Source organism: Numenius arquata, chromosome 1 (genome assembly GCF_964106895.1).
Source record: "Numenius arquata chromosome 1, bNumArq3.hap1.1, whole genome shotgun sequence".
Classification (NCBI taxonomy): Eukaryota; Metazoa; Chordata; class Aves; order Charadriiformes; family Scolopacidae; genus Numenius; species Numenius arquata.
Genome location: NC_133576.1, coordinates 831,690 through 901,911, shown reverse-complemented (window position 1 = coordinate 901,911; position 70,222 = coordinate 831,690). Strand labels below are relative to the sequence as shown.

The window sequence follows — 70,222 nt, the reverse complement described above, 5'->3', positions numbered from 1 at the left end:
CCCAGGCTCCTGTGCTGTGCTCTGTACCCACCACTGCCCATCTCCTGCATTCCCTGTTTTGCACATTTGCCTTTGCAGCAGTTATCTTCTGTATCATCTCTTCGCCACCGTCTTTTTCCTCACCACCCTCATTTTTTCCAACATCTACGTCCTCCTCACTTTCTCAGGCTTGATGTAGACTGAGTTTAGCCTGCCCAGGGAGGTGGTGGAGTCGCCATCCCTGGAGGTATTTAAGAAGCGTGTAGACGTGGCACTTCAGGGCATGCTCTAGTGCCCGAGATTGTTGGGGTTTTTTTTTCGTGTGTGTACGGTTGGACTCGGTGATCTCAAAGGTCCCTTCCAACCATGAAGATTATGTGATTCTATAATTTAATTTAACACAAAGGATAATCCGGTCATTTAACCAGTCTAATATGGACACAGCAGACTGGCTTTAAGTCATGTTAAATGGATCAAGTTAGAATCGAAAAGGGGTACTTTAAATCCTAATTGAGGCAAGAAATCAGTGTTTCTTTGCACATCTCTCAGTTTTTATCAGTTTCGGATATCTTTTCCAAGAGTCTCTCCTCGTTTTTGTTCCGGTCATCATGTTTTGGAACCCATGTCTTTTTTTCTCCCTTTCCAGCCCAAAGAGGCTCCTTTACACAACTTCTTCATCACCCTAAACACGACACAAGTTTTGCTTTTCCCCTTCAGACTCAACTACCCACAAAGTGGTTTTTTACCCACTATCGGGCAAATCATATGGCTTTTCTCATTTAGCTGCTTCCCCTTTGCATATGTTTATGTTAATATATGCTTGCTTCTTACTCCAAGATTATCGCCTCAAAGTAGGTACTTTTTTTTTTTTTTTTAGAAGAACAAAGAACTTCTTTTCCTTCTTAGATATGGATAAGGTGAGGCCAGGATCTGGGAGGACTGTCACTAATCATACAGGGAGACAGAGCGGGAAAAAAAGAGAGACTAGAAAACAAGGCTGGAGTGAAAGCACGAAGGCAAAAGGTTACAGATAGGGCTGAGTAACAGCTAACACCAAGACCAGCGAGGAGGCCTGATTCCACCTTCCCAGTGGTGCCTCTGGTACCGAGGAGAGGGCAGATGGTAGCAGGAACTGGATTGCAGAAGGGGAGACAACCCACTCCAACAATCCCCGCTGCTGGCCACGGCCCAGGGACACCGGACAGGGTGGGGGACTGGGGGACAGGGTGCTCCTGGTCGCTCGCATTTGCCTTGCGAGATAGCAGCTCCCCCGTGAGCACCAAACCCGTCTCTGCCGTACCACAGCATTCTTGTTTGAGGCTGAGGATTGCTGAATTACTGGGGGAACTCTAGAGAAATTCCAGATATTTCTTTTGTGTTACTCGTTCAACTTTAAGGTTAATTAGTAGGTCTTTTATGTCTTGAAATACACACTAATATATTGCAATGCTCTTGTCTCCTTATGGCACCTAACCATTTCCTCCAGCAGCCTGGATTTGCTTCCCTTGCTGCTGTTAGAAGAGGGCAGAAGCTACAAAAAAAGTGATAAACAGGAAGCCCTAAAAGGCCAGATCATTTACAAAACAACATGTAGGCACAGGTATCCATAATGTATTGTGGATTAAATAGCACAAAAAAGAGTTACTTTTTTTTTGCTTGTATCCTTTTGTACTTAAAGGCATACTGATGCAAGATCTTGATTTAACCAGGATGAAGAGCTTCTTGGCCTGCTCCAGGTGTGCTCAGATGTGTAAAATCTCCTCCGGCTTTTCTGTTGACAGTGCAATATAGAAGCACTATTATTTGCTGCAGCAGAGCTCTCGCTGGTTTGTTGCTGGGGATCTGCAACGTATGTCGTGTCTGTTGCATGTGTATTGAAGTGAGTTTCAGGATTTCCTTCCCCTGCCGTAGGACTGGAGACTTACAGCCAAGTCCTATTTTTTTTTCCTAAGGTTCCCAGCTCTAGATCTTTTTGCCACGTAAATTTTCCTTTATCTTGCTTTTAGCTCCAGGTTTCAGCTGGGTTTCCTGGGGCACTTAAATCTTGGTAAGAGTTCATTTCAACACGTGCTCTCGCCCTAAACCTCCTACTGCATCCCACTCTCCTCTCGGGCATCCATCATGCGGCTTCCCGGCTACCCTCCGGCCATTGCACCCTGCTGCCTCTCCTCACCCCAGCTCTCCCACCTACTCCCTTTTTCTTTCTCTGTTTCCCTCGCCAGTCTCCCTCCCTCCCTCTCTCCCTCTCTCCCTCCTTTCCTTCCTTCCTTCCTTCCTTCCTTCCTTCCTTCCTTCCTTCCTTCCTTCCTTCCTTCCTTCCTTCCTTCCTTCCTTCCTTCCTTTCCTTCCTTCCTTCCTTCCTTCCTTCCTTCCTTCCTTCCTTCCTTCCTTCCTTCCTTCCTTCCTTCCTTCCTTTCCTTCCTTTCCTTCCTTCCTTCCTTCCTTCCTTCCTTCCTTCCTTCCTTCCTTTCCTTCCTTTCCTTCCTTCCTTTCCTTCCTTCCTTCCTTCTTTCCTTCCTTCCTTCCTTCCTTCCTTCCTTCCTTCCTTCCTCTTCCTTTTTGCTTTCTCTGAATGACTGTAAAGCTGCCAGAACTTGGCAGATGAGCCACCCCCTGTCTCTGAATTAGCTAAATTAGCTAAATTAGCTACATTAGCTGCGTGCATTTACAGGGAAACCCTCTTTCGCAAGCTCACCTCTGCCAATCCTGGACAAGAGATGGCCATTTTTAGTGATTCGGTTTCCTGCGGCCATTTAACACTGTTTGCTTCTGAACCAAGCCCTGGTAAGCAGCCAGGGCAGACCGTAAGGTGTGCAGGGATGCACCCGAACAGTTATTCATGATGTAAAAACGAGCCCGTTGCCCCTGGAAACCATCTCTCCCGTTCCTCTCAGGCAGGGATTGCTAAGTGATGTGCTTGTGCTCGGGGGGGGGTAGAGGGGAGCAGGGCTAAGATCTGGCAGTGCTTCTCTTAAGAGTGCCCGGTTGCAAAACAGGAGGGGAGGACCACCTACCGCTTCGCAGCAGAGCCCACGGAGGGGATGGCTGATTTATTGTAACGTCGGACTGACAGCTAGTTGCCTGCCAGAGACAACGCGTGGATGGAGGGAAGAGCAACCCGGTTCCCATGGCAACCGTGCCCAAGTCATCTGAGGTCAAAATGATGACTGACGCCGCCAGAGAAAATGAATTTTGACACGAGGATAAACCCCACAGCAGTGACTGCGTGACTCCGTCTGCCAGCTCTGGGTGCCTCAGCATCCCCCTCGCTCCCCCCTAAACTAGACTGCACTGCTCCCCGATACGGTGCTCCTTGGGGCTCCCCCACTGGTCACCTATCCCAGTGCCTGTCCTGATTTCACCCTCAGCTATTTTTCTGTGTCCCCGAGAACACATCTGCGTGGCCAGCAGGGGTTGACTCTGGTGGGGGCTGGCACATCCACGCTCCTCTGAATCACGAGCAAGAGCTGCCCGTGGCCGGGGGGGGCTCAGGTCCCCAGCCACCACCCCTTCACTCTCCTCAAGTACTCGACTTCCTAAAAAGCCAACGTATACGTGCCTAGTGACGATAAATCACATTGGCTTGGCTTTTTTCGTTCCTTTTTCTTTTTTTTTTTTTTTTTTTTCCCCATGGCAGGCAGCCTCTGCAGGCCTCCTGCAAACCTTCCAGCCAGGAAGCAGCTGGAATGGAGCCGCCTCCGCAGAATCCTGCCGCCCTGAAATGGATTTCTGTTGCCATCTGGTGGCAACTGAACGGCACCTGGAAAAATCGAATAAATACCAAGATCCACCCCCTTACACCCCCACACCCCACCATGCTCTGTGGGGAGATTCTCCTCCTCCAGTTACTCCACAGGCCTTTACTCCGGCCACGTCACGATTTCCTCACTTCCGAAGGGAGCGGGGGAGAATGTTAATGCTATTAGATTATTTATTTATTTATTTATTTATTATTTAATCTAATCTAGATTCCAGGTTATACCTATCGTTGCAAGCCTCGCCGCAGTTTTCAGTTCAACGCTGGCGATTTTTCTCGACTGCTCCACGCGCTGTCGCCAAGACTCTCCTAACCTCTGAAGCCTGCAGTTTAGCTCACCCTAAATTAGAAATTAGAAATTAGAATTAGAAATCTTCGTTCTGTCCCTGAGAGTTGCTGAATGAGTCATCTGCAGTGGGTCAGTTAATGAATGTAAAACTGCCAACCCCATCTGCCTGTTGCGGGATCCTCCTTATAGGATTGCACCCCTGTTCACCGAGGAACATAATGACCCACCAGCCAGCCTCAGACTCCCTCCCTGTCTAGCCCAGGGCCCCATTGGTGGCTTAGGGGCAGAGGCCTCATGGAAGGCAGAGATCTCACGTCAGATGGTTTGCCCACACGTTCCTTTCATGGGCACTATTGCAGCTTCTGCTGGAGCCTGGCTTAAACTGCAGCACAAGAGTTTCTGCAGGTAGCCACAAATTCACCCTCTTGTCATCTCGTTCCCTGGTAGAGAGTAATTCCTTTCCCAATTCAGGAGGGCACCAAACCCAAAGACTGCATGGACAATTCAGAAGCAGGACATCTGGATGGCATTTGATTGTAGTCCTCCATTGGCTTTTGCTCCCACCTATGGTTAGCTCCTTGTCGGAGCTCTGCCTTTGTGCCTCCCCCGATGCCAGCCTTGCCTTGCCCCTGTTCTCTGCTCTACCCCAACCACATCTGCCTGCTGGAACCACCCAGCCTCATTCATGACCATCTTGCCTAAACTCCAATAAACTGACTTTACAGTCAGGCACAGTTCCCTGTGAATGTTCCACTCCGGTGTTCCCAGAGGCAGGGATGACTCATGACGTCTTGTCACTCCCAGTAACTCAGCTGATGAAATCCCAGCCACGCTCCAGCTCCGTGTCGATGTTGTTGCTTCAGCAGCAGCTTCTTCCCTACGTGAAACTATCTGTGAACGTGCAGCAGCTCCTTCACCAGCCCCATCTCAGAGCTGAACCTTCCCTTGCCACACAAAACTAGTGAAGACCACCAATGTTGTTGTGGCAGTGTTCACCTATGTCATAGGCTGGTTTTGACCCAATTTCCTGCCTGTGCTGTTGATGGTGTCCCAATGGCCGAGCAAGCCCTCCACTGCAGGTTCTCTTTTAACCGGTTGCATAGACCCCGGGAGAGGGCAGTCTGCAGAAGCTGCGCTCACGATGTTAAAGCAAAGGCAGAGGGACTGTGTGGGGATGTTTGGCAGTACTGTGACCCTCAGCGTGGTCCCAGGAAGGAACCCTGCAATGCAGCATCCCCACTTCCAACAGGGGCAGATCGGAAAAGTCCTGGTGCAGCTGTAAACATCCTTTGCTTTAAGTAATTTACGTTCTGTTCTCTACACCTGTACTGCCATCCGCTAGCAAGACCAGAGGACCGAGCGGTTGAGGGGCTTGTAACTGGCTTCCTGCTTAAAGCAGCTTGACGTTTAAAGTTCTGTTAGCAGCCAACTAGCAATCTTCCCAACAGTCCTGTTCATGGTTTAGGAGTCAGCACACGGCAAGGAATGGTCCAGAAGGAAGTCTGCAGGCAGCAGCCTGTAATGGAGGGTAAGAGTTCAGCAGTATGGCCACTCCGTGCCCGTTAGCCTCAAAGCTGGAGAAGAGTCTTGTTTAATTTACTACCACAGAGTCAGCTTTTCTCTCTGTATTGAGAAAATTTATAGTCACTTTGTTTACTTTTCATACTTCCCAATTACTTTAGGCTCGCTGCATAGTACTAAAATAATTTGGGGCAAGGGACTAATGCAGGTTAGGTCCAAAGTCATCTTTCACTAGCGTGTCTCCACATGTCATGCTTGATTCACTATGATGACAGAGCCAAGTTTACTGATTTTTTTTTTTTCTTCTTTAAGCTGCATTGCCTTTAGAAAATTAGAACTTGTTGCTGGTTTTCAGGATCTAGGTTACTGGAAACACTGGTTAATAGGCCAAGCGCATTGCTCTACCACAGAGTTATGCTTTACCACAAAACTCCCATTGATTTGATCCTAGAGACGAAGACTCCTGATGAGAGCCACAGCCGATGCTGCTCTGAAACAAAGCCAGGTTACCCTGAACAGTTGACACGGTGTTCATTTGTTCCCAGAGCTTCATCTACAGATCTCTACATTCTTTCTGAGCTGGAAAGGAGAGTTTCCTTAAACCTTGTGCCTTAAACCTTAAACCTTCAGTTCTATCAAGAACTGAAGAGGAGTACTGGGAAATACAAGTACTTCTTTCATTGCACCCCTGAGCTACTGGCTTGCACGTGGTGAAAATCACTACAAAGGTAGAGTTGGGGAAGCACAGAAGTCCTAAATCCAATAGGAAACAAATGGTAAACGAGTCGTTCAGGCCAGAATTGGTCACTTTGAGTATATGGTTGCTCATTTTGCTGACACTAGTTCTTCCAGATGCTGCAGGCTAACTTAGCTCTGAATATTTTGCATCATCACCAAGTGCATGTCATAACTGCAGCAATGCCATTTTGAGCCACCCAGAGGAGAACTGCTGGCTCACAGCAATTCTTAAGAAGTACTAAGGACAATTCACGTTAAGATTTCAAAGCTCACAGATTGATCCAAGCCTACTGGCGTTTAGGGACTCTGAAAATGTTTACTACCAATTCGTTACTGAGTTATCAAGTAATCTTCCTCCCTGAAACAGACTCCCTAAGCAGAGGGCAGTATTTCCGGGACAGCAGCCATTCAAAAATCCTTTGAAAATGTTTCACTGAATTTCACTGAATTTTTTAGAGGTGGAAGGGACCATAGAGATCATCTAGTCCAACTCCCCTGCTGAAGCAGGATTGCCCAGAGCATGTCAGAGCATGTTACTCAGGACTGCATCCAGGCGGGTCTTGAAAATCTCCAGAGAAGGGGACTCCACACCCTCCCTGGGCAGCCTGTTCCAGGGCTCTGCCACCCTCACTGTGGAGAAGTTTTTTCTCATATTTGAGTGGAACCTCCCATGTTCCAGCTTGTGCCCGTTGCCCCTCGTCCTCTCACTGGCAACCACTGAAAAGAGTCCGGCTCCATCATCCTTCAACCCACCCTTTAGATACTTATAAGCATTGATAAGGTCTCCCCTCAGCCTTCTCTTCTCCGGGCTAAAGAGTCCCAGCTCTCTCAGCCTTTCTTCATAAGGGAGATGCTCCAATCCTTGAATCATCTTTGTTGCCCTTCGCTGGACTCTTTCCAGTAGTTCCCTATCCCTCTCGAATTGGGGAGCCCAGAACTGGATGCAGTATTCCAGTTGTGGCCTCACCAGTGCAGAGTAGAGGGGGAGAATGACTTCCCTCCACCTACTGGCCACACTCTTCCCTACGCAGCCCAGGATCCCATTGGCCTTCCTGGCCACAAGAGCACACTGCTTGCTCATTGTCATTTTGCTGTCTACCACGACCCCCAGATCTTTCTCTTCAGAACTTGACTCCAGCAGGTCCACACCTAACCTGTAGTGGTGCCTGACATCCTCCTTCCCCAGGTGCAGGACCCTACACTTTTCCCTGTAAAACCTCTCATGAGGTTCTTCCTTGCCCAGCTCTCCAGCCTGTCCAGGTCTCGCTGGATGGCTGCACGGCCCTCTGGGGTGTCAGCCAGCCCTCCCAGTTTGGTATCATCAGCAAACTTGCTGAGGATACACTCGGTCCCCTCGTCCAGGCCACTGATGAATATGTCGAACAGCACTGGACCAAGTATTGACCCCTGGGGGACACCACTGGTTACAGGCCTCCAGCTTGAACCCGCTCCATTAATCATTACCCTTTGGGTCCTGTCACACAGCCAGTTCTCAATCCACCTCACTGTCCCCTCATCCAGCCCACACTTCCTTAGTTTCCCAACGAGGATGCTATGGGAGACTGTGTCAAAAGCCTTGCTGAAGTCAAGGTAGATGACATCTGCTGCCCTCCCGTCATCCAACCAACCAGTTACAGCATCATAGAAAGCTATCAGATTGGTCAAGCATGATTTACCCTTGGTAAACCCATGTTGCCCACTTCCAATAACCCCCCGCTCTTCAACTTGTTTGGAGATGACATCTAGAATGAGCCTCTCCATTACCTTCCCAGGGATGGAGGTGAGACTAACTCATCTGTAGTTCCAGGGTCCTCCATCTTGCCCTTTTTGAAGACTGGAGTGATGTTGGCCTTCCTCCAGTCTTCAGGCACCTCTCCTGTTCTCCATGACCTTTCAAAGATGATAGAGAGTGGCCCAGCGATAACACCTGCCAGCTCTCTCAGCACTCGTGGGTGCATCCCATCAGGGCCCATGGACTTAGGAATGTCCAGTTTGGCCAAGTGGTCCCGAACCTGGTCCTCCTCTACTGGAGGAAAAACTTCCTCTCTCCATACCCTCCCCCTTGCCTCCAAGGCCAGAGACTCATGAGGGGCAGCCTTAGCAGTGAAGACTGAAGTTACATAAGCCTTTGTAAATACTTTTTTTTTTTTTTTAACTTCTATTTATCCCATGTCTCCTCAACCATTTGAGACAAAAGTCTTCCGATTATGCACAGGAACACAGCTATCCCAGTTCCTCGTTCCTTGGACAGAAGGGCATCCGGTGCTGACTATTCCTATAAACGAACAACTTCAGAACATAAGTAGCAATATCGTCAAAAAACCCTGCAAGTAATTAGGACCATGTCTGGCCAATGATAACATCACTTGAAGGAGTATATTGTGCTTTCAAATGTGGACTGATCAGAAAGCTTTAATAGTTCAGAGAAGAAAGCAGACTAAGTTAAATGGCTGTCTTCTTTTCCTGTTTCCACTCTACCACCTCAAGCTGAGTGGAAGAGTAGGACAGCAGATGCCTGTCCATGAAAGGAAATGTTGGTCAGCCCCTTTCTCATGTTCTGTATCTTCATTTTAAATTCAGTGTTATTTCAGTATGACTCACATACCTTTGGGACATCCTTTGCTACAGTCTCTCCCAGGCATCAGTCACCTACCAGATAATTCAGCATCCTCAGCCAGGAAGTTCCCCCTCACAACTTCTCAACAGCTCATGGGGACATAACCCTATCAAACAACCCTGTCCCAAATGTGTTGTCATTGATGACAGTGCTAGACACTCATGACAGCCACATAAATGTCAAGTTCTTTCTGAAAGGTAGTGAAGTATTTGGCTCAACCACTTCCTTCAGCAATGAATTCACTAGTGTAATCTCATGACATGGGAAAGCGTTTCCCCATTTTCTCTTCCCAGTTTCATTGAATGGTCCCTTTGTTCTAATATTGTGATAAAGGAAGAACAGAAGCTCTCAAGTCTACTTTTCCTACCCTAGTAATTATTTTATAAACTAACTGTCCACTTTTATATGCTTTCTTTCCAAAATAGCAACCTCAGTTTTTCTAATATCTCTCTCAGAGTTTTTATATGCCTTAATCGCTTATGTCGCCATTTCCCGAAATCTCTTCTTTAAGCGCAGACATTTGTGTCCTCCCCAGAGCATTCAGACAGGATTGCCCACACTGGCACTGAAATCTCATGCCTGGGATTATTATAGGGTTAATTTAAACCCCAGAAAGGGTAGTATCAGCCTAAATGTTTCCCTTGCCATGGCACGGCTGACATTGAATTTCAATTACCGTTGCGCTGCCCCGTCACCTTCCCTGTTTAGGTCTGACTGAAGTCTTCCAGAGCCCTCTCTAATACAGCTACTCTGAATTACTTTTTCTGCGGAGGTTGTTGCTTCACTGTTCGCTTTTTCCCTCCTCTTTCCAGATGAACAATAAACACAACACAGGGCAAAAGATACGGCCTTAAGACATTTTGCTTTTAACCTTTTGCCATGGTGAAAATTTATTGTTCAATTCCACTCCCTGCTTGCCGCTTATAGGGTAGTTATTGTTCAAAGACAGTTCATTTTTGTCTTACACTACAATGCTTAATTTTTTTAAACATTTCTTGTTCGCACAATTTAGGGAAGGCCATTTTGGAGAGTCCCTACTTAATTCTGGATTTTTTTTTTCCTACTGTTCAGCCTAGCTCCGGCCACTCTGTACCTATTTGTTCTTAACCTAATAGTATCCTTCCAATTAAAAGCTCCTTTCCCTACCTGTTGCTTATTCTCAGGTGCATTTCTGGCCAGCCATCAGATCCCTTCCAAGACTCCATTTTACTAGGCAAGTTTTTTAGGCCAAAACTCCGGTGATAGGATCTTCATTCTCCAGAAAAACCTAGAAGTCATTCTTACACATGTTGAAGTTTGATTTAATCTTTATTGAGAATGACTGATTAGAATTAGTCACAATATTCTATAGGAGATTTTTTTAATAGAAAATTCTCTTGATACTTCCCTGGGCCCTGTTTACCTTTCAGCAGTTCATGGTGTGTGACAAGCTAATACTCAAAGATCCTTTTGCTCCTTCTCTCTCGTTTCCAATTGGTGAGTTCCCAGGAATAAAACCCAGTAATTACTAGTCCCTATATTCATGGCACTAAATTTTTCATACCTGAATCTCATCCAAGATTTCATTTCATCCAGATCTCAGGGGTCTTTCAGTATTCATTTATAACATCCTGATCATTCCGTCCTTGTGCCATCAGCAAATTTCATCCAAATGCTCTTTTTATTTATGCCATGAATTCAAATATGAAATGAGATAAGGCCCCGAAGTGACCTACATTAGTAATCCCTTTTCCCTCTCAAGATTCTGTCTTTGTGGAGCAGTCTCAAAGGCCTTTTAAAAAATCTAAAGATATCAGATGAAATGTTTCTCTTTTATTAAGTTCTTTATGTACAAAAAACTGAAAAGGGGATTTATGAGATACTCTTTGCTTAAGCAATTCATCTTGGTTATCATAGTCTTCCAGGTGTTTTGACATATTTTTTAATTACCATTCCAACCAGCTTTCAAGAAACAGATAAAAGTTTCACTATTCTATTTCCCTGCTTCATCCCTAGCACTTTTTTTTTAAAAATTGTGGGTTACGGTCTGTATTGCCTTCTCTGGTGCTCTGGTACCATGACAGCTTTCTATAAGAGACCAGATACCTTACCCAAGAAGACAAGGTGCCCAACTGCTTCTCACTTGAAGTGCTCTGGAGTTCTTGGAGGTATGCCACATTATGTTTTAAAATTATTAGTTTGGTCCCCCATTTATCCTTATGAGATCTCAATCTCCGAAAGCTGTTTCATTGTGAAAAACAGAGTGGATGCAGGACAAGAATGAAAAAGCCTCCTACATCCTCAAAACTGAAGGTGGATATGAAAAAGCAAATTTTTTCTTGATTGTTCTCTTTAGCCTCCCTTGATCCAACACATCCACTAATTCTTTCACAGGCTTCCTGGTTCTCACACCCTGGAAGACTCTCGTTTATACTTTTCATTCATTTCATTGTTTGCTCTGCAACTCCCCATTTTAGCTTCCCTCCTAATTATTACATGCTGCAAATTCAAGCTTCTCCCTGCTGTAAATGTTGAAGAACCTCTTGCATGACTCCCAGTTCCTCAGAAATTGTAACTTAAGTCACGCGGGTATCCTATTTTCCTTTTGATCCACAGAGATGCTTGTCATCTGAGACTATTATTATTGCTGATACCATAGGTATCCGCAGCACTTCTAAGGATTTTAATCTTTAACTATTAACTCTGATGTCTGCTTCTCAGTCAGAACGCAGCAGCATGAACTGCTCATTAGTTTGAGCTACTGCTATCAAACTTTATATCCTGTCTGCGTTTTCACACCATCTGCTTTTGAAGTGGTAGACAGACTGTTAATCAGACTTACTGTGTGTCAGTGTCTGTGAAGTGTAGTGGCTCTTTGAAAAGCGACTCGGAGGTGTTTCTACATCTACTGTTTCACAGCAACTTCTGCCCGCACTTACAGGCAGACGGCGCTTTCCTAGCTGCCAGTCCTGGGATGTGACCACAGCTTTCCTTCCCTGGCACCGTTGCCTAGTATGAAGAACCAAACTTTGAGGCACAAAATAGGGTTTTCTTCTAAGGACAGCTACTAATTGATCTTTCAGTTTGTTCACTGTAACGACCTGAAACTTCGAATACAATTTTGTCAATTCAATACAGGAAGGAGCAGAATCCAGCTTCCTCTCTTGGGGCTATTTTGATTCAGCAGGGCTAACAAGCAAGAGAAACAGTAAAAATTATTTGACTCCGTCAAGGCAGAGGATTAGTCAGAACACACCTAAGCATCTTAAGTGCTGAGTAAGAAGGTACCTTTTAATGTACAGCTTTTTAGCGGAGAATGACTTTATAACTGTGCTGCACTTCCCTTTGTATCCATTGAGCCTACAGCAATATAACACGTAAGTACCTGTGAGCTTCCGGGCACTAGAATCTGATACTCATTTTCAGTTTTCCTGTATGTCTAACTACTGAAATGTCTCACTTGTCAGTACTTCATAATTTTTAACATAGCAACACTATATAGACCTTCAGAGTCAGAAAAGTGCAATTATCACAGAAATATTTTCTCATGGAAAACTTTTTAGATGTTTTACACTAAAGGAAAAACAGCACGAATTGAAAATGTAGGTAGAACCAATTCACTTCATTCACTGACACCCCTTTCTCTTCCTGAGGAAGCTCCTTTGTCTCAACCAAGGCTGCTAGAACAAAGCACAGCAGACCCTAGGCCACTTAAAGCGCTTCACAAGACCCCAATGCCACAGTCTGCCAGACCGTGACGGCCGGGAATCTTGTCCCCAGGGGTCCCCTGCTCTCTAGCCTTATGAGCACCGGAATTGTACAGGCATCTGCATTTAAGTATTACTTATTCTCATGTAAGCACTTGCTGACTCTGTCAGCTCTGACTTTTCAGCTTGAGCAGAATCTCCAGAACAAGACTATGTACAATTTTCCCCCATCAATCTGTCTAGAAGACGTTGCTCCCAGAGGCCCATTCAGAGCACATCTCCAGCACAGGGAATCTGTAAGGAACGGCTCGGGCAGATCAAGCACGTCGCAGTTAAAACATTCTCCCCGGCTTGCAGGAGATACGAATCCTGACTCCTGCCTCCCCACATTGCTTTCTGTCGGAGAGATCACAGTCTGAACACACAATTAAGTATTTTGCAGTAAGTATTTGTCATTTTTTATCTCCCTGGTATCTTCTGTATACTAACCTAATGTCCTGAACACCAGGGTTTATAATCCATCTACTTTTCACTGAATTTCACTGAATTTTTAGAGTTGGAAGGGACCATAGAGATCATCTAGTCCAACTCCCCTGCTGAAGCAGGATTGCCCAGAGCATGTCAGAGCATGTTACTCAGGACTGCATCCAGGCCGGTCTTGAAAATCTCCAGAGAAGGGGACTCCACACCCTCCCTGGGCAGCCTGTTCCAGGGCTCTGCCACCCTCACCGGAAAGAAGTTTCTCCTCATATTTGAGTGGAACCTCCCATGTTCCAGCTTGTGCCCGTTGCCCCTCGTCCTCTCACTGGCAACCACTGAAAAGAGTCTGGCTCCATCATCCTTCAACCCACTCTTTAGATACTTATAAGCATTGATAAGGTCTCCCCTCAGCCTTCTCTTCTCCAGGCTAAAGAGTCCCAGCTCTCTCAGCCTTTCTTCATAAGGGAGATGCTCCAATCCTTGAATCATCTTTGTTGCCCTTCGCTGGACTCTTTCCAGTAGTTCCCTATCCCTCTCGAATTGGGGAGCCCAGAACTGGATGCAGTATTCCAGTTGTGGCCTCACCAGTGCAGAGTAGAGGGGGAGAATGACTTCCCTCCACCTACTGGCCACACTCTTCCCTATGCAGCCCAGGATCCCATTGGCCTTCCTGGCCACAAGAGCACACTGCTTGCTCATTGTCATTTTGCTGTCTACCACGACCCCCAGATCTTTCTCTTCAGAACTTGACTCCAGCAGGTCCACACCTAACCTGTAGTGGTGCCTGACATCCTCCTTCCCCAGGTGCAGGACCCTACACTTTTCCCTGTTGAACCTCTCATGAGGTTCTTCCTTGCCCAGCTCTCCAGCCTGTCCGGGTCTCGCTGGATGGCAGCACGGCCCTCCGGGGTGTCAGCCACCCCTCCCAGTTTGGTATCATCAGCAAACTTACTGAGGATACACTCGGTCCCCTCGTCCACGTCACTGATGAATATGTCGAACAGCACTGGACCAAGTATTGACCCCTGGGGGACACCACTGGTTACAGGCCTCCAGCTTGAACCCACTCCATTAATCATTACCCTTTGGGTCCTGTCACACAGCCAGTTCTCAATCCACCTCACTGTCCCCTCATCCAGCCCACACTTCCTTAGTTTCCCAATGAGGATGTTATGGGAGACTGTGTCAAAAGCCTTGCTGAAGTCAAGGTAGATGACATCTGCTGCCCTCCTGTCATCCAACCAACCAGTTATAGCATCATAGAAAGCTATCAGATTGGTCAAGCATGATTTACCCTTGGTAAACCCATGTTGCCCACTTCCAATAACCCCCCGCTCTTCAACTTGTTTGGAGATGACATCTAGAATGAGTCTCTCCATTACCTTCCCAGGGATGGAGGTGAGACTAACTGGTCTGTAGTTCCCAGGGTCCTCCATCTTGCCCTTTTTGAAGACTGGAGTGATGTTGGCCTTCCTCCAGTCTTCAGGCACCTCTCCTGTTCTCCATGACCTTTCAAAGATGATAGAGAGTGGTCCAGCAATAACATCTGCCAGTTCTCTCAGCACTCGTGGGTGCATCCCATCAGGGCCCATGAACTTAGGAATGTCCAGTTTGGCCAAGTGGTCTCGAACCCGGTCCTCCTCTACTGGAGGAAAAACTTCCTCTCTCCATACCCTCCTCCTTGCCTCCAAGGCCAGAGACTCATGAGGGGCAGCCTTAGCAGTGAAGACTGAAGAAAAGAAGGCATTCAGCAACTCTGCTTTCTCCGTGTCTTCCACCACTAGGGTGCCCATCTCATTCATCAGCGGGCCCACATTATCCCTAATCTTCCTTTTACTGTTTACATACCGAAAAAACCCCTTTTTGTTATTCTTAATTGTAGTGGCCAAGATGAGCTCAGCTTGAGCCTTGGCCCTTCTAATTTTCCCCCTGCATATCTTCACCGCTTCCTGGTATTTCTCCTTGCCTGCCAGGCCCCTTTTCCAAAGATCATAAACCTTCTTTTTGTTCCTGAGCTCCAGCCAAAGCTCTCTATTTAGCCAGGCTGGTCTTCTTCCCTTCGTGCTTGTTTTTTGGGATTTGGGTATGGCTCTTTCCTGGGCTTTTAAGAGTGCCTCCTTGAAGTACGACCAGCCTTCCTGGGCACCTTTGCCCTTCAGGACTGTCTCCCAAGGGACACTTTCAACCATGCTCCTGAAGAGGCCAAAGTCTGCCCCTTTGGAAGTCCAAGGTGGCAGTTTTGCTGGCCCCCCTCCTTGCTTCAGCAAGAATTGAAAATTGTATCATTTCATGATCACTCTGTCCAAGACGACCTCCGACGTTTACATCCCCCACAAGACCTTCTGAGTTAACTATCAGCAGGTCCAGTAGGGCACTTTCCCTAGTCGGTTCCCTCACCAGCTGCGTCTCTGTGAATATTCTCTGTGAATTGCCTCTGTGAATATTTAGTCATTCACACAAAGAGGAAGAGCTTCAAGAAAAAAGGCCTTAAAAAAGCAACTGACTCCAAGCTGGGTAATAAGAGCATTTACCTAAGATCTGCTGGTACACCTCCCTTTCAAATAGGGTGTTTGACTTTGGGTAGACACAGAAGGAGCAGCCTCCTACTGCTCATGATCCTTGGGAATGAACCTCGCTCTGCTCTGGTACCTACCTACAGCCACTATCCCTGTCTGAAAGATGGAGAGAAAATCAGGTGACTCAGGTTTAAACCTTTGCTATAAATGTATGAGAAGAATGAAAGCTCCTTGCAGAGATCTAAAAAAACCAAGAACTCCTGTAGGGTTCATGAAAATAAGAGACCAAATAGAGGAGAAAGACTTTCTATTTGTCCTTGAAAAGGAAAGGTCATGGTACAAACTAAAGATTTAAAAGGCATAAGAGAAGCAGAATGAAAAGAGACATTACAAACGCACCAATTAGAGGAAAAGCTTCAGTAAGAATTTATGCCTTATCAGATGTCAAAGAATCCAATTACGAGACCGAAACTGATAAAGAACCAGGCAATTCACAGAACTACCTGCTTCAAAGCACAATAAAGTGCAGCTGTAGCCTGAAAAATTACTATCACAAGCACATGTGATGGCATGGAGCCTGCACAGTCGGACTTGGAGGAAACAAAGAGCAAACCATCAGTCACTGGGAAATGAAGGCTGGGACTTTCCAGCTTTTGAAAAAGGCTTTCTGTATTGAAAGCACGGCCAATGTCCCTGTCTTAGACTTCTGAGGGATTCAGGGAAGGGTTCATACAGTTGCAGGTCCTATTGGAATTCATGTAGAAACCCAATGGTGAGTAGGTAGGTGGTGAGAGGCAGAAAGGCTTCTGTCCACCCAAAACACTGTTATCTTTCCCGGCTACTAAAACCCCTGGAGCAGGGCTGATTTAATTTTTTAGTGTCACCTAACAGGGTTACCCTGGCACACTCCTGCAGCAGGCACAGCCGTAACAGAGAACGGCTCCATTGCTGAGAGCCTGAGTGGAATTTAAGTGGGCCAAGAGTCCGCTTCACCCTGCCAATTCAGCCGTACCAGCTGAGCAAGTGACTAAACTAAATTCAATGGCTCCTTTTGCTCCCATCCACAGCGGCACAAAGACAGCCATGACGGCCAGAGGGACACGCCATCCCCGCCACACACCGCCACCGCCGCCCACCCCAGCACTGCTCCCTGCCTGTGAACTGATCCCGGAGCGCCCGGGGCCCAGCCTCCGTCCGGAGACCGCGCTCCACTAGCACAAGGAACGGATCCAGCGCGGCCGCTGCCGTGAGAGACAACATGGAGCCCGGTGCTGCCATTTTACAGGCGCCGCCGCCCCGGCGGGGGGCGGCAGGGGCGGCTGCGGGGGCGAAGGCACAGCGACCGGGCTGCCGGGGCCGGGGCAGAGCGCTTGCCTTCCCCAGGCCGCCCCAGGCCGCCAGACGCGCCGTGACGCTGCGGGCGCGGCCCGGCGGCAGGAGCCCAGCCCCACCGCCCCCGCGCGCATGCGCCGGTGGAAGGACGGCAACACCCGCCTCAGGCCGCGGGGTTAACCGGAAGCCGTCGGCCCTGGACAGGAAGTGACCCCTGCGCACGGTGACAAACAGCCCCGCCGCCGCCGCGCGGCCCTTTGTGACTCATCTGACTGACACGCTGGGGGCGGCCAATGGGAGCTACTTCTCCCTTCCCGTCTGGCCCACCTTCCCCCGGGCCACTGATGGATGGGTGCAGGAGCCAACCAGACTGCGGTTTGCGGGCTAGCCCCGCCCCCCGCCAATGGGCGCTGTGGAATGAAGGCGCTAGCGGGACCGGGGGGGGTGGTGGGGAAAGACACTCTGTAGGCCCGCCGCCGGAGCGCCTCTGCCTGCGGGGGTTGCCCCCCCACACACACGCACACCGGCGGTGGCGGCCTTCCGCCGCCCCAGGGCCGGGGCAGCTCCGGCGGGGCGTTCCGCAGCGCCTCAGTTCCCCGCCACACGTTCCCCGGCGGGATGCGACACGGGGCGGGGAGGAGCCGCCCGGCCGCTGCCTGCGGGGGCTCCTCGCGCTCTTAAGGTGGCCCCGCGTGGCGGGTGCCAGGGGCCCGCCGCCCGGCCCGGCCCCGCACTGCTCTGCCCGCGGCGGGAGGGGAGCCGGCCGTGCCCCGGGAGTGGGGTGGGGTGGGGTGGAGTGGGGTTGGGGGGGACGGTCCCGGGGGACGGTAGGCCTCGCCGAGGTAACGGCGGCCGTCATGACGTCGGGCGGCAGCTGCCTGGTGTGAGGGCGGCGTGCAGGGGTGCTCAGTGGGCTGGGGGGGAGTGAACCCGGCTTGCCGTCAGAGAAGGAGGAGGAGGAGGAGGAGGAGGCCGCTCCTGGCTTTTATGTCCCGGGAGATAAGAGACGGTAGGGTGAGACTTCTGCTGTGGGGACGGGGAGCCGTCACACAGGGAACGGCGGTGGGAGACAAAGCGTCTTGCCTTCGCAGGTGTCCGAAGCCGGGCCAGCAAATGTGTTCCTGGATGCTTGTCCAAGCTTTGAAACTCCCGAGCTCCCGGCAGGTCCTGTTGGCACTGATGGAGGCGTAGGGTACATGCCCTTTCTTGTAGTCAAGATCAAACCACCACTGATGGTGGAAGACCGATCGTTACATGGGTCTACCCTGGGAAGGGAGCAGATGCATTATTTCCATACAGTACTCTGAGAAATGATTCAGGGGACACAACATGAGCAACTAGAGTAAGCTTATATATATTTATTTTTTTACACATAAATATATATTAAAAAGATATTTTCCTGGCCAAAAAGAGCTTTGGAAAAAAAACCCACAAACCAACAACCAAACCCCACTGGGCAAGAAAAATACGGTCGGATACCTGTATGTTACATGGGATTGCTGAGATGCCTGTTTACTACTAGTTGCAAATGGAAGTAACAGTCCTTCAGCCAGGATGTGGAAGAGAATTCCTTCCCAAATACCGTAAGTTTCAATGTCCTAACTGCCAAAAACCAAAGCCACCTCCCACACCTTCCTGGATACCAGAAGCCCCAACTGCCCGCTACCCATCTGTCAGAATTTATAGGTTTCCCTAGACAAATATTAACAATTCAGTCATACGCAAAGCCAGTGGCATCTTGAAAAATTGGGAGAAGGATAAAATACGTTGAATGTAATGTAAAAATAAGTTATGTGGTGACTAGTTTACTTTTTTTTTCATGTCTTCATCTGCCAGCCCTATCTTCTACTTCAGCTTGCAAAGGCTTTGGGATGAATCTTTTTGTTCTCTGAGTGCTAAATACGATAATGGGGTCACGATCTATTTGCTTTTGTGCGTTTCTGCAACACCAATTCTTTGGCCTGCGCCCCAAAGGTGGGATTTTTTTTGTGTTAGATGGCATTTTTGTATTTATGTTCTTTCAAGTGGCGGAATAAGTTAGTTACATCGTTGGTGTTGGTTTTTTTTTGTCTATAAAAAGCAGAGAATATTTCAGACATTCATTTGGGGTAGAGAATCCTGAAAACCGAAAGGAAAAAGAAATGGGGAACACACGTTGGATGCCTGGCACGTGTCAAGTCCAACCGCAGTTTTCAGACACCTCTGCAGTTGGCTGTAGATCAAACAACTCGCAGATACCACCCATCAGCGCCTCCCAGCACAATGAGGCTTCTCAGTCTTGTCTCTCAGTAGAGCTGAGAGAAGCCTATGTACAGAACGGACACAAATCCTAGCTAGAAGGGAACTGCAGAACTTGATGTGAGAACAGCAGGGAGACCCAAAGCCCACCTAGTCCAAAGAGGAGTCCAAGGAGAAGCAGAAGGCCAAGGGAACTGAAGCCGCCATACCCAGGACTGGAGCAAGACTTGGGGGAAGGACAGAATAGGACAGAGCCCTGCTGTGGCCTGTGGAGGTGGAAGGGACAGAGATGGTTGTTGGCCCTTGGTAATGATTAGGGACACTGTAATTGGATCTCTAATGAGATAATAATATGGGAAAAGGAGCAGGAAACCCACCTTGATAGGGAGAAGAACAAGTAGTAGCACAGGGAGAAGAGCTACGGCCAGAGCTGCTGGCACAGGAGCAGAAGAAAGGTTTGGTGTGGGAGAAGAGGACACAGAGTGTCCTAAGAGTATGGAGGTTGAGCATTCATTCTTGTGTCTTCTGAAATGAGGGCATGGGGCTTTTGACCTGTTGAAGGAATGCAAGGAGTTGTTGCAGGTACAACAGTAAACTAAGCCGTGTGAAAGCAGCAAGACTTACAATACAATGTCTCCTCTACTATCAGACATTTTCTATATTAGTTTCCAGAAGAAAAAAAAAAATTACTCAGAAAACGCCGTTTTCTCCCAGCGGGTGTCCTATCCTCTACTCCAAGCCTTACCAGCCATGTTACCGTTTGGGGGGATACGAATGTGAAACTACCCACAGAAAGAAGAGATTATCAAATACAGGGCATCTTTCAGATAACCAGGATAGGGACCTTGAAGGAGGCTCTGTCATGGTCCTGCATTTCAGATTTCCCCGTAGAAGTGGCCTGCCCATGGCACTGGCCTCAGATGCAGGGGGATCTCAGGTAGGGGCTGTTTTTTCTCACACACACATTTTGGGAGTATATCTGATCTATTTAGTTTACCTCACCACACAGTCCCCTTTCATGATGTAAAATAATGGACGGTTGCCTTGTTCTGCATCCCCAGGACTAGTCTTGCAACACACTGACATGAGACTCCCGGTTTTCAGCCAACTGGGTGAAAGCAGGACAACGCTCTATGTCCTTCACAGGGTTTTCTATATGGTTTTGGCCAGTTGTAACAGATTGGAGAGATGGCGATGAGACTTTAATGGGGTTATGGCAGAAACGAAGAAAAAAAAAAAAAAAAAAAAAGATTTGGGGACGTGACTGCAATGGGTTATCGACAATTACAAGGGGTGAGGGAAGATTACCAGGGATGGACAGCTGAATTTTCTGGGGGGTGGGAGAAAGACTGAGCGCCCCGGGCCGCAGCAGGGCACAACCCTAGCGTGGCTGGCAGGAACGGGGCAGGGCACCCCGAGCGGCGAGCGCGACCGGCGGGGGGCTGCCAGGCCCACGCGGCCATTCGGGAGCAGCGTCCCGGGCCGGGGGAGATGCCCGCCGGGCGGGCGAGCGGCTGTTGCAGAGGTGGCCCAGCAGCTGCCGCCGCCAGCCGGGGGGGCGGGAAGGGGCCGCTGCCGGCAGCGGCCTGAAGGGCGAGGACCCCACGGCCGGCGGCTACTTCCAGGGTGAATCGAGACCCCGGGGCGAGGGAGCCTGGAAAGGCCGCGGCCCCGGCTGGTCCAGACGGGCAGCCAAGCTCCCCGGGCGGAGCCGAGCTCTCCCCTCCACCGGATAGAGCGGGCGCGGCCCCCGCTGGGTGGCCGCAGCTCCCCCAGACCGGCGCCTCCTTAACCCGGGGAGGCGGGGGCGGCCGCGGCCGGGGGGAGCCGGGAGAGGCGGAGCGGAGGCCGGGGAGGAGCCGGGGCCTGCAGTGGAGCCGCAGCCCGGAGCAGCAGCCGCGGGAGCGGCGGGGCCTGAAGAGACTCAGCGCCGCCCGGCCGGGGCCCCCCGCACCGGAGGCCGGGGAGCCCCTCGGGGACGAAGCCGAGGCCCGGCGGAAGGCGGCGGAGGCGGCCGCTGAGCCCCGCGCAGGCCCGTGAGCCGCCGCGGCCTCCCGTGGTAGCCGGGCCCGGGCAAGAGGAGCTGGGGCCTGGGGGGAAGCCAGGGACAGCCTCCGGGCAGCCGGGGTAGAGGGACACCCCCGTAGCCTGCCGGGGTGGGGAAGAGACCCTGCCCGCCGCCCCCTACCCCATCCGCAGCCGTGAGGGGACACCCCGCTAGGCAGCCCCGCTCCCGGCGGGGGGGGGACGCCCCGGCGGCCCCTCGCCACCCCCGCCTCGCTGGCAGACCGGGGCGCACCCGCCAGCCCCCTTCCCGACAACTGGAGGGGAAGCCTAACATTTGCCTCTTTCCCCACTAACGAGCCAAAGGTGGGCAGAGGCCCCCAGCACCAAGCCCTGGCCACTATCTAGAAGCAGGTCTGCTCTTCCTTGCCGTGGAATAGAGCCTCTTGGAGCTCCCTCCATACCTGTTTAGGGGAGAGGTGTTCTCAGACCCCGGTTTCTGAGGGTTGTGAGAATAACCCTTACCACCTACTCCCCTCCACTGCTGAGGAGATTCCTCCCCCAAGGAGACGAGACAGCCCTTCCCTAGCTCGTCCCCAGACCAGGTAGTAAGGGGAGTCTCCACAGAAGAAACCCCATATGCCCAAGAGAGGCAGTCCCCGAGATAGAAATAAGCAGGAGCTCCAGATACTTACCTAGTAATTTTAATTATTTTCATCTGCTCAGCAGGCAGCAGAGAGAGCAAAACAAGGGAGAGAAAGCAGAGGCAGATTTAGATCTTCTTCCCTTTTCCAGTTGCTGTTAACCACTGGAGATAAAGGTAATTTCCAATATTGACCTCATCTTCCTTCATCCCAAGGAAGATCCCTAATCCCAACACGGTCTTCTTCAAATATCCTGTGCAAGGAGAGAAGACACGCCTCCTAGTTACAGGGAAAGGAAAAGGCAGATTTCACTGATAATATCGACAGAGATAGCAAGAATTTTTTTCAGAGAAGGAATTGTCCACCCTTAAGGACAAGGTGCACCTAAAGGAAAGAGAAGAGAGATTTACAGGTAGGGAGATTGGGGAAATTGATCTCTGAAATAATCTGGCAATTGGTGAAAAGGCTGTCTCCCAGGGGAACACCCGTTTAGTAGTTAGCTGCCAAAAAGGAGAGAGTATCTCCATCCTGGGATAAACCCAGCAGTTTTAGGGGACTGACAATCCCAAGCAGATTGTTTTAATACTTAAGATCCTGATTTCATCCACAATCCCTTTGCCCTCGAAATATTTCTTGAAGAAGCTCTTGGAATAGACAGCAACACTCTGAGGATGGGTCTCAGAGAAGGAGTGTGAAGGGCAGCATCCCAGAAACCAGCACTGAAGATAATCCATCTCCCTCCAGAAAACCTTCCAGACGGAGTGAGTGACCACTTTATATCACCTATTCCTAGCTGTCCTCTTTAGCCTTCTGTCCTTGTTTTCCATGTCTCTTCTCATTGTATCTGCTTTCGTTTTAATCTTCTCTCTCTCCTTCTGTTTCTGAACCTCTCCCCAGCCTTCTTTTTCTCTGTCTCTCATTTAGCTCCCTTATATGCTATATGGAACTGACCTGATTCTTTCTCTCACTATTTAGCTTATGGGAGACCTTAGCCCTAGTTAATTGTAAGAAGCCTCTCTGCCCTGTCCCTGTTACCTTCTATCGCTGGTGTATTCATCCTCGACTCAGCCTTTATCATCACCAGTGTGAAATTAATTTCTGTCATTTAGGGGTCACTGGGAAGGATAATACTGGCCAAAAAGGCGTTGAGGAGATGGGAGCAGTGATTTGTAGTGCTAGTGTCCAAGGATGCACCCGTGGCATTGGCATGTCAGTTGTTCTCCATGTGGGTCTTACTATGCTCGCAACTGTGGGAATAAAATCATTGTGCAATGCATACCTCGCTGTGCTTGGGAGCTGAACGTGCAGATCCCAGTGCTAGTACTTTGAGATCCGTGTCCTATTGTACCTAGGGGCTGTGGGGTAAATTCTGGAAAGAGTGCCCTTGAGAGTGGGTTCTGTGGTGCTCAGGGGCCTGGGAGTGAAAATCGTGATGGTGCTGGTAAAGCCAAAAGAAGCCATTCTGTTGTCACCAGTCTTCATCTGTGTTTTACACTATGGTCAGGGGCTAGGAATGTGAATCCTAATGCTCTAGTGCTGTGGTGAGCCAAGCTGGCTGTTTTTTGTAAATGAGGCAGTTAATTTCCACTCAGAAATGAGTATTCTGACACTAACATAGCAATTTCCTGAGAAATCAAGTCTGAGAGAGACTTCATCTCAGAGGAAGCCAAAGCAGATTCCTGTAGCAGGAAAATCATGCCTAAGGATATCTCACCTGAGATATTCCTGTTTCTGTTCTCCAGTGAGATAGCAGTGAGGAAATGCAAGATCAAAGGGTCCTTAGCCAGGACAGGAGCCCTTCTGGAATCCATTTGGGAGCACAATGGTTAACAGGGAGTCCCTGAAGAAGGAACTCCTTGGTGTAATATGCTAGCAAGATGAGACAAAAGATGCGAGGCCACTCCAAAGTGATTCCCCATTTTGGCAGAGAATTTTGACAATTATCCGTAGCTTCAGAGGGTGCCTCATTCCAAGGGAAGGCTGAACCATGAAGCATACATATGTTCTGGGGGTACTGTTAGATGCCCTCCTACCTGTTGCCCTATAGTTACGCAATCAGCCTGTTTTGAGTACAGCTGTGTTATCTAGCACAGGGGAAGAGATAACCGAGGCATTTTGGCCTTTGTACATTCAAGGGGGTAACTGACTTTTCATGCTCTTGAGGTTAATTTACCTCGTGCTGCCCCCTTACTCACAGTAATGACTTGACATTTTTCAAGTGCTTTTGGCTCTGATGGATGCCAGGGCACTTTACAGAATATATATGCCAGCCTTACAAAATTCTGCTCTCCCACAACAATTATCTTTTTGTAAATGAAACATTTTTTTTTTTCTTCATTATTAATGATAAAGATTAAGATTTTGGATTTGCTGCCTGCGCTTTAAATATTTATGACAGACATACAAGGCCGAAAGTCGCATGTTAATTGCTGACAGGGCATTCAGTGCTGACTTGGACGCACAAAATTAAGGCAGTCTCTGCTCTGAAAATCTCATGGTCTAAAACACAGCTATACAAAAGCTAGGACATAGTGATAAATTTAAGGAAGGGAATAATTTTTAGAGAGCATAGCTCTTCAGTGTGATCATGGTATTTACGTCAAATGTTTATGACAGGCTAAAATGCAGCTTCCTCTGAGGTGGAATACTGCAGCTGTTCTGCACCATTTATTTTATATAAAAGTATCCATAAAAGAAAAAGGGAGAATATTATTTATCTTCATAAAAGCGCAAGGTGCTTTATAGACGCATTTAAATGGAAGTGCTATGTCTTTAGGAGTGTACATTAAGAATGTTAAACCTGAACACCTAAAATTAGACTTTAAAAACCACATTTAGGTACCTAAGTAAATGGCGTAATTCTTGTAAGCGCCCAGGAACGTAGAGTTGACCTCAACAGAAGCAATGAAGGCTTCAACATTTGAGTAAGGAGACAGTTATGCGTGTAGGGGTTCGTAAATTTAACACTGGGCATTCATGCTTCCAAACTTGACTTTTAAAGTTGAAGCAGTCTGATCCTGTCCTGTGTGCACTCTGCTCCCATCTGAGAACTGTGTGTGGCATTTCTCAGGTCAAGCTCTTAAGTAAAATGAAATGAGAAGGTCTAGAGAGTTGTGGGAGAAGAATTACATTACTGAAAGATCATGAGGTTGTATTAATGTTTACGTATGTGTTCTGTAAGTTCTTGGGTTTTGTCTTGAAATCTGTTTCTGTAGACAAGTTTCTAGGGTAGTCAGAAAAGTTGGAATGAAATACAGTAAACAGTTTGAGGAGTTTGGATATAATTTCCCAGTCTGAGATGGGGTTGTGACTACTGTAGTACTTTTAAAAACACATCTGAATGCTAGTGTGTCTGGAGAAGTTTTTTCTTATCCCAGATGTACAGGTATCTTTGCTTACTACCTCCTCCCCTAAACTTCAGCTGACCTTCACGTAGTGGGAGATTCAGTCTGCATCACAGTTTGGATCTTTCGCCCTTTACTTCAAGTGTCAGAAAGGAGGTATCGCTAATGGTGTCTGTGATGTGGACAGCTGTCCCTCAAGAGCAGGACTGAGCTGATTATCTCATTTTACACAGCTGTCAGACAGGAATTACATCTCGGTCATTAGCAGGCAAAAGATGAAACGCTTCTGGACTCATTTTTCCATTTGCTTCTCCCAACCTTGGGTAGAATTGTAACCAGAGACTTTCATACAGAACCCTCTGTGTTTTGTAGTACTCCATTTCCAGAATCTGTTGCTGAGTGATGCTTCAGAATTGAAACTTTAAAAATTACTGCTTCTAGCATTTTTGGTCTGGAAGACAACTTTGAAAATGTGAGTAGCACCCAGATTAATGGACAGCCAAAAATGGTATCTCTGAAATGTTTGTACTCTCCAGTTGTGTTAACTCTGAAGCCTAAAGAAAACCATTTAAATCTCTATTACTGGCTGTTGCACATTGTGTTATTTTAGCAAAAATATCCAGTTGATGTGTTCAACCTCCAAATGCTTATCATCTTGCTAGGGTAGCAACTTGCTGTCTATTCTGCTGTTGTTGTTTCCTTCTTCCTTCTAAGGGATGTATGATGAACTTAAAAATCTGTAACATATTTCTGCCCCTGTACTCATGCTTTCACTATTAAAGGCAGTCTGTGTTACGTGTATTACTGAGAGAGCAAGCAAGCATGCTGCAGTATGTTTTCATAATTAATTAATTGCAAATTTTCATTTTAAGTTTGAAATGAAAATGCAGAATGTTGGGAATGTTTCAGGACTTGGAGACTGTGCAGCAGAGTTTAAAACCAATTTAGTGTTGCGTTCTGTGGTGCTTTGCCAAGATTTGGCCTAGACTGTTGTTTTATCCTTCTGTCTTTGACCTGCCCCATCCTGTACCCCGTCCTGTTACAAACCTCAGGTTGGAGTCTTAAAGGTAGACAACGCACAGTTTTTGCTAGTTCCTGACCTTGTGAACCCTTTCCTGAATCCCATCCCAGGCTTCCTACCATCATGTCACAGTCGGGTTCCTCTCCTGCACCTTTAAGGCCCAGCATGTTTCCACCCCGCCTACTTCTTTACTCTCATTTCCTCCTACACCCCACTCCTCCTCCCGGTTCTCTCTGTACTGCTCTTTGCCTGTCATTTTCCGTGCTGTCCCTTTGGCATTCTGTCCTCTGGTGTTATAAACCTAAAATGCTGCTCCTCTCTTCGTCAAGCAAGCATCACTCATCTCCTCTTTAGGATTCTTCACTAGCAGGAATCCTTTCTTACTGCAACTCTCAGGCCCTGCTCTTAATTCCACACCTGCATTTTGACCTTGGTTTGACTTCCATTAGTTTATATGCTTGTGGACACGTAGTGTTTTTTGTTCGAGGTTATGTCAAGAAACCTGTTCTTTTTTACTGCTATATAGTAAATAGAATTTTGTTCCACTGAAAATATTCAGTTTTGCTAGGCTGGGGAATGGTGCTTTTTCTCCATAATCCATTCGACTCATTCATTCTCCCACCCCCCCTTCTCCCTTGCCTGCTTCCCTTCGTCACCAATAGCTGGGTCGTAGTTGGTTAGAATGAAAAGCTCTTGTGTTACGTTCTCTGGTTTCTTCCAGCGCTTCAGGATCATGGTTTTGAGAATTGGAGTGAGCAATTTGTGCAAGGCCCAGTACCTCATTCCTCATATTTCTAAGCTGGTCAGTTTACTTGATGTGAAGTCAAGAAATAAGGGAATGTATATTCTTTTTTGGCCCTTTTTTATGTATAAGAGAGACAATAATGAGGGAGAGGGGGAGATGACAAGTGAGAGCTTTTATACCTCAAGGAAAAAAATATTTGCTTTTTTGTTTTTTACAATTAGCAATTCAAATTTTATTTATGCTCTCTGCTGTATAAAGACTGTGGCTGATTATAGGAGAAATATGTAATTACTGTTAAAAGTTCAAATCTGAATAATCAGGAAGGAATCTGAACTTTTTGTGGTCACAAATTAAAGGAGCAAAGTTTCTGAATTCTCAGTTTCCCCCAAAAAACTATTGTTCAGCAAACCCAAAACAATTCTCTTTCCCCATCAGGAATTTGCAGAGAAAAATAAACAAGCTGCTTAAATAGTTACCTTTGAAATTCACTTTATCTCTACCTGAACAAAGCAGACAAACTTTGAATGTAGAGAACTGGCCTGGGGTTTGGGAGACCTGTGTTCTCTGCGTCGTTCTGCTACTCCTCTACTGGCTGACCTTGGGCTGTGCGCTTCTTCATGTACGGCTTCCCATTTATCCTGGAATAGGTTATTGGTCTTTTATAAGGGTTCCAAAGTATAAGGATGAAAAACACTTTATAAAGGCTGGCTATTCTTCTTGCTGTTGATTACAATTACAATGCGATATTGAACTCAAAACCACTTTTTGTGGCATTAAGAAACAGTGAAAGTATGATGCCCCAATTAATTTTTGTTTCACGGAAGGACCTGTGACTCCAAAACTGAAACATCCTGTACCATATCTACAGCCTAGAACTGTTTTTTTAAGTTGACTTAAGTATAGATATTCTGCCTCCCTTGAAGCTTCTCCTAAGATCTCTAATGACCTTTTCTTGGCCAGGTCTCAGGGTCTCTATTCCATCTTCATCCTTCTTGGCTTCCTTGCTGTTTTTGACACTTGATCATGCCCAGTCTTGAAATCCTGTCCTCCCTTGACTTTTGTGTCAGTATTTTCCTGGTTTCCCTCCTACTGTTCTAGTCATTCATTCAGTACCTTCTGCACTAAGCTATTTACCTTCCTCCGTTTATTTATTTATTTTTTTTTTTCATACAAGACCCACCTCTGGTATCCTCTCTTTGCTTTTCTTTATCTCCTTCGTGCCAGTGATATTACATTATGCAATTTGGCATACTACCTTAACAACTTTTTTGAATGATCTGCCACAAGTTTAAGACCGCTGAGGCCAGGGTAGAACTCCAGAAAGCTCCTTTGAGATTTCCCTTTGTTTCCTGCTTTCCTCTATTGCGAGTCTCCGCAGTTGGGCCTATGACATGGGTTTTGTCACACTCTTCTTGCTCCGTGCCTACAGGATAGGGGCTCATCTTCCAGTTTCATGGCCTGAATCTCCCACTTCTTCTTTCTCTTTTCTTTCTCTTTGGGTAACCCTTACGGTTTCTCCTTCATTTACCATCTTGGTTACTGCTAGCTGTTCTTGCTGGCCTCTGACAACTGTGTTACCTCCTTGTCTTGTTAAAAACACAGTTACTGAAGCTATCCTCCTGGCGTGTTTTCTTAACATGTTGACATCTCCTCCTTGACAAGCTTATTCGTTGGCTATCATCCACCACGTAAGGTTCCAGCTTCTTGTACTCACTCTAAGGGGCCTTCACATTTGTGTTTCTCCCCTATCTGTCAGTGTCTCTTACTGTATTGTCCTTCGCACTGCCAGCAACGCAAGCATGACACTGTGCTTTTCTGTTTCTTGCATTAGCATCTCTTCGCATTCTTCCTCAGCTGACTCATACCTTGATACATATAGGAAAATTGCCAGCCAATAGAGGCCAGACAAATGGGAAACTACTTATTTGCATATTTGAAAATTATTCAAAAGGTCTTAACTGATACTCAGAGGTAGTTGTCTTATTATATGTACCCTCCTCTCCCTGGCTTCTTTTGTAAAGAAGGATGATTACAAAAGTAAATAAAGATCATCATAAGCAAAGCAATAACATTTCAAAGACTAGGAAGGTGAGGGTTAGAGCAGAGTAATATTTACTCGCAGTTGCAAGGTGGCAACTGTGGCAAGTATGTGGAAGAAAGGGGCTTTTCTCAGTATCTCTAAGGAAATGTACAGGAGATTTAGTTTGAGGATGATACACCAAATGGAGCGTTTTATGAGTAGGATGCAGAAAGTAGCAATACTAGTATTTTAAGCCGGAAGAAACTGTTAATGGGTGTGTGTTCCTTGCTAGTGTGATTCTGAATTCTCTTGACCTTTAAGCTTGGTACAAATCTCTACAGGTTGTGAGCCTGGCTAGGGATTGTCAGGTGTTTTGCCTCCTGGAAGATGGTTCAGTCAGTTTACTTCAGAATAACAGCTAACAGAATAGTGAAAAGGAATTACATTAAGGCAGTGGTTAAGACCTAATTTATGAGCTTCACACGATATTACTTGATTCTTCTGATCATTCTCCAACTTCAATTTCAACTGCACTTTGCTTCCAAACTCTTTAACAAGCTTTTCTGCAGTGCTTTGGTAATCTTAACTCTGGGAACATCTGCTGTATGTTCATTTTGGCCACGTGGCATACGACTAATCTGCACTTGATACCAATTTCCTTATTTTCTATGAATTCAGTGTGTAGTTCTTGCTAGTACTTGATACTCATTTCTACAAGTGGGACGGAATGGGTTGTGGCTTGTTTCAGCAACTATTGCAGAGCTCGTATTGACTAATCTATTTTCAGTGGTTGAGCCTTTAGTGAGCAGGTTCTGACCACTTGCAATCGGATTTTCCTTTTCACTATGCCTGGCTGGCATTCGTTTAGCCCTGGGAGCTCTCTTACATAGAAGCTTTGTAGTATTACTATTATTAAACTGCAAGATTAACGATCATTTTTCATCGATAGACCCATTTTTCAATGGGAATAAGAATACGGTTTTCATTTATAAGTGCATGTTGTATTCTTTTAACTTGAGTTTCTGTACCTATCTTTGCAATGATGTGAAGATCTTCTGAGCAAGATATTCTGCATGCTGATCTACTTCTGATGTTGTTTCTAATTTCAGAGATGATCTGGGTATCATGTCAGTGTTTGCATATCCTGTACTGAAGGTTTACTACTGGATGTGATTCTGATAGGCAGCTAAAATTGAAATCCTTCTCTTCGACCTGGGTGCTCCCACAAGGCTGTGGGAAATACCTGCTCTTAGATACAGCTTCTCTACCACTGACTTCCTGGTTTCCAAGGGAAGACTTCATTCCAGATATTTGCTCATAAATTTGAATTATTCCAAAAACAATACCCAACACCTTTCTCAATGTAAGAGTAATTGTTCTGTTAGTGTTCTTAAAGCAAATGCCAAAGATTTCTCTTGCCTGCCTTGGCGTATGTTTAGAATGACAAGTCCTACTTTCAATGGTAAAAGATTGCATTGTGATACTGAGGGTGGCGGGATGCTGTAGACACATTGCTGCTGTGCTGATGTATTTTCATTGTGCTGCTTCAAAGTGCTTGGTTTACTTTTTACTTCAAATCTGTTATTGGGAGAGTTGTCATGGAATATTTGGCTTATTATTAGAATAAATCTTTTATAGTAGTCTTATTACAAAGAAAATAATTTTTGTCTCAAAAGGATTTTAACATACCAGTATTCTCAATATCGTTTGCTGTTTCTTTTGACAGGTGTTACGTATTTCCCACTTCCATTTACGCAGCACTATAAATAAGCAAACTAATCTTAACTTTGAAGGCATATTTTCAGACTGAGAGGTCTCTGCAATGTTTGTGTAGTATTTCTCTCTGCTTTTTCCCCTGCGTGTTTATATATCAGACAAGAAAAATATTTGATTAGTTGGTCTTACTAAAATCTGGCAAGGCACTAGCTATGCTTGATCCTAGCCTTTTATGCCTGTGAAGATACTGTCTCCCTTGACATAAGAATATTTTAGACTTTGGCTGCAATGCCATCTGTTGATAAGTCTAAATAAGCAGGTCAGGTTTTGTAAAATATACCATTTTGTCAGTTTTGTACAAAACTAGTACATAGTTTTGGAATTGGATCCTGATGCACTTCCAACATGGGGCGTTTGGTGACTTTATAGTCCCGACAAGGCTTCATGCTTCATTAGTACCAGGAATTCATGCACAGTCCATGCCGTTCGTTCACTGAACTCAAAATACAAAATTATACCCTGCTTGTGCACCTTTCACAAAATGGAGGGAATGAGAAGGTCCTATGTTAAAATGTGCTATTATGATATTTATGTAATTAGTAGCTATTATGAAAACAAATTTGTTTTCTTTTTATTTTTCCTGGAGACTTAATATGAACCTTGTGTTGTTGAGATTTCTGTTAGTTAAAAGAAAACCATGTCTGTGTAACAATTTTATTAAAACAATTAGTTCAGTGATTTACATTAAGCTATATATGGTCTAAAAGTTTTCACCTTCCTCTAACGCTGATTTTTCCTACCATCTTAATGTAACTTTTAGCAAATTTCCAGTTTGGGATGCCATAATTACTGTACCACCTGTGTTCTTTTACACAAAATAGCATCCAACGTTCAAAGCCATTCGGTCTTGCACACTCAGTAGTTTTGAGTAGGGGTACAGAGTCAGACCACTGCGACGTGGCCAGGCGCAGACTGCGGTGGTTCATTTTCACATAGGTGGTGCCATGCTGTGTGCTCTTAGGTGACAGGGACTTCCTTTGGTTGGATTCTTTTTTGCTTTGTGGTTCATGACTAGTGAGAACTGTGTGCCCCTTATTACCACATCTGCAAGCCTGTAGTTTATTGGGAAAATATTTTTCAGCTTGCTCTACTGCTCCCGAAGAAGGGAAACGTGGTTCTAGGGGTACGATGATTTCTCTTACCTTTTTGCCCCAGGGACTGGTTTTCCTCCTTTCAAATGGCCCTGCAGACAGAAGCATACTTTCAAAGTGCAGTGCTTTTCTATTGGTTTGCTGGTATATGCTATCATGCCACCTACCACTCCTTCCAGGTTAAGTTTCATTTTATGAACGATACCCAGCAGCCTCTCTTTTCCTTCTGGATTTGATCCCAGAAACATAAACGTTTCCTGAAGGCTTCTCACAAGTAGTTACCAAAATAATGGGTAACAATTTCAGACTATGCGGTAATCGGGTGTCCTTTTTCCTAATTTCTTACATGAAACAACTATCTCTCAATGAGGATGTTTGCTTAGAGAAGATAAGATTTTTAAGTGTTTTGTACCTGCCCTCTTAGTTCACACCACCGTGTTTTTGAGGGAAAGCACACTTCTTAAAATGGCAAATTTCTCTTTCTGCCAGAGTTAGCAAAATCGATTATTTTCCCCTTTCTGTATTGGCATAAGAATACAGGTTTCTTGCATGGGTAATTTACAAAAATATGTAAAAATTGCCTTTTTTCCATCAAAGTAGAAGCTGTCTGTTTCTCCATGTGTGTGGTATTCTCATGTGTTACTTTTCCTTACTTTTTGAGGCAGTTTCCTCTAATTGGCATCCTGCTTACCTCTCCCTTTAGAAAGGTTGCAGTCAAGTGGTTCTTTTTTGCCAGTTCGGTGGGTTTGAGGTTTTTTTGTTTGTTAAATACTGTAGAAACCAGGTGTATCTCTGAGTGTATTAGATGGATATTGTTAGTTAGATCACTGGATCTGTATTTCAGGCACCTAACTAGACGTGGCTGTATTTTTGTAGGTGTTCTACAGCAACGTCTCTCACTGCTTCGTAGTGAGCATTTCTTCCTCCTTAATGTTAAGAAGCTTAAGTTGATTCTCCTTTTAATGTTTTGCCAGTAGTGTTTCATTGGATTGGAATAGCAGCAAATAAAGCAACAGTGAGAGTTAATATAAAAAACTAAATTTAGAGATTTATTCTAGAATACGCGTTGTGCGCAATGTGGTTTCATTCCTTGTGACGACCCTCTGCTTCAGTCATAACTGATTCTGACTGGGCAGCCTTTGAGCTCAGCCTTAGAGAGTATTTCAGGCTATACGTGTTTATTAACTGCGTTCGGTATGACCCTTAGAGTGCTGTTCCCCATATTTCACACATTTTTCAGTCCTGATATCTAAGTAGCAGCAGTACTGGGTAAGATCTGACTGGCTGAGAGCAAACGCTTGCAAAATAACAGGGCAGGCAAAGTACAGATTTCTGCAGTCCAGCGGCAGGGATAGTACAACGGGATAGACAGAAAGCTGCCTTACGTTTTCAGCCTGAGGTTTAATTTGCTAGTTGCAAATATTCAAAGTAAGGCAGTTGCTTTCCTGGAAAGCTGTAATGAAGTATTACTAGTCCCAAGTGAATTAATGGTTATTAAAAGGTATTCAGTGCTAGGGTTTTCTTTTATGGGTAATACATTTTTCTTCTGAATCAGACAAATTCTCTTATGTTTAATTGTAGTTTTGGATCAGTGCTTGGCTGTCATTTGTGCATCTCTCTGACCTGTCTTGACTTGGGGTTGTACTGTAACTAGTTAATGCTTGAGAAATGAAGATTCTGCAGTCGGTTTCCAGCTGTTAATGGTGGTTATGACTTGGCTACCTTGCCCTTGATTTTTAAAGTCGACCAAATACATAAACAGATACCATGTATTGTGTAAAGTGGGAGATTATGAATTCTGGTCTTCAACTTTCTTTTTACATATTCAAAATTCATTTTGGCTCGCTAGTGTGGTAGAATTTTTGTTTTTAAACACCCTTTATTTCAGTTCAGTGTGTTTGTTAGTCATTAGGTTTGGGGGTTTTTTTCTTCTTTGTTTGAGTGGGATCATAAAAGAAGAGTTTGAAAGAAGATTTGCCAGGTAATAAACTGGGAAGGGAAAGTTGGAAGAATCTTCAGCTGCTCTGTTTTGGCTGCAATCTTGTTTTATCATACCATTAAGTAGTGTTGGGCTAGTGTACTGCTTGGATCAGAGAAATAAGATACGCAGTGCAAATTATAGGAAGCGTTACTGTTATAGTAAGTATTCTTTCAAATAATTTACTAGCCAATTATACCAAATTATTTTTGCACTGACGTGTTCTGGAATTGCCACCTTACCTAAGATTTGAGTATGCTTAATTATTACAGATCCCGTGTTGCTAGGATACAGACTTATAAATCCAGTAATGTTACGAAGTTTAAACTTGGGGGAAAAAAATTATTCCAGTGCTTCGAAATTTACCATTGGATTGTTATTGGGTCTGAGTCTTTGCTTTCTGTCCTAAATTACTGTTTAGCGTATGTGTTCTTAAAGAGCTGCTGTATTTTACTGAAAAGTAGTTGTTTCAGTACTGGGTGATCAGGGCATATGTATGCGCAGAAATTCTTTGTTTAAGATTTGGGGATGTTTAAGGGCAGAGCAACAGACATCATCTACCTGGACTTCCGCAAAGCGTTTGACGCTGTCCCACACGACATCGCTTGGTCTCTAAACTGGAGAGACACATATTTGACGGACGGACCACTCGGTGGATAAGGAACTGGCTGAATGGCCGCACTCAAAGGGTTGTGGTCAATGGCTCAATGTCCAAGTGGAAGCCAGTGACAAGTGGCATTAGTCAGGGATCAGTACTGGGACCAGTGCTGTTCAACATCTTTGTTGGCGACATGGACAGTGGGATCGAGTGCACCCTCAGCAAGTTTGCCAATGACACCAAGCTGTGTGGCACAGTTGACACACTGGAGGGAAGGGATGCCATCCAGAGGGACCTGGACAGGCTGGAGAGGTGGGCCCGTGTGAACCTCATGAAGTTCAACCAAACGAAGCAAGGTCTTGCACTAGGTTCATGGCAAACCCAGGCACAAATACAGACTGGGCGGAGAACGGCTGGAGAGCAGCCCTGAGGAGAAGGACTTGGGGGTGTTGGTGGATGAGAAGCTCAACGTGAGCCGGCAATGTGCACTGGCAGCCCAAAAAGCCAACCACATCCTGGGCTGCATCAAGAGAGGTGTGGCCAGCAGGTCGAGGGAGGTTCTTCTGCCCCTCCACTCTGCTCTTATGAGACCCCACCTGGAGTACTGTGTCCAGCTCTGGAGTCCTCAGCACAGGAAGGATATGGGCCTGTTTGAACAAGTCCAGTGGAGGGCCACAAAGAGGCTGGAGCACCTCTCCTATGAAGACAGGATGAGAGTTGGGGTTGTTCAGCCTGGAGAAGTGAAGGCTCCAGGGAGACCTTATAGAGACTTTCCAGTCCTTAAAGGGGGCCTACAGGAGAGACAGGGAGGGACTCTTTATTGGGGAGTGTAGTGACAGGGCAAGGGGTAATGGTTTTAAACTGAAAGAGGGAAGGTTTAGACTAGATATTCGGAAGAAATTCTTTCCTGTGAGGGTGGTGAGACACTGGAACAGGTTGCCCAGAGAAGCTGTGGCTGCCCTATCCCTGGAGGGATTCAAGACCAGGCTGGATGTGGCTTTGAGCAACCTGCTCTAGTGGGAGGTGTCCCTGCCCGTGGCCAGGAGGTTGGAACTAGATGATCTTTAAGGTCCCTTCCAACCTGAACCATTCTATGATTCTGTGATTCTATTTTCTTGTCAAAGATTTTTATGAACCAGGGAATGAAAATATTCCGATTCTTAGTGTGGATATAATGGGACCCAAATCTAACCTTGCTTGTCTACCTGACCAAGTGCATTTTAAACAAATACACAAAAGCTTGTGTCTTTGACAATGGGCACGTTGATGTCAGCCTTTCGTTTTACTGCATAGCCAGTCATCCCAAGCGTTCTACTGACATAATCTGGGCAAATCTGAAGCTTTGTGAAAACTGCAGTGTTTTCTTCTGCTTCTTGAATTTCTGGTGTTTCAGATTGATATCTTAATCTGCCATAGGGTTTCATAACATAATGTTCTTGATTTCTGTGCTTGTTAAAAAAAAAAACCCAACAAAAAAAACAAAACACAAAACCAAAAAGGTGGGGGGTGGGGTGGCTGGGGAATTTGTATTTACCTTGGATTTGTATTGTTAGCACAATTGATATTTTATAATGGTTCAGCATGCATATGATAAGCAGCAGTAATTTGTTCGCTGAATACACTGTGGAAATTAAAAGGCACACTTACAAAATTAAGCATTCAACTGTGTTTGTTTTCTCCCAAGTTGAATACTACTTTTAGTGAGGGCTGTACCTGGAAAGTTACCATGCAAATGTAGCTGTGTTTCAGTGACAGGGATACCTCAGCAGTCTGTCCATCCCCACTGGATAAAAATAGAATCACAGAATCTTCTAGGTTGGAAGGGACCTTCAAGATCATCTAGTCCAACCATCAATTTAACTCTGACAAAAAAAACCCAAACCATCACTAAACTGTGTCCCCCAGCACCACGTCAGCCCATGTTTTGAACACCTCCAGGGATGGTGCTTCCCTGGACAGCCCATTCCAATGCTTGATAACCCTTTCCGTGTAAAAATTCTTCCTAATATCCAACCTCTACCTCCCCTGGTGCAACTTGAGGCCGTTTCCTCTTGTCCTATCACCTGTTCCTTGGGAGAAGAGGCTGACACCCCCCCCGGCTACCCCTTCCTTTCAGGGAGTTGTAGAGAGCGAGAAGGTCTCCCCTCAGCCTCCTTTTCTCCAGGCTGAACACCCCCAGCTCCCTCAGCCGCTCCTCACAAGACTTGTGCTCCAGACCCCTCACCAGCTCCGTTGCCCTTCTCTGGACCCGCTCCAGCAACTCAATGTCTTTTTTGTGGGAAGGCGCCCAAAACTGGACCCAGCCCTCAAGGTGGGGCCTCACCAGTGCCCAGTACAGGGGGACGATCACCTCCCGAGTCCTACTCACCACGCTGTTCCTGACACAGGCCAGGATGCTGTTGGCCTTTTTGGCCACCTGGGCACACTGCTGGCTCATCTTCAGCCGACAGTTGAACCAACACCCCCAGGTCCTTTTCTGCCAGGCAGCTCCAGCCGCTCTGCCCCCAACCTGTAGCGCTCCTAATACGTTGTTGCTTTATCCTTGTATAATTCAGGAGGGAATAGGGATTTTTTTTTTTTTTTTTTTTTTTTTAATTTAAAATGTTTAAAAGTAGATCAATTCAGCCAACAAGAGCTATATTCAGTAAACAACAACTTGATGAGGGTGGAAAGTGAAAAGCCTTTTGCAGCTCTGATCGTCTAGTGAGCCGTGTAGCGAGTAGTATCACTATTGTGTGTGATAGCGTGGCAGATGAGCAGATAGATAAGTTAGAGTAGCAGTTGGCCTTTTCCTTTCCTCCACAGACAGAAAAATGTTTCCACTTTGCTACAGATACTATAGTGCTGCAGTTTTACTTTTCAGGTATTTTCGGAGCCCAAGGCTTTGGAGCCACTGCTTGTAGTGGTTGAGGGATGGATTTTGTTGGGTTATTGTGTAGGTGTTTGAGCACTAAGAGGCATGATGAGCACACGCCTGAAAATGAAAGGTTTAGCGCATAAAAACGTTTTGGAGTGTAGACTCTTAAGTGCTTTTGTGCTGTGAGAGCACTTCAGTGCAGGGTATGCTGCATATGATTGTGGGGGAAGAACAGGGAGCTTCTGTGTCAAAATGCTGGGTGCATCTGTTTCTGGATCTGTGCATCCACACTGTGTTATTGTCAAATACCTATTTTTAGAATGAGTGTCTAATTGGTATTCATGCAGATGGGTGTCTCCCTGTCTCATCTGATCCGCTCATCTGAGTGATGCAGTTGGTGGGAGGTGTCTGCTGATGAATCTTTCCTAAGCAGAGGGTGTTCGTGTCAGCCTGTTCTCTTACATGCGTGCGTTTAATTTGGTACATGAGTGTGTACATAAGTATGTGCATGTGTGCTTGTATGCTTACCTTTTGTATGCATTAGCATGCTCAAAGGCAGTATCGTCTAATCCTCTAAAAAGATTCATTTCAAAAATGAAAGATGCAGAACTTGCGCAGCCCTTCAAGATGTGATTCTTTTCTTTAGGCAAAGAATAAGTGCAGAGCAGTGCAGGTTGTGGCCATGGAAACTTAGCTACCTGAGTCCAGACTTCAAGGGATTGCTCCTAGTGTAGCGACGCAGCCAATTATGAGTACGAATGATGATCTTTCCACTGCCTTGACTACTACAAAAGACAACATACAAGTTTGTGTCCTACAAGTTCATGCTGCTTCATATTAAATAATTGTTAAGCAGAAAACCCTGGGTACAAGAGCTAGCCATGTTTACAGGTGTGTTTTATTTTTATGAGGGGAAATATATAATATTTATGAGAGGAAAGATCCTAAGTCTGTTTCTACCCTGTAGCAAACTTGTGTGACTTTGGACAAGTAAGTTTTTCTTGTGTCTCAGATTTGGGGAAAATACTTGCCTGTTATATTGTGAATTAAGCAACATTTAATAAAATGATATGTATATTTAGAAAAAAATGGGTTATGGTAGGAAAAGCTTTAACTATTACAAACTTAATGTAGTCTGTTCACCTCGACATGGTAGATGTAATTATCTATATATAGTATTATATATGATCTTGGTGTTTTAAAATGAGATGTGTAATCCTAGCTCTTAAGTAATAGGATTCGTTATAATGTCACCTGATGCAAAAAGAGAGGCTAGGCCTTAGACAGAAATGAATTTTCCCCCAAGTTATGATGGTCACAGTCCTGACTTTTCCAGGACTGTGACTACTGATCTAATTAAATTGTGGTTTGTATATGGCATGAAGGAGTATTCCCTTCAAGTTGTGATTTTCCTCTTAACCTGACACAGTAAACATAGTAGATTACAGGTAATCTTGGTGAGGGTTCCCAAGGTTATATTGCTTACATAGTAATGGAGTGAATGTGATAGAGCTGCTGAAAGGCTCCACTTCCTTTGAATAGATCTTAGTTCTTTACCTGGGAACAGTTGGGATGCTCTGGGTAAGACTGTCCTAGCAGTGTTACCATCAGCACTGTCTCAGCTACTATCAGCAAGGAGGGTCCTCCCAGAGACACAGTCATAGGCCTTTTTGGATGATTCTGTTTGGCTGTGAATAAGGTATATGAGGTAGGATGATCTTCACACAGGTATTTGTGATAGGAGGAGAAGCAGAGGAGGAATGCAAATGGATGTTTCTATTCTTAGGGTTCACCTTATTTATATCTCAGGAATTCCCTTTCTGCTCGTAGGTAATCCTGCTTCCAGCATCATGGCCTCTGATCTGGAAAGCAGCCTCACTTCCATAGACTGGCTCCCACAGCTTACTTTAAGGGCTACTATTGAAAAATTAGGGGGTTCCTCACAAGCAGGACCTCCAGGGGCAGCCCGAAAGTGTCCCCCAGGCTCACCGACAGATCCCAATGCTACCCTGAGCAAGGATGAGGCTGCAGTGCACCAAGATGGGAAACCACGTTACAGCTATGCCACCTTGATCACATATGCTATCAACTCATCACCTGCCAAGAAGATGACACTGAGTGAGATCTACCGTTGGATCTGTGACAACTTTCCCTACTACAAAAATGCTGGTATTGGTTGGAAGGTGAGGTCTTGCATTGCTAAAGTACTCTTTTTGTCTAATTGTAAGACTTATTTTCTTAATTGTGTGCAAAATATGCTCACTGAGCAAAATAAGAAGACAGAGGTGAAACTGAATTGACCAGCTGGAGAAAATGTGGAGCCAGAAGTCCCATTTTCTCTGAGAATTTTGTTGTATGTATCTGGTGGCCCCTTAAGGAGCGTGCAAAAAACCTACCAGCAACAACCAAGAAAGCAAAACAAAAAAAAACCCCACAAACCCCACGTTATTACCGACCTCTGCATCACACTGATACTATTTTCATTGCACCTTCTGTAGATATAGAGATGGTTCAGCCCCATATTATTCATCCTAATTCATCCTGCTCCTTTCCACAGCTTCTGTTCTGGGTATATGTAGTGAGCTGTGGCTTTTGAGTACGCACCGTCCTTCTGGTTTCTCTGTCCACTCCTGGGCATACTCAGAAGGCTGTATATTTCTATTGTAGCACTTACCTGTATCTCTTACTCTCTCATCAGAACTCTATTCGTCATAACCTCTCTCTGAATAAATGTTTTCGGAAGGTGCCTCGACCGAGAGATGATCCTGGGAAGGTAAGGAATCTGCATGCTCTTGGGCAAGCAATTTAAAACTGCAGGGAATAAGCCGGGGTTGCCCTTTCTAACTCACAGTTGGAATTTGAAACCTAAAGTGTAGGCAAAAATGGAAGCAGTAGTAAGATTTACTGCAGTGCTTTGGCTACAGGAGCATTCACTTAAAGGGAACCTGTAAGGGGGCCTTAATGATTTAGCAATTATTTTTCTTCTCTGTGATCTTCGGTTGACTGGATAAGATACTGGAAGAACGAAAAAATGGGATTGAATGTAGTTTATTAGTTTTGCTTCTTTTTCTTCTCGCTCTTTACATATAAAAATGTAGGTCTAGTCCAACCTGTTCTGTTATGAAAGACCATAGCGGCTGCTGGTTGAACAGCAGGACTATGATGTGACATCATGGGTTTTATGGAGGCAAGATCCATGGAAGTGAGAGCAGAACTACTACCTATTTAGACTGAAAAACATTTGGTGTTGAGAAAAAAGTGTCACCATCAGATAGTTCATATCTGTAGAAATCATTTACAAGTAAAACTCAAGAATTTAGGAATTTGTTGGCTAAGTAAGAGCTAATAAAGCTCTGTTAGTATGTATAGATCGTAAAGGGGAGTTGCTAGCAAAACTGAGACTTGGGATCTTGGCATGCAAATATTATTACTATTAAAAAAAAACAACAAACCCACCACAAAACAAACAAGCAAGCAGAGGGAGATGGTGGGCACAAGAAGCTATGTATTTAGACAGAAAGATTGTCTCCTCCCCCGCATCCTAAAGTTACCAGAAAGGGCCACTTCCGCAGGCCTTTTATTTCAGGTTATATTTAAAGGACTAAGTGGTACTCATTTGGTGTCTGTAAATGGAAGTAGTGTATCTTTGAAGATCACTGCTCAAAAATACCATTGATTATATGGCTTATTTCAGGAAATCCTAACTGACTTCAGTGTATATGTTTGCAGGTGTTCATTGGCATCTTGGGTTGGGTTTATAACGAAAACCTGTCCTGCGCTTATCACTGATTATTCAGATTTCAATTGGAGGTTAAAATGAGCTAAATCACACTCTAGAATTCTGTTTATACTTATTGAGAAAACAACAGATGTGATTATAGTCTATTTTATGTTGAAAGGGACCTCTGGAGGTCAACACGTACCCCAGCCTCTCGCCCAGACAGGGACAATTAGATTGGGTTGTTGAGGTCATCATTGAATTTTCAGTATCTCCAAGGATGGAGATGTTCCAGTGCTGCACCACCATCATTGTGAAGAAACTTTTCTTTATGTCTGATTATAATTTCCCTTGCTGGAACTTGTGTTTGTTACCCCTTATCCTTGTGCTGTGCATTTTTGAGAAGAGTTTGATTGTCTTCTTTATAATCTCCTTACCCAGTTGAAGACAATAGCTAGATCCCCTTAGCCTTCTCTCGTCCAGGCTAAACAGATCTCACTGTGTGAACTGCTTGTACGTCATGTGTTTTAGTTCTTCACCATCATGGTGGCCCCTCTTTGGATGCATCATGTGCACATCAGTGTCTGTCTTGCACTGGGAACCCCCTAAATGGGCATAGTACTCAAAGTGGGATCTCACAAGCGTGGAAAAAGAGCGATCCTTCTAGCTGTCTGTGCCCCGTCTGAACATTGAGTTGGTTCTCATCAATCAATAACAAATTCATGCTGTGAGGAAGGTACTGAAGGGGGTGTGCAGGCCCAAAAGTGTTGGCCTAGCTTGGATTAAAACATCCATTGCTCTTTTTGGTGTCCTGTTTCGGAGTGGTGGAAAGTAGAGCATTCTGCCTTCCACCAACAGCATCATACCTCATTGTTCAATACATCCCAATGCAAGAGAGGAATCTCTTTCCAACACTGAAGTCTCTGTTGTCTGATGTTCTGGAGGGTGATCCTTGTGGTCCTAATGTTTAGTTGGTGCTGCGTTCTTGGAGTCAGTAACCCTCCACTTCAGAACGCTCTCTGATTTTAATCATGCATTCACCAATGGGTCTTCTTTCCAGGGCTCTTATTGGACAATAGATACGTGTCCAGATATATCTCGCAAGAGGCGACATCCTCCAGATGATGACGTGAGTGTTGTTCTTTCCAGACAGCATGGAGCAGGAGGGGGGAATTCCCTTCTTGTTCCACGGAGTCCTTCCAGCACCAGACCATGGTATCGTTCTGGGGGCAGTGTACAGATGGGGAGACAAAGGCTAGGACTGAATGAATAAGCATGTATATCCTGCGGATTGGCTGTTGTTGCTGCTGTTCAGTAGCAAAGCTAATCTTGTTTGAAGTCCTTTATCCCGACTCTTTAATGACTAAGGCCAGTCCTGCTCTTTTCTAAGCCATGAACTTCTACAGTCGGGTAGCTGGCTTCCCATCTGCAGTTTCACTTCTCCATCTGTTCTTGATTTCTGCTCCTTTCCTTTTCTCTTTCTTCCTTATCCACAGATACCACAAGACTCCCCAGAGCAAGAGGCAAGTAAAAGCCCCCGAGGGGCTGTTCCAGTCAGCACAGAAGCCTCTTTGCCACCTGAGGCTACCCCTCAGCTGTCACTCCAGAGCACCACCCCCATTGCCAACTACAGTCAGGTGAGCAGCAAGAAAAATGACAGAAGCCTTACATGACAGGGGAAAAGGAGAGGGAGAGGAGTGCACGAATGGAAAAGCGGAGTGGTGAGAGGGAACTGTGAAAATGGTGATACAGAGGCAAAAATAAAGAAGAGAAGAAGCTGAAATTGCACAGAAGGAAAATAAAGAGAAAGTGAATCTTAACAAAGGGCTTGATGGGGGTAAGGATAAAGGCATAATGGCATTAGACAGCTGAAGAAAAGGCTGGAGCCAGCGTGCTGCAGAGGGAGGATGTTGGTTGATTTTCCTCAAGGGAAATAGCATTTGGGAAGGTTTGCTGGGAAGTGAGCTAAGTGATACGGGATATCAGTGCATGTTCTACCTGTATGTAGTTTCTGGATCCCTGTCTCAGTTACAAAACTGGTACGAACTAAAGGCCTTACTTCTACCTTCCTTAGCAGAGTGCAGGGCCTGTGGATGTTGCCTCTACTGTGGCAGGGGGACAGGGCCGTGAAGGGGCCGATGTGCCACCCCCTCTGTACAGTGCCAACCATGACTTCAAGTTCTCCTACTCTGAGATCAACTTCCAGGATCTTAGCTGGTCCTTCCGAAATCTTTACAAATCCATGCTGGAGAAATCATCTTCCTCTCAGCACGGTGAGTAACCATATGCGTCATGTGGGGTGGGCAGGTGTCTGCCCACGCAGTTCTTGTCTACTGATCTATCCTTGGTATCTCTCAGATCTTTCCTTGTTTAGGAGCCCGTGCAAACAGACTTTCCTTCTTTGGTATGCTGTAATTAGTTCTGCCAGGAACAGATAAAGGACATGCACATTTCTTATCTGTTGCTCCCCTCAGTTCTCTCAGAATTAAGAGGATAATGATTTAAAAATACTTTGTGTTGATACAAAAGCAAATACTGAAATGGCAGAAGCTTAGAGAAATTCAAGTCCTGAAGAAAAGCTTGTTGGAGAAGTATTCACAATCTGTCAGGCTAGAAACCAAAAGATGGAGGGGATTGTTGCATGTAGGCAGAGTTTCTTTGAAAGGAGAGTAGAAAGTCATCATTGCTCAGCTCTGTTAAAACTAGGATTGTACAAAGCCTTGGAGAACTGAATTTTGTGGACAGCGAGTGCGGAAGAGAGAACCTACAACTCCATTTGTAGCTTGCATTTCTGGGACTGTGGAAGGAGCCACCAGAGGGCAGAATTGCTGTAGGAATGAGATGAGATGGCCACAGAAAACACTTCAGAAAAATTTCCAGTTGCTGTTCCCACCTTTAAACACTCTTCTAAATATTAGTCTGGTGTAAAAAGGAACGTATCAGATGAGCCTCTCATCTATGCTGTCAGCCATCATAGAGTGCAGGTGAAGTTTGCTACTCTAGGAGAAGTCTCCTGAACTTGTAGCTTCAGTGAAATAAAAATTCATTATTTTTACTGCTTTTATCATGCTGACACTTGAGATTCCTAGGAGGAGGCTGTTGAATGAGGTGTTGTAGAATAAGAAAAGTACAAAAATGTAGAGCAGAACCTTGAGTCGGTGTGTGCCTCTGTAAAAGCTTAGCAGCAGTCTTTCCCCTCCCCCCCCACCCCAAGTCTTCGGCTGTAAGGTAGCCTAGGAAAACTTGCAATCTTTGAGGAAATTTTGTGGGCAACTTTTGAGTCAGGATATTCATCCTTTCGCAGTAGTAGGATGGTCTAAGGGTTGATTTTTGGATCTAGTGAAAAACTGAAGCTGGATTGCAGGTGGTCAAGTAAGGGCACTCAAGAGTAAGAAATGGGTAGCTCAGGTTAGTGGCATGTTGTGCCCTTCACTGATTTTTTACAGAGGTTCCACGACGTAAGGGGAGAATGAACCAGGGAAGGAGACATAAGAGAGATGCTGAGCTCCTGATGTGGAGAATAATGGAGGACACCTGATGCTCTTGCATGTAGGGTATGCCCAAAATACAAGAGGATAGAAATGACACTCTCAATGAGTCAGAAGGAATGAAAATAATAAAGGAGCCCTGACGCGTGCGATGTGCTCTATGTACAAAAGCAGTAGAAAGTGTGACCTCTAATGATCTGTGTGAGAAAAATTGTGGAAGTTCTCAACCAAGCTGCTTATAACACAGAAACTGAAGGGAGCTTTTGGAAACAGCAAGTCATTTATCAACTTACCTGTTTTCTAAATGTGTTGTTTAAATTTGCTTAATGGTCATTTCTAGGAAAATAACACATGCATGAAGTTTTAGGAGAGCATGGGTTACTTTGGTAAATATAGTAAAAATCCAGGGAGGAATTTAAGTGCCTAACTCTGTACTAGAATTGTAAATCCTTCTGGGGCTTTGTTGTAGAGCCTTTTGTTTTGGACAGAATCTGGAGCATGGTGAGGGCATAACTGTGCAGGTGATAGTTATTGGCAGCCTGTAGAGGGTACTCCAGAAGCTTCATAAATAGAAGGATGAGCACTGTGAAATTAGAGATGGATAATTTAAGCAGAGGTCTGATCCAGGCAGCTCTTAAAGCTCCCTCCTCTGTCTTTTACTTGGCAGGTTTCTCTTCTCTTCTTGGTGACATGCAGCCCTCCAACCACAACTACTACATGTACCAGCAGCAGCAGCAGCAAGGCCCCTCATCAGTGGGTGCTGCTCCCCCACTCCACACTCCAACCCCAGAAGGTTGCCCATCCCAAGGGGGAAAGCAGCAAGGTGGTGAAGGTTATGGCCCTCCACCAGTGATGTCCATGCACCCACCCCCAATGCAGCATGGAGGCTACCACCAGCACCAACATCACCCGCACTCCCACCCACAGCAGCAGCCACATCAGCACCAGCAGCAGCAGCAGTCACAGGCTTCAATCAACAGCGCTGGCTTTGGTGAGTCAAGGGCGATAGAAAGAACAGTTGGGGAAAAAGGAGCAGCGAGGAGCTCCCAGAAAGCAAGCTTGCTTGCGGAATTTCTCTAAGTAGCGTCTACGTTGCGTGTGGAAAAAGGGTGGAAGCCAGTTATGATTGAAATCTGAGAGGGAAATGGATTCCTTACTGAAGGAAAGGAGGATACATCCCACACGGGGTTTGGGATTCTGTTTAGGGATGCGGGATAAAGTCAGGGGCTAAATGAAAAAGGAAGCACCGTCCCCAGTCTTCCAAGGGAGAAGGGATTTCTAGCCACTGTAGCGTCAGGCTCTTTGGTGAAGAGGGGCTGATCGTTTTATATTAAGGGGTAGAGGGAAAGTCTGTATTGGAATAATCTTGTCCCCATTTCATTTCAGCGTTTCCCCCTGATTGGTGCTCCAACATTGATTCCCTGAAGGAAAGCTTCAAGATGGTAAACCGGCTGAACTGGTCTAGCATTGAGCACTCCCAATTCTCAGGTCAGTGTTGGCCTAGTGACTAGGTCTAGTGACTCAGTGACCAGGGCTCTAGTCTAGAATATGAGTGCTGTGCCCAGATATTTTTTTCAATGTAACCGTGTCAAGTCCATGGGTTTCTCAGTGACTCAAATCTTCTCTTTGTAAAACGAGGTGTCCTACTTCATGGGTTCTGTTAAAGACCCTGAAGCGCTTGGACAGTGCAGGAATTTGTGTCAGGGGGAGTTAATTCATAAAAGTATGTCAGAAAGCTAACTGAGATTTTTCCCTCCTACTCTTCCCTCCCTGAGTCAGTGAGACAGTACCCTAGATATGGAGCTCTCCAGGAGTTTGGTGACAGATTTGAAGCAGCGAAGTTGGGTTTGTGGGGAGAAGGTAGGATTTAGGAGTAGAAAACAGAAACTCTTTGCAAGAAAGACCAGTGTGAGTGCTGTCTTTGACGTTGTCCTTTGTCCTCTGCAGAGCTGATGGAGAGTCTGCGCCAGGCTGAGCGGAAGAACTGGACACTGGATCAACACCATATTGCCAATCTCTGTGACTCCCTTAATCACTTCCTTACCCAGACTGGTCAGCTCCCTCATCTGGTTGGCCCACAGCAGCCTCCCCGAATCTCTGATTCTTGTGCCCTGAACAGTGGCAAACAGGAGCAATCCATGAACCAAGGTAATTAGGAGGGAGACTAAAATGACCTGTAAATGAAGGCCCAGTTCTGCAAATACCCTAAACTACTTGCTGCCCTGTCGGGCAATGTAGCACCGAGCAACTCAGGGCTAGGCTGTCAGAGCTGTTTGTAGCAACCAGCTTCCTCTAGCTTTAGAGAATTAGGATGTCTTACGTCTGTGGTGTAGACAGACCGTTATTATGTGAGGCATACCGCCGACAGGCAACCTTTCCACGCAGAAATATGTTTAAAAGGTAAACCCATAAAAGGAGAAGGGGGTGGTGTTTTTTGTAGGTGACCAACAGAAAGGAATGGCAAGGTAGAGAGATTGCTGTTCCAGATGGCAGGAGCTGTAGGAGCTGTAAGGAAGAAAGCTCTTGCACCCGTGTTGGAGAAATACTGACTGGACAAGGAGTAGGAGGATGCAGTCTGAGGAGAGCACAGAGGATATCGTGGTCTTGATAGAACTGTTGATGGTGTGTGTCATCTAGTACTGAACTAAATGGATTATATTAAGCCAGATTGTGGCGTTTCTGGATGAAAATTTTCTTCCTTTGTAATAATAGAGAAATTCCTGCTGGTTCCAAGAACAAGATCCCTGACCAAGCTATAGCTTGCAGTTAGGACCCAACAGTTGAACATCTATCTCCTCAGTATCCCGTGGGTCTGAGTGAGTTGCTCTGTGGCTGAGCTGCCACCCAGTCGGGGCCAAGACAGATAACCAGAATGTTAACAGGTTGTTTTGGTCTGGTTTTTTTTTTTTTTTTTTTTTTATCCTTTCACAGTGAACTCCTATGGCCAGCCCCAGCCTCCCCATCTCTTCTCCGGGCCATCTCCTATGTACCAGATTTCCACCCAGGACTCTCCAGGTTACAATCGCCCAGGTAAGGGGTGACATTAATGTTTACTGGTATAATATGCCTTAAAGAACCGTTTCCCAAGCCCTTTGTGCATTTCTCCCAAAGCACTTACTAATCAAGTGGAGCACTGAGGGTAGAGAGGGAGCCTGGACTGCAAGGGACCTTCCATTTAGGGCTCTGCCATAGCTCTGGCAAGGTTTAGGATTTCGGTGGCCTGATTTATTTCACTTCGCATAAGTAGACTTCTAGCTCAGCCTCAGCCTCGGTTGCTTGAAGGCAACTTCATATGAGAAGCTTCTGTTGATGAAGTCCTTTGTCTCTATCAGCAGTCAGTTGTAAGGAAAGTTAAGGAGGCTGAAACTTAACCTCTGTAGAAGCCGCTGTGGAGAATTTCACAGCAGACCACCTACAGGCCTTGGTAGGTGCCGTCTGACGGGGAAATTCATGCCAGTAATGTTCTTGTTAGACTGTTGGAAGGGAGAAGGCTTGAATCCCTTAGGCTTTCTTTTGCCCAAGTGCCCACTGTGAAAAAGTGTAACATTTTTTATTCTAACTGTGCTCTTTCCTTTCTCTTCTTGTTTTTGGCTCAGCTCACCATCTGGTCCCTCGGCCTCCAGGGCCTCCTCCAGGTGCCAATGAGGAAATCCCTGATGATTTCGACTGGGACTTGATCACCTAGCGAGCTACAGACTTGATAGCCCGTCCTTTGTGAAGGACGCGGGAGGGGGACATGGGGTGAATGGTGCCAGCACCACCCTCCCCAGCCTCCCTGCCTTGCCTGTATATAGATATATATTCTCTATCTCCGCCAGAGAAGCCACCGCAAGATGCTGCCGAAGATAATCCTTCCTTGCGTCCTGTTTTATCTTCTTTTTCTTCTTTTGTTTATTATTATTATTGTTATTATTATTATTATTACCGATAATTGAGCACAGCCCTCCCCCTCCTCTGCTGGCCTTGGACGCATCAGATTGGCTCTTTGGTGTTGCGTGGTGCTCTGTGGAGGGCAGAAAGATGGGTCCTTGGTGCCATGAAAAGACCTCGGAAGGCTGAATCCTCGAGTGCATCTTTCTCTGCCTCCGTCATTTTGCGTTTAACAATCCCTCTTTCCCTTCAAGGTGGCCAGTGAATCTGTCGTATTGGCTACTGGAGTGAGAGAGCCTAGTGGACCCTGGGAGCCTATAGTTATGTTGTTTCGTAAATGTTGTAAAGGTCAGGGGGCTAAAGGGACACTGGAGGGGGGTGATCTTAGCTCTGTGAACTTTTCTCACACCAGCAGGAAAAGCAAGAAAAGTAGAGTTCCCAAGGACAAAGAGAGGGTAATCCCTGAGGTAGGGAGAGCTGAGCTGAGCTGGGAGGGTAGACCTGAGTTTGGAGAACAGAGAATGTAGCAGAGATGGTATTTCAGCAGAGAAGTTGAGTTTTAGAATGCAGTGCCATCTGTGAGGACCGAGAGGGGTTTTGAGGGAATCCTGACCTATTTTCTGCACTGCCTTTTGCGGTCTTCGGGTGAAGACTACGTACCCATCAGGTAAAAAGCAGTCAAGGGTGTCACGTGATTCAGCAAATTCTGTTCCCCAGAGCTTTTAATTTCACCCCCACCCCTTGAAGCCCTTCTTCAAAATATGTAGTGAGGCTCGTACTTGCATATGCAAATTTGGAAGTTCTTTCCCATCAGTATTTGTTCCCTTATTATTTGGCCCCCCGCCCCTTGTATGTCTTTGGAGACTGTCCTTGCCTGTGGTTGGAGAGTGCCAGCAACGGGAATCTTGTTGCATCGGTGCACGTTCTCAGTCAGTGGTTCCCGCTTTGATGAATGGGCTAATGCTGGGAAGAGGAAGCTGCTGCTCAGCGTGGAGGTGAATTAGGGGACTTCTGGTCAAGGGGCTGGACCCTCTGGTCAATCAAGTAACTGGGAGGCCCTCACGGGTTTTTTGTAAGCGGTGCGTTAGAAGAGAGAGGATGAAGTGGGGCAGATTTTTAAACCAAACAGCCAAAGAGTATAGTGTAAAAGGGAGGAGGGTGGGTCAGACCCCTTGCAGTTCAGCTGGGGAGACGATGGGAATCTAGTGTAAATCCTGAAGGATGAATTTTGTTAGCAATTGCAAATCGGGGAGGTGGAAAAGGCGCAGAAGGAGGAGTGAGTGTTGAGGTGCCTCCTCCCCAAAGCTGTGTCCTGTGTTCCCCTTTTTCCTGATAACGGCTCTGTTCTGTCAAACCTCTTAATATTTTGTAAAGCCTCCCCCCAGCCCTTATTCCCTGTTTACCAGTGAAGGGAACCGGGATGGAAATAGAACATCGCATCCGCTTGACAGGCCTGGGGCAGGGGATGTAATAACCTCTGCTCTGCAGGAAGGTAGGGAACTAGCGTTGCTTTTTTAAATTTGCTGTAGGGACAAACCAATTGGATCTTTGTCAGGGAAGTGGACAGAGTCTCATTGTATTGGGGGGGAGCCATTTTTGTTTCTTTTTTTTTTTGTTTGTTTGTTTTTCTTTGTTTTGTTTTGTTTCTTTAAGTGTGTGTTTGGGGGGGAGTTCATCATTGAGTGTTTCCAAGAGAAATGAGGAATCCCAGAGCCAACTTCAACATGGAGCCAGCCGTTATCTCTGCTGCCTCGGGATGGGAGGAATACAGCTTGGAAGCACGTGTGATGGGTTTCTGTGGAGAGTGGCACCCGAGATGACCACAAGAGGACCTTGGGTAGGTGCCAGTTAGTGCTTTCCAGAGGATGTTGCTGAGAGCCGGCCCTGTGGAAGTCTGAAAACACCACCGGAAGAAAAAACAAACCAAGATGGCTCCTTCTGCTTATCCCAGTGCTCCTCATTTGTGTATTTGCATCATCTGCATATTAAGTTGCGCCTCATTTGCATATGTAAATACATGCCGGTCAGTGTGCAAATTAGCCTCGTTCCTCTGCCCCTGAAATAAATGTGCGTTGTTAGTGTGTTGGGAAGGCACGGGGCGGGCGGCGCGGAGCTCCCGCGGGGTGCGGGTACCGGCCCGACGCCAGCCTGTCACACCCGGAGAGGGGCTCTTTGCAGGGTCCCTCCAGCATGGTGTGACCCCCCCCCCGTGCTTCGTGTCAGTGGTCAGGGAGAGAGGGGCGCGGTCTCACGAGTTTATTTTTGTGCATGCTTTCTTAATAAAAAGAAAAAGTGAATGTTTATGGTTTAACTCTTTTGGTGCCAGCATTGAATTTCTTTTTTCAGCAGCGCCCGTCGGGTGGGCTGGGTTCCCACCTACTCACTTTAGTGGCTTTTTCTTACCCTTTGTTGACCTTTTAAGGAAGGACTAACACAGAAGGCGGATTTTAAACCGCTCCTGTAGAGTACCTAGCAAGCTATACTTCTGCTTCTCAGAAACAGAGAGAACGTTCAAACTTGGGAAGCACCTACAAAGAGCCTGACTGGACAAAATTGTTATCTTCCTCTACCAGAAAGACACGCGAAACGCATCTCTTCTGTAGAACGCAGAACGTGCCTGTGTTGCAACAGGCTCGTTCCCCACCTCCTTAGGGTCAGACGAGAGGTTACTACTTCCCAATTCCAGGGTTTTACAAAATGGCTTATAGTCCAGCAGCCGCCTAATCGGGTTCAGGAGGGATTTCAGTTGCTCAAATTCTGCTCATGTGCCATCTTAAGATGCAATAGGGTACATTGGGATAATCTCAGACTACTTCCTGAAAGGAAGATCTGGGATTCTGGTGGTGGAGGGAGTGTTGGGGAGACGGTGAGTAATGCACGCTGACGAACGTAGCTACAGCATGCGCATCGGACCAGTTACTACTGTACAGGGATGTATTTGCCGGGACAAAGAAATATCTCGGGCATCTCCCAGGGCACGAGATTCAGTTCGATGGAGCCGATGGGGGCACGTGCTGTTCTCATGTAAAAGAAAATGTAGCGCTGCCCTTTAGGTGAGTCTTCAGGAAGAAGCCCTGAGAGCCCAAGTATAGTCAAAGGGGAGGAAAGATGGGATGACAGATTCTAACGAGAGACACCCAAGTTAGTTTTATCTGCAGTTTATCAGAGACAGGAGATACAGAACACAGGTGTATGCAAATAACTCCAATAACATTCTCATCTAGAAATTCAGAGGTTAAATTACATGATCTCACCGCAAATCATTCTGCAAGCCCGCTTGCTTCTTTCAAGGTTAAAGTACTCTGTGTCTCCTACTTCACTAGAGCCTTCCCTCAGGTTATTACTCTTTTTCCAACTTCCCGTCTCTCTAGAGCAGGATATAAAGGGGGTGAGCTGTTTTGACTTGAACCGTCTCGGTGTGAGCTCTGCAGAGTAATCGAAGGTGTTGGGAGGAAAAAAAATAAAGCTGTGGAGAGTGCTTGATGTGCGGGGCTATAGCTCCCTCTCCCTACAGTGGTGATGGGAAGTCGTGCATTACACCGTACTGCTAACGTCCTTCTCTGTTGAAGTCTTGCTTCTGTCAAGAGAGTAAGGGATGGAACGCGTTGGTTCCTCAGTAAAGGCACCTTCCAAGATTCCTTGCAGCGATTGCCGTGCCTTTGCCCTGAAGTCCCGTCCCACAAAAACGTAGAGCAGAGGGTTGATGCAGCTGTTGGCATACGCAAGTGCTATAGAGAGGTGATCCCAGAGGATCAATGACTCCCTCAGTCCTGTTCCGAGGGTAGGTAGAAGGGACAGAATCCCAACTACGTGGTACGGAGCCCAGCAGATGAAGAATGCAGCTACCACAAGCGCAACGGTTTGCAGCATCCTGTTGGGGGGTTTATGAAACCGATTTGCACACATTCTGAAAGCAATAAGGGCATAGCAAAATGCCATTATGCTGAAGGGGAGTACAAAGCCAAGGACAGCCCTAGTGATATTTATTACCACTATGGCAAGGGGTACAGAATAATCACCTTCATAAAAATTTGCCCATGAGTCATTCCCATTGTAGGCTAAAAGTGAGTATTTTTCCAATAACTCATTTACAGAATCATTCGTATAATCTAGCACTTCATCATCTCCAAAATTGTACCCGCACGCGGTTTTGTCATCGTGAGTGCTAGTCTCACGGTAGCGAAGGACAGGGCAGCAGAAAATGAAGGCCAGGATCCAAATGGCACTGCATAGTAGCGACACAAATTTCACTGTTCGATGATTTTGGCACCAGACGGGTTTCATCACAAGGAGGCACCGGTCAATGCTGATGGCCATGAGTATGAAGACGCTAGCAAACATGGTGAAGATTATGACCGATGGAATGACTTTGCAGAGGAACCAACCATATGGCCAGTGTTCGTGGAGGGCCAGGTGAATGATGGAAAACGGCAAGGACAAGCAGCACATGAAGTCAGCCACAGCAAGGTTTAGGAACCACACAATGTTCACAGACCTTTTCATTTTCAGACCAGCGACCCAGATGACCAATCCGTTGCCCGGGACACCTATAATGAAAACTGCGACGAAGACAGCAATGGAGACAATGGACCCTGATGCATAATGTACAGCAGCCTCTTCATGGGAACTGCTGTTACCCAGGAGTTGAGGCATTCTGTAGCTATAAAACAGAAAGAAAATTATTAGGCAATTCGCTCCCCAAATTCTTCTCTGTACTGAAGCCTCTCTGAGTCAGGGGACAGTAGAAAGCTGTCAGGGTACAAAGGCATGGGTCTATAGAAGTCTGTGCTAAAAGCTTACTACTAATCTGTCCATTATACACCACCATCGTTCTCATGGTGGCTAAGCTACGTAAGCCCCGCTATTCAAACAGGGGGTTGCTCTACACTGAAGTTCTCCTGTCTCTGTCATCCCCTTTGATTTCAGTCTGGTTCCTTTTAGTCTCCGCTCCAAACGAAGCTCTGTGTTCGCATGCCCACACTATCACCAGGCGTCTTTCTTGACTGACTTCCTGCTTTGTATACACTTCTTCAGAAAGGTAAGTCAGCATTTTAATTGCTTTTCCCTTTAAAATGAGTGATTTCTTCTGGTACAAGCAGGTTTAGGTTGAGGAAGCAACGCTTGTCTTGATGAAATAATCCTGCTCCACTTTCTGGACGTTGTAACTAGAACAGCCAGGACAGCAAGGGGTATTTTTAGGGAAGCATCAGTAAGCACTTCCTTCTCCTTGCTTTTGTTCTGAGCTCTCTGCTGGTTCCTTAGAAAGTTACGTCTTGATGAGCAGAACAGAAAGAAATGAATGGTTTAAGAAAAACAGACAGAGATTTAGTTGTAGGAAGGCAAAGTAAAATAAAGCACTAGCAGTAATGTTCTCGAGCCATTTTAGGTATAAGAAAAGACGCCTTATTGCAAGACAACGAAGCTGAGCCACAGCATACTTAAGTGACGTTTTAAAACTATGAGAATAGGTATGGAAAAACTTTAATTGTTCAATTATTCTTGGACTTAGATGTAAATGTACTAGCAAATGTAAAATGTACTAGCAAATGTACTTAGCAAATGTAAAAAGGAAAGTAAAGGAAATCTAGCAAAGTGAAGATAGAACTGAGGAGGAGAGCCTGATCTTAATTCTTCAGGCATTAATAGAATTGTTTATAAAATCCGTTAATTGTTTATAAAATCCCTTGCTGAATCAATGAAGACAGTCGCGTTGCTGAAAGGTCCCTAAAAGCTTTGCCAGAATGCCAGGAGACCGCACGGGTAAGAGCTGAACACGGTGTGCAGAAACGACTGAGAAGACACGAGTAAGATAACCCAGACTGATTTCATTTTACCCTCTCTTATGCCATTACTTAAATGCCATTCTGTGCAGCACTAAATGTTAAAATTATTTTGGAAAAAATAATCCAAATCATCAATCTCTTTTTTGCATAACATATAGTCTAAACGTGCAGCGATGCATTAGTGTTAGAACCGCTTCACAAGGAAGAAATTGCGTCATTTGCCACTTTTTTGTTAACAATCACTAAGAGGCTTTTATGTGAGGGTGACCTGCAAGGAAAGCTACGAAAGAAGTCACTGGAAGGCAACTGGGGACTTAACTTATATTCTAACAAGTTTGTGGTCTTGCTGACATACGCAGAAGCAACTTTTACAGGGACAACTCGAGAACAGCGCTGCAAGAGCTGCATCTTGCTGCCTCCCCATATAGCTACAGAAGATGGTATGAAGAGCACAGGGAATCAAGGAATGGTAAAGATAAATAGTAACACTAATCCTACTCCAAAGCAAACCGAGGGATGAATCAATAAGAAGATACTGCCCACGCTATGTTTCCAAGAGCACTCAAAGGGCTGCTATGCGGTTATGAAGGTGGAAGTGGGAACCGGAGGGGGGAGAGAGGTTTTCGGGAGTGCATAAGAAATTGCAAATTGAAGAGGAAAGCAGAATTCTGCAGCTTATTATACCTACCCAAGTGAAGCAGATATTGCAGTGTGTCAGGGGACAAGCACCATCAGTCCTGTCTCTGGAGTGACGGAAAAAAGAAACTCACGTGACATTTTAGGAACTGCTTTTTTTCCTGTATGTGCACGTGTGTTCTTTCCCCCTGCCAGAAAGGCTTAGAATGACTCATATTTGAGGTCTTAGAGAAGATCTGCTGATAAAATAAACAAACTAAACAAACAGCTGCTTTAGTCAACGCTGTCTCATCACCGTCAAAATAAAATAGTGCCCCGAGTCAATGAATAATAGAAAGCAAGGGAATGGTAGGCACAGACCTATATTTTAATATAGTTTCCATAAGACAACTGAATCAGATGACTTGCCTGTTGGCACAATGCTGACCTTTCCTTGATGTAATTCATAATTCCAAACTCTGCCATCAGGTGTCCGAGCTGTTGCCTTGCAGCCACTTCCATGGTTTATTAGATCAGCACATTCACCTAGATAATCCCGTTTCTGGGATTCTTATCAATCCAGATCAGCTTCTGTCCCAGCTTGAGACAGCTTAGTTCACCAAATACAGAACATTGTACTCAGCAAACCATAATTGGTCAAGTCAAAGGCATTTTAATCTGATTTTTGACTTTTCAGGGCATTTAAAGTCTTGTTGGTTTTTTGGTTTTTTTTTTAAAAAAAAAAGAAGGAACTTGACTGATGAAAAGTTAGAAGTTGTTAACAGAAATGCTGATGACAAAAAATGTGGCAAGGCTATAAAAAGAAAAGACGTCTAGGGCAACGCGTTTCCAACGTGCAACAACAGGGTCCCCCCCCCTCACCCCTCCCAGTTTGGGAAATCAAGACCATTAGCAGAAATGACAAAGCCCAGACATAAAAGAATCAGCCTCAGTATTTCGGTTTCGGTCTGGAAAACGGATCAGGATGGAGCAGAGTTCTGCTCCTGAGCCTATCTCTGCGAAACACACGAATGCTGCCACCACCACAAACGCTGTGAAGCCAGAGACAGGCACGGAGGCCAGGCCAGGGCTGTACCGCCGAAGATGGACAGGCTGTCAGCAGCCTGCCGGGAAAATTCCTCTAACTGCATCTTATTCTCACCTGCCATCTTTCCTAGGGGATTCCTCAGACCCAGACAGAAAGTGTCTCCTGTTGGGCCAAGGGATCATAGAATCATAGAATCATCCAGGTTGGAAGAGACCCCTGGGATCATCGAGTCCAACCATCTACCCTACACTACAAAGCTCTCCCCTATACCATATCGCCGCCTTTTCACCACGTCATGACTTGCTAGCTCCGGTCAAACCTCTCCTTTGCAAGAAGGTCCTTCTCCACCAGTTGGCCAGCTCTGATCCTCCTAGTTAAAACCTCTCTCCTGCAGCAAACCTTGACAACTTTTATTCCAGCCAGCTCACCCCGGACAGAGATGTGGTACCTCTCTCTCTATAGGTTTCCAGATCAATGAACCTTTTAAGCAGCTTGAGTGGGGAAGCGTTTTGCACCTGAGCATAGAGCGCCTAATGAGGTAGACACTCCAAGGAGATGGTGCAAGGAGGAAAAAAAGACACTTTGTTACTTTCATAAAACGTTCACTTCGATCAGACCAGACCTTCAGCTGGCAGCTTTTATGGTAATCCCAAATCACCACACTGCGTTCTTTTCTTCTCTTCTGGATCTCTCCCTTTCCCTCAGGATAAACAGACGAAATTAGCTTAGAAAAGCTCTAATTCACAGAATGCCTGAACAGTTGAAGTTGGAAGACTGAAGACTGTCTAGTCCAACCCCAGCTTCTCAAAGCAGGGTCAGCTGGATAATATTGCCCAGGACGGTGTCCAGTCAGGTTTGAGTATCTCCTTGAGTAAAGAAGGAGACTCTACAAACTCTCCAGGCAACCTGCTCCAGTGTTCAAGCACCTTCACGGTAAAAAACTATTTTATTGTGTCCAGATGGAACTTCCTGTCTTTCAGTTTGCGCCCACTGCCCCTTGTTCTGTCACCAGGCACCACCGAGAAGAGTCTGGCTCCATCTTCACTAAACACTCCCATCAGCTAGATGATAAGATGCCTTATCATCCAGCTGCCAGTGCACGTTGCCGGCTCATGTTGAGCTTCTCATCCACCAACACCCCCAAGTCCTTCTCCTCAGGGCTGCTCTCCAGCCATTCTCCGCCCAGTCTGTATTTGTGCTTGGATTGCCCCAACCCATGTGCAGGACCTTGCACTTGACCTTCATGAAGTTCACACAGGCCCACCTCTCCAGGTCCCTCTGGATGGCATCCCTTCCCTCCAGTGTGTCACCCGCGCCACACAGCTTGGTGTTGTCAGCAAACTTGCTGAGGGTGCACTCGATCCCACTGTCCGTGTCGCCGACAAAGGTGTCAAACAGCACCAGTCCCAATACTGACCCCTGAGGAACACCACTCATCACTGGTTTCCTTTTGGACAGTGAGCTGTTGACCGCGACCCTTTGAGTGCAGCCATTTAGCCAATTTCCTAAACACCAAGTGGTCTGTCTGTCAAATCCACATCTCTCCAATTTAGAGATCAGGATGTCATGCGGAACAGTGTCTGTGTGAGCCGATGCAGGCAGGATGCAGGAACAACCACAAAACCACGGATGAAAGGCAAAGAACAAATTTAATCTCGATACCTCATGGATCGGGTAATCCCCGAAGCAGCACACGGGCAGAGGCACACAGGCACCGTGGAGCAAGAGAGAGTCCTTGTTAGCAAGAGAGAAGGAGAGCTCCCACTTGCTGTTCTGGCCTGTATTTCATGGATTCAGGCAGGCATAGTTTTTTGCTGTGCTTTGATCTTCTTCAACAGCAGGGCAGGAATGTCGGGCACATTCGATAAGGTGCCCCTGAGTCCATCCCAGGCCTACGTTATCTAAGTGCAGGTGTTCTTCTTGTTGAGCACATAAAGAATAAACATCAATTAGTGGGATATGTGTGTTTTCCAGCACCCCACATGCAAGTCACTTGAGCGTGTTTACAGTCCTCCCCGCTGATCTCCCCTTACTTTCCAACAGTGTCAAATCCAGGTAAACTTCATATTGAAATTTATCTTGATGTAGAGACTCAACCGGACAACACAAGTTGGCCAAAACCTTAATGCAAGTTACCATTTATATTGCCATTTCAGGTTTGTTATTACAAAACTGCATCAGTCTCAGTTACTGAATAGTTAGACCCATACACAATTCTAAAAATGTGATCAGTACGTTTACAAAAACCTCCCTCCTGCAAGAGTATGCAGGTTCTCTCCAAAACACTTTGGCAAGAACTGAGAATTCTACTTGTATTTTATAATTCTACTACTTACTCTGCAGTTCTACGAAGCTTTGCAGCCCTTCTCAGGTCTCCCATTCGTTTTCTGCAGGTGGAGTGACCTGGAGCTAGCTAGGATCTTCCACAGACCCTGAATGTTTCTTGTGTATACTTGCCTTCCTAAAAAAAAAAAACCTGTCCGAAGATTTGGACAACAAGCAGGGAACAAAGCTTGGCAAAACTGGTACGTAGATAGATCGTAATTAAAAAGTAGCTCTTCGTAATAACAGGTTCTCAGTACTGGGTGAATATTCGGGTCAGATGTTTTGCCAGGGCATTTTCAGTGAAGGAAGCACCATTTGAAATAGTATTTGGACTCTTTTGTAAAAATGCTCATTTTGGGATCAACCCTTAAGTTACTGAATGGTCATTTTACGGGACTGGTTTCCCCTGTACCTTCTGCGCAGAGAAGATCCATCTATTAAGTACATTCCTGAACAAATCCCTATTCTTTTTTTTTTTTTTTTTCCTTAAATAAGCAAAGCAAAAAGCAAAGCAAAAGCCCAAATGATTCTTCCGCATGGTTAATTATCAGGCTACCTATGGATTGGCATTAACAAATTTTACCGTATTTGTTTAGGCCTGTTATTTGCACACCTCATATGACTGAACATCGTGGACTTACATCCAAGATTTCTGCTATTCCTTGGGTTTCATTCATTGAAGATCTCCACGTGGGAATAACATGGATCCTCCATTGCTTTCATACTCTAATTTTAAATATATTCTCTTTCAATATTTCAACCTCACTGCTTAATCCTTTAAAAAAAATAAAATATTAAAAAATGGTAGCTATTATTGGCAGTGATTTGTATTTTCCTGGTCCAGAGTTGCTTGTTTGAAAAAGACAGAAGAATGTTATGTTCTCTGCTGGTTAAGTCTCAATGGAATTGGATGGGAGATGTATTGCTGGTGTCCTGGTGCTGCTTGTGCATCTTTCCTCACATGCCTTATAAAAGTTGGCCCTTTGCCACTCTCATCTTAGATGCTCTCCTTCTAGAAGGACTGTAGGAGGATTGTGGCACGCTGAATGACAGCACAATAAAGAGGCAGGCGAAATTCAATATTGCTAATTGTGAATTACTGAATTTGGAAAAGCAACCATAACTTTGATGTACTCTAGGTAAGTTATTACCGTGCAAACAAAAAACATCGCAGTCACTGCAGAAAGTTCTATGAAAAATCAAGTCAACACGCAATGCTATTGTAAAGGTAAATATAATGGGAAGTATTCAGTTGCTTCTTGAATACTGAATGCTGTGGTGGTCCTTGATCTTAAAAACAATTATAGAATCAGAAATTATACAGAAAGTGATGACTAGACAGCCATGCCTCAGAACGGCTTCTTTTGGTGGACAAGCTAAATAGACGAGAATGCTTCACCTCAGGAAAAAGACATCTAAGTAGCAGCATAAGAGACACATGGAGAAGGTGACATATGAATTTTTATAGCACAAGAACTAGGAGGTATCAAATGAAATTATCAGGTAGAAGTTTGTAAACCAAAAATTACAATTTTTCATATGCACAATTATATTAATGACTCCAGGGATGATATGGGTAACCAAATGCATAAAGAATTTCAAAAAAAGCAATTAGATGAATCCATACAAGGAAAGTCTATAAAATGTACTAAGTATAACAAAAACACACCAAACCCCTGGCCCACAAAGCCCTTACACTACAGATTGCCAGGCCAGTATACTAGAAAGTGTAATTCATAGAATCATAGAATCGTAGAATTGTCTAGGTTGGAAGGCGCCTTTACGATCATCTAGTCCAACCATCAACCTAACTCTGATGAAAAAAAAAAAAACCACCCCCCAAAAAACCAAACAAAAAACCACACCACTAAACCATGTCACTAAGCACCATGTCAACCCGTCTTTTGAACACCTCCAGGGATGGTGCCTCCACCACTTTCCTGGGCCGCCCATTCCAAGGCTTAATAATCCTTTCTGTGTAAACATTTTTCCTAATATCCAACCTGAACGTTCCCTGGCGCAACTTGAGGCCTTTTCCTCTTGTCCTATTGCCTGTGACTTGGAAGAAGAGACTGACCCCCACCTCTCTACACCCTCCTTTCAGGGAGTTGTAGAGAGCGAGAAGGTCTCCCCTCAGCCTCCTTTTCTCCAGGCTGAACACCCCCAGCTCCCTCAGCTGCTCCTCATAAGACTTGTGCTCCAGACCCCTCACCAGCTCCATTGCCCTTCTCTGGACCCGCTCCAGCCCCTCAATGTCTTTTTTTGTGGGAAGGGACCCAAAACTGAACACAGCACTCGAGGTGGGGCCTCCCCAGTGCCCAGTACAGGGGGACGATCACCTCCTGAGTCCTACTCACCACGCTGTTCCTGATACAGGCCAGGATGCTGTTGGCCTTCTTGGCCACCTGGGCACACTGCTGGCTCATGTTCAGCCCACAGTCGACCAACACCCCCAGGTCCTTTTCTGCCAGGCAGCTCCAGCCGCTCTGCCCCCAGCCTGTAGCGCTGCAGGGGGTTGGTGTGATCCAAGGGCAGGACCCGGCACTTGGCCTTATTGAACCTCATCCCATTGGCCTCGGCCCATCCATCCAGCCTGTCCAGATCCCTCTGCAGAGCCTTCCTACCCTCCAGCAGGTCGACACTCCCACCCAACTTGGTGTCATCTGCAAACTGACTGAGGGTGCGCTCGATCCCCTCCTCCAGATCATTGATAAAGATGTTGAAGAGAACCAGTCCCAGTACTGAGCCCTGGGGGACACCACTCGTGACGAGCCACCAACCGTATTTCACTCCATTCACCACCACTCTCTGGGCCCAGCCTCCAGCCAGTTTTTAACCCAGCGGAGAGTACCCCTATCCAAGCCATGGGGGACAGTACAATTCTGTACTGTCTTTCAGCTGCTTTGTTGTTTGCCTCTCATTAACCTCTTTGCCTTAACTCCGGCAGTCTGGCAAGCAGCGTAACACTGGCATATTGCAAGCAGGGAGGGAGAGCCTTCTTTCACACTGTGGCACATGCCCACACTACGCATCGGTGCTGTGTGTTCCTACTAGTTCTTGTGCAGGCTGCATAAAAGGGTTCAAATCTCTCTTCCCAAGTAGGTATCTGTCCACTCCAGTACACAGCCTGGCAGGGCACCCAACAGCAGGGTGTGGGCCACTGCTGCCTGGGGCACCCAGGTCTGCAGAAAAGCAGATTATGTCAGCCCTTCCTGCTTCAGGAAGCCAGAGCAAGCTGGCAGCAGGGAAGGGGAAAAGGAAGCTGTGTGTTTACCCCCTGCAGCGCTACAGGCTGGGGGCAGAGCGGCTGGAGCTGCCTGGCAGAAAAGGACCTGGGGGTGTTGGTCGACTGTGGGCTGAAGATGAGCCAGCAGTGTGCCCAGGTGGCCAAGAAGGCCAACAGCATCCTGGCCTGTATCAAGAACAGCGTGGTGAGTAGGACTCGGCAGGTGATCGTCCCCCTGTACTGGGCACTGGGGAGTCCCCACCTCGAGTGCTGTGTTCAGTTTTGGGCCCCTTCCCACAAAAAAGACATTGAGTTGCTGGAGCGGGTCCAGAGAAGGGCAACGGAGCTGATGAGGGGTCTGGAGAACAAGTCTTGTGAGGAGCGGCTGAGGGAGCTGGGGGTGTTCAGCCTGGAGAAAAGGAGGCTGAGGGGAGACCTTCTCGCTCTCTACAACTCCCTGAGGAGGTTATAGAGAGGTGGGCGTCAGTCTCTTCTCCCAAGTCACAGGCAATAGGACAAGAGGAAACGGCCTCAAGTTGCGCCAGGGGAGCTTCAGGTTGGATATTAGGAAGAATTTTTACACGGAAAGGGTTATCAAGCATTGGAATGGGCCGCCCAGGGAAGCACCATCCCTGGAGGTGTTCAAAAGATGGGTTGACGTGGTGCTGGGGGACATGGTTTAGTGATGTTTTTTTTGTCAGAGTTAAACTGATGGTTGGACTAGATGATCTTGAAGGTCCCTTCCAACCTAGATGATTCTATGATTCTATGATCATTCCGTATCTGTTCAGGTACTTAGCTTACAGCAGTCATGCGTCTTTCCTGTGCATCTACTTATACAGCTGACATCAGAATTTCTAGGGAAAACTAGGCCAGTTACATTTAGATATGCTAGTTAAATGACACGTATCCTACTCCGTTAGTCTTAATGACCGAAGACTATTCCTGTCCTTGCCTTCAAAATAGCTTCACTTACTAGACTCCCTTTCTTTGTTTCAAAGTTTTTCTGCACCGCGCACCATCAGAGATGAAATGCTGGGATAGCTGGACATTTGACCTGACAGAAGGGCAGCTTGTTTGGCTGCTGTGATTGAGGTTCATTACCATCTTGTTCCACTCTCTGTAAACCGCAAGAAACAAATCTCCAGGTACCGTTTCAGCTCTCACTGAATTAATTAACAGTATTCTGTACTGGAAAAAAATAATCCCCTAAACTTAGTGCCCTTTCATTCACTTTCTGCTTTACCCTCAGCAATAAACTGTGCTCACTCAGTCTTCCATGGACAGCTTAAATTGCATCCTAAGCACAACTAGCTCGTGCTCTGCCCCCGGCCCCGGGTCTGCGGATATATAACTTCGTAACTGTTCTTATGCCTTCCAGTTTTCCCAGTAAACATTTATGACTTTTAGACTTCAACAGCAAGCTGAACTGGAAAGTCACTATTGAAAAAACCAGCAGTTTAAATGCTACTAGTTTTTATTTTGTTTGATAAATAGACTAGTATCTATACACTTATCTCGGCCCCATTTCTGGGAAGTCACGCTCCTGAAATTAACCTTTACATAGCAGGCATTTTCAGCACTTCTAGCTGCAAAATTTGCAATTATTTGTGCCGTTTTCTCTTTGGTGTGCTGTTTCATCAAAGGCTTCCTAATCTGGGCACCACAAGCCACATGAAAACTCCTTTTCACATAATAACCCAAGCTTTGACCCAAGGCCAAAGGGCAGAACAAGGGAGGCAGGGAGGCAGAGAAGCTCCCCAGCCCCCTGCCCAGGGCACCCAGCGATCCACAAGCCCCCTCTAAGTACTCGTGTGGCGGCACAAAACCCACCCCCGTGTTTCAGCAGGGCCCAGCCCCGGATTCCCAGCTCTTGGCCTGACACAGGCGCCTTCTGCTCGGTGCCACCGTCCTCTGGAGCCCACAGCCAGCGCCTCGCTGCCGCATACCGGGCCGGCGGAAAAGCGGCAGCTCAGGGCCTTCCCAGCACCCAGGGCTGGGAGCTGGCCTATGCAAGGGTGTGTTTGCCCATCCTGCTCTGCCTGCTCTCCGGCATGGCTGCGCCCGGGTCCTGGATAAGCCCAAACCAAATATGGCCTTGCCAGGCCCTGTGGGGGAACTGCCAGGACCCAAGATCATAGAATCACAGAATCATAGAATGGTTGTAGTTGGAAGGGACTTTAAAGATCATCGAGTTCCAACCCCCCCTGCCCTGGGCAGGGACACCTCCACTAGAGCAGGTCGCTCAAAACACCATCCAGCCTGGCCTTAAACACTTCCAGGGATGGGGCAGCCACAACTTCCCTGGACAACCTGTTCCAGTGCTTCACCACCCTCACAGCAAAGAATTTCCTCCTAATATCTAATCTAAATCTCCCCTCTTCCCATTTAAAACCATTACCCCGTGTCCTGTCACTACACTCCCCAATAAAGAGTCCCTCTCCGGCTCTCCTGTAGGCTCCCTTCAGATATTGGAAGGCTGCTATGAGGTCTCCCCGGAGCCTTCTCTTCTCCAGGCTGAACAGCCCCAGCTCTTTCAGCCTGTCTTCATAGGGGAGGTGCTCCAGCCCTCTGATCATCTTCGTGGCCCTCTTCTGGACCCGTTCCAACAGGTCCATGTCCTTCCTGTGTTGAGGACTCCAAAGCTGGACACAGTACTCCAGGTGGGGTCTCACAAGGGCAGAGTAGAGGGGTAGAATCACCTCCCGTGACCTGCTGGCCACGCTTCTCTTGATGCAGCCCAGGATGCGGTTGGCTTTCTGGGCTGTTAGTGCACACTGTTGGCTCATGTTGAGCTTCTCATTCACAAACACTCCCAAGTCCTTCTCCTCAGGGCTGCTCTCCAGCCATTCTCCGCCCAACCTGTATTTGTGCCTGGGATTGCCACGTCCCAGCAGCAGGACCTTGCACTTCGTTTGGTTGAACTTCATGAGGTTCACACAGGCCCACCTCTCAAGCCTGTCCAGGTCCCTCTGGATGGCATCCCTTCCCTCCAGCGTGTCGACCGCGCCACACAGCTTGGTGTCGTTGGCAAACTTGCTGAGGGTGCACTCTATCCCACCGTCCACGTCTACAACAAAGATGCTGAACAGCACTTGTCCCAGTACCGACCCCTGAGGAACACCACTCATCACTGGCCACCAATTGGACATTGAGCCATTGACCACAACCCTTTGAGAGCGGCCATTCAGCCAGTTCCTTATCCACCGAGTGGTCCATCCATCGAACCCATGACTTTCCAATTCTGAGACCAGGATGTCGTGCGGGACCGTGTCAAACGCTTTGCATGAGTCCAGGTAGATGACGCCTGCCATCCAGGGAGACGGCGACGGCGCCCGCCGCCCCCCCCCCCCCCCCGCTACCGTGTCAGAACTGCCTCCAAGATGGCCGCCTCCCCGCCCACCCTGCTTTGCTGCCAGCATCCGAGATGCCTTCCTCCACGCCTTCCACGTGGCCTGCTTCCCGCCCGGCCGCCCCTAGGCGGCGTCTGCCCTCATCAAAGATGGCGGTCGGGAGCGCCCCAGGTTATTAAGGCTCCCGCTCCTCTCCTCGCTCTTCTCCGGGCTGCTGGGGTGGGCGGCCGATATGGCGGCGGCTGAGCTGGAGTATGAATCTGTCCTCTGCGTGAAGCCTGATGTTAACGTCTACCGCATCCCGCCGCGCACTTCCAACCGCGGGTACAGGTGAGGGAGCGTATATGGCGCCCGGCATCGCCCTGGCCCATCCCGGCGCGACCCGGGCTCGGCTCCTGGCTGCCCTGCCCGCGGGCAGGGCAGCCAGGAGCCGAGCCCGGGTCGCGCCGGGATGGGGGGGTCCTCGCCCCGAGCGGGGCCTTGTGAGGATAGGGGCCTGTCCCGTAGCCGCAAGCAGGTCAGGCCTGTTCCCTGAGGCATTATTCCCCGCCGGCTGCGGCTCCGTTGTGTCTCCCGGCTCGAGTCGCCTCTTGTAGGCGGTCTGTGCCTAAAAGCAGGGAGGCTTTGCTCTGCGCTGGGGGGGGGCAGGGGGGAATGCTCCCTTAGGCATGTGCAGGAGGGGTGGGGGCACCTGAGGGAATTGCTCTTCCAGGCAGGGCTGACCTCCGCTCCCGGTTTGCCTGGTTCCCTGGGAGGCGGGTTCGCTGGGGTATAACGGCAGGTTGAATTTGGCCCTCGCAGCAGCGGGGAGGAAGCCAGAAAGGAGTTCAGCACGATTCTTAGGAAGAGGTTGCAGGACCAGGCGTTAGAAACGCCTTCTTTCTCTTTTAGCCGAAACCAGCAGAGTGTGACTGTGTAAGCTGGAGATTTACAGGCAGAGTGGCTAGAGAAATGGGTTTGTTCTCTGAAGCACTGACAGGTGTCAGTGGTATTTACTGAACTTGGCAAGCTGTCACCCCTGTGGATGCTGTACCTGGCCACAGGTGTTGGTTTCCAGTTGTAGAATCCTGTAGAGGTGTGTCTATTTTTTTTTCCCTCCCCTTCGCAACAGTCTGTAGCAAAGAGTTTGATGGCCTAGTATTATCTTTTAGCTAGTACAAGCTAGCTGTCTCTAGGTTCAGAGGCACTTGATATTACCTTGTATCAACAAGGTAGAACAATGGCGTGGCTTTTCAGCATCGTATTAATTAATTTTAGGGTCTTCCTGGTGCTCACAGTTGCTTTTGGGTTTACTGTTCCAAGCAAGTTTCTGGGTTTCAGTCTCCCCTCTTCTGCAAGCTTATAAAGGTGAAGACAGAGCTGGTGTTCTCTGGACTGTATGTATTTCCCTTTATCCAGAGGAAAGAGAGGCCAGTCAGAGCCATGTGTGTCGATTGGCGGCAACAGAGAGGAGCCGAGACCTCATATGTTGTTTGGGGAGAGACGTGGAGTAAGGCCAGCTGCATGTGTTGAAGGTTTGGGAACAGAGTCTTTCGCTGAGATGTTTGGGCAGAGGCGGAGGTGTTGATGTATTGTCAGTGAACAGTTGCTTTTCTTTTCAGAGCATCTGACTGGAAGCTGGACCATCCGGACTGGACGGGGCGACTTCGTGTCACCTCCAAAGGCAAAACCGCATACATAAAACTGGAGGATAAGGTTTCAGGTAAGAGAAAGGCAGTGGCCTCGCAAGACTGCAACTATGATTGCTGCTTATGAGCCTGTGCTTCTAAGCCTGCTCAGAGCTGTGCGTGGCAGATTTGGCCATGCAAGAGGTTGCTCTCCATAACACCCGGTTCTTTTTCTACAGGGGAGCTCTTTGCCCAGGCTCCTATAGATCAATACCCTGGCATTGCAGTGGAGACTGTGACAGATTCCAGCCGCTACTTTGTCATTCGAATTCAGGATGGGACTGGTGAGTTGAGGGGTAATGTATGTGCCAAGTGATAGGGGTGGAGGAGACTTAGCTTGATGGAGCTGGGTGTATGCCAGATGGCTTGAAATGGTTTTGGGAGTGCTGAAAAGGCTGGGTAGTGTGTCTGGAGGGGCATGAAGGCAAGGTTAACCGACGAGGGCTCTCTACATTCCCAGCCCCTGGACTCTGTGCAAAGACCGTTCAGTTTCTGAGAGTGCTGCATGGGAAGAAGGTTGGCTAGGAGCAATGAACTGCTGGTGTCCAGTTGCAGGTGTGTCAGAGGGAGGTAGCGCAGAGTGGTTTAGGAGAAGCAGAAGGATTTTGGAGTGAATGAACACAAGGGCCTGTTTGCTGGGCACCTCCAATGACTCCTCCTGTCTCCTTGCTAGGACGAAGTGCTTTTATAGGCATTGGCTTCACGGATCGTGGTGATGCCTTTGACTTCAACGTCTCTTTGCAGGATCACTTCAAGTGAGTTGTGCTTTTCTGGAATGCTGTTTTTCCTCTGGCCTTTAGAATGTGGTGGGTGGTGGTGCACGTTCATTTAGCGCAGGCTTCCTTGGGATGATTGTGAAGCCCTGCTCTGGCTCCATCAGGGACACTTGAATGTGCTGCCAATGTCATGCGAGCTGCGAGTCCTGCAGTGTCGGATCTGTAAGTCTTAAGCTTTGGTCCTGTGATGCTACAGGTGCAGTGTTAGTCTCTTGGGTTTGTGGTGGTCCCAGCCTTTTGCTATACTACACTGGGAGCAGGGAGGTAGCTGGTTTGACAAGGCAAGGTGGTTCTTTGGCAGGGTGGGGAATGGAACCACGTGTTTTTCTGAAACCCTGTTCCCCTTTGCCACAGGTCTTATGTCTTCCTCTTGTCTTTTTAGGTGGGTGAAGCAGGAGACTGAGATCTCTAAGGAGTCCCAGGAAGCTGACACACGTCCCAAATTAGACTTAGGGTTTAAAGAAGGGCAGACCATCAAACTGAACATTGGGGTAAGCAGCCCAGTTTACCCTGGTTCTTTCTGTGGATATGCCAATGGAAATACTTCCTTACCTGTTGTTTCTTTTTATACAGAACATGATGACAAAGAAAGGAGGAGCGGCCAAGCCCCGTGTGTCTGGATCTGGGGGGCTAAGCTTGTTGCCACCCCCACCAGGAGGCAAAATCACAGCCCCTCCTATACCTCCCCCTTCTTCCACAGCCATTGCCAACCATGTCACACCACCACCCGTGCTGAAATCCAGTAACATGAGCAGTGCAGGTAAATATTAGCATAATCCAAACTGTCAGACTCCAGTAGGTGCATAGAGAGGACTGAGATCTGCTTCAGGAAACCGATGTTCAATCTAGTGCCAACAGTGTCCTGTGATTGCTGGCTTTGAGCTGAGGATCTCCATGCTTATTAAATAAATACCTGCTTGTTCTTCTTGCCAGGAAGACGATGTTGTAACTTCTGTCCTTGCAAAAGGAGAAACCAAGCAACTTGGTTAAAATGATCTGGGGTTGGGGGGTGGGTATGAAGTTTAAATAGTTGGATTTTTCTGAAGTTGTATGTACCTTAGGGACACTGGCAGAGCTCTGTAGGGTGTCCAGAAAAGTACTTTGCAGTCACTTGCTTTCTGCAGAAAAACATAGACAGACTTGTGGTTGTTGTTGAAAGATGTAGGAAAAGCACTTCTTGAGTGGCTTTGAATAAGCAGAGAGGAAGCTTTAGTATGAGCAGCAGAAAGAGGTGTAAAGTATAGTAGAATTGTGAGTATAGTGGATTATTTTAAAAATAGTCATGTAATTTTATATAATATGTATTATTCTTATATAAAATTATATATGTATGAAGTTCAACATATATTTGCATATGCATGCGTGCACATGTATGCACTCACATGTACACACACACATACATATATATATATGAAGTTCAATAAGGCCAAGTTTAACATTCTGCACCTGCGGTGGGGCACTCACCAGTATCAATACAGACCTGGGGATGAATGGATTGAGAGCAGCCCTGCAGACAAGGACTTAAGGATACTGGTGGTTGAAAAATTTGATATGACCCAGCAATGTGTATACTTGTAGCCCAGAAAGCTGACCACATCCTGGGCTGCATCACGGGAAGTGTGACCAGCAGGTTGAGGGGGGTGATTCTGCCCCTCTACTCCACTCTTGTGAGACCCCACCTGGAATATTGCATCCAGCTCTGGGGTCCCCAGAATAAGAAAGACATGGACCCGTTGTAGCAGTTGCTGCAGTGTTCTGGATGCTGTATGCAGTTTTAGTGTGACCATACAGAGGTGTCTGGAGAGCTGATGATACCCTGCTGAAGGCAGAGACTTTAGCAGTGCTGTACACAGATCAGGGTGAGAAGAAACTACAAGATTCTGAATAGGGCTGGGATCCAGTGTGTGATTTGCATTGTTCAGGTGATGCCTGCTTGGCAACTGTTGTTTGCTGAGATTAGCCTGAGTCTGAGCCTTATTTCTACTGGGAGAGGTAATATGTCACAAATCTGTCAGTTGGTATGCTAGGTGGAGATTGAATAGTTCTTGAAGATGATGTACCCCTGTAATAGGAGCTGGAGGCTCCATGAACATTCAGTAAAAGGAGCTGCTGTTATAACAAAGTCCCTAAAAAGTCTAACTTCTGGAGGGAGAGCTGGAGTCCCTTCAAAGATTCTCTGCCCCTGAATCTAGCAGTTTGTGTAAGGTGGCAGATTAAATGCCTGTGGGGTTTTCTTTGCGATTAGTTTGACTTTTTTTTTTTTTTTTAATTTTTTTTCTTTTGCCGTAGATATTCTATTAGACTTAGATGCTCCTGCATCTGCATCCAAGGCACCAGCATCAGCTACCACAGACCTCTGGGGAGACTTCAGCACTGCATCCAGGTAAACTGTGGTGAAGGGAGCTGCGTGCAAGAAGGGCAGTGTCCTGATGGGTGCTGGAAGAGCCCTAAGTTAAGAAGTCTTATTAGATCTGCTCTGTTGATTCTTCTTTCTTTATTTCAGTGCTGTTCCCAATCAGGCTTCTCAGCAGTCCAACTGGGTCCAGTTCTGAATGGTCAAAGCAGTGGAATGGGACAAACTGATGACCAAGAGGCTCTAGAGGCACCAAATGAGATCAGAGGGGGCACAAACCTCTCTAGTCTTCAATCAAAAACAAAATAGGACAATCCTTTTTAAGCCAGATCATCGCTTCAGTCAAAACTTACTATTTTTGATCGCACAGTGAAACCACTAAACCTAAAGAGAATATACTGACTCCTCACAAGATGAGCAAGGAGGAGAAGTAGCCTCATCTCTTTCACCACTTGGCCATTACGTGGTGTATCCTAGCTCTTTTTCCCTGTCTTACCATACAGGGAAAGCAGGAATCCTAAAGAAGGTGGGTGCAGGAGGAGGCTGGGTAGGTGCCTCTGGGTTCCTTGTCCTTCACACTTTCTCTGGTTAGGCTGTTGCTTTTTGTGGCTGCTTTTGTAGTGACTCAAGTCTCTGCAGCTTGGCCTGCAGTGCTGAGGGCAGCTGCATTTGGCTGCAGCTTATAAATGGAAGCTGTAAGGAGATAGGTTTTTCTCTCAACACAAAGCCCTCTTTGATTAATTACATCCGTGGTGAGGAATGAACCTCC

The 70,222-nt window shown here is 46.5% G+C and overlaps 3 protein-coding genes across 4 annotated transcripts in view; 2 read left to right on the top strand and 1 right to left on the bottom strand.

The window, feature by feature from the left end:
* The first annotated feature begins 21,658 nt into the window (after positions 1–21,658).
* Positions 21,659–50,616, top strand: FOXJ2 (forkhead box J2). Of its 2 annotated transcripts, XM_074148117.1 has the most exons (11): positions 21,659–22,562; positions 39,062–39,414; positions 39,930–40,004; positions 42,010–42,078; positions 42,446–42,586; positions 43,024–43,222; positions 45,105–45,428; positions 45,824–45,925; positions 46,385–46,585; positions 47,369–47,467; positions 48,034–50,616. In XM_074148117.1, the coding sequence occupies exons 2-11, from the start codon at positions 39,082–39,084 to the stop codon at positions 48,120–48,122; spliced, it is 1,632 nt and encodes a 543-aa protein (XP_074004218.1). In that variant the 5' UTR covers positions 21,659–22,562; positions 39,062–39,081; the 3' UTR covers positions 48,123–50,616. The 2 variants fall into 2 exon arrangements, with proteins under 2 accessions (XP_074004218.1, XP_074004226.1); XM_074148125.1 differs by lacking the exon at positions 21,659–22,562 and having other exon boundaries at positions 39,082–39,414; positions 43,027–43,222; positions 48,034–48,747.
* Positions 50,617–51,841: 1,225 nt separating this feature from the next.
* Positions 51,842–52,960, bottom strand: C3AR1 (complement C3a receptor 1). Its single transcript, XM_074157748.1, has one exon. It carries the CDS (start codon positions 52,958–52,960, stop codon positions 51,842–51,844), a length of 1,119 nt encoding a protein of 372 aa, XP_074013849.1.
* An 11,835-nt stretch (positions 52,961–64,795) lies between these two features.
* Positions 64,796–70,222, top strand: part of NECAP1 (NECAP endocytosis associated 1) — a 7,086-nt gene continuing 1,659 nt past the window's right edge. The window contains exons 1-8 of the mRNA XM_074147656.1: positions 64,796–64,987; positions 66,259–66,359; positions 66,504–66,608; positions 66,998–67,079; positions 67,483–67,591; positions 67,674–67,860; positions 69,390–69,483; positions 69,604–70,222. The exon at positions 69,604–70,222 is cut by the window's right edge and continues 1,659 nt beyond it. Coding sequence (XP_074003757.1) covers positions 64,890–64,987; positions 66,259–66,359; positions 66,504–66,608; positions 66,998–67,079; positions 67,483–67,591; positions 67,674–67,860; positions 69,390–69,483; positions 69,604–69,652 — 825 coding nt within the window. The 5' untranslated portion in view covers positions 64,796–64,889 and the 3' untranslated portion in view covers positions 69,653–70,222. The remainder of the gene's footprint in view (positions 64,988–66,258; positions 66,360–66,503; positions 66,609–66,997; positions 67,080–67,482; positions 67,592–67,673; positions 67,861–69,389; positions 69,484–69,603) is intronic.

What these genes read in the sequence shown, in the direction of transcription:
- FOXJ2 (XM_074148117.1), top strand. Translation starts at nt 39,082, where the DNA reads ATGGCCTCTGATCTGGAAAGCAGCCTCACTTCCATAGACTGGCTCCCA. An exon ending in CGAGAGATGATCCTGGGAAG is followed by an intron (nt 40,005 to 42,009) that starts GTAAGGAATCTG and finishes TCTTCTTTCCAG; the next exon opens with GGCTCTTATTGGACAATAGA. An exon ending in CCATTGCCAACTACAGTCAG is followed by an intron (nt 42,587 to 43,023) that starts GTGAGCAGCAAG and finishes TACCTTCCTTAG; the next exon opens with CAGAGTGCAGGGCCTGTGGA.
- C3AR1 (XM_074157748.1), bottom strand. Translation starts at nt 52,960, where the DNA reads ATGCCTCAACTCCTGGGTAACAGCAGTTCCCATGAAGAGGCTGCTGTA.